Source organism: Papilio polytes, unplaced genomic scaffold (genome assembly GCF_000836215.1).
Source record: "Papilio polytes unplaced genomic scaffold, Ppol_1.0 DF823621.1, whole genome shotgun sequence".
NCBI lineage: Eukaryota > Metazoa > Arthropoda > Insecta > Lepidoptera > Papilionidae > Papilio > Papilio polytes.
The window spans coordinates 544,027-616,115 of record NW_013525583.1 but is presented as its reverse complement, the minus strand read 5'-3'; the positions used below and the strand labels follow the sequence as shown (position 1 = coordinate 616,115).

Genomic DNA, 72,089 nt, shown 5'->3' with positions numbered 1-72,089 from the left:
ACAAAGAAGCAATTATTTTTATTATTTTATTTCAATTATTTTTTTTATATAAACTCCTATGACTTGTACCATACCACACATGCAACAAACCGGTCGAGGACGCGGGGGCGGTTGGCTATTGAGGGAGCCCGTTGCGCCTTTAAGATGTACGCTCGATGACTAAGCCGACCACGAACACTCGTTTCCTGATTTAAAACTTCACGAGAATTTAATCAACGTACCGCAAAAAGCACATTCGAACTTTCGGAAATAAGTAGAAAAAGCCTTTGATCTTTATATTTTGATATTAGTATTAAAATGTATTAAACTATATGTTTTAAAATGTATAATAATTACAACTGGTATATTATTGTACTATTTCTATGCAAAGATTTAATATCACATTAGTAAATATGAATGTACAAACAATATTTGTGAAACTATTCTACCATTATGGTGAAAACACACACATTATTGCTACTATTTTAAATCCTCTTACAATTTAGTTCTGGCGTAGTTTGAATATTATTCGAAAATGTGAGTTCGGATTTTAAACTAATGTTGCCCGTTTTATACAATTGTTTAATACAATTTTCATATTCAGCTAACATAAGTTACTAATATAAAAATGCAGTTCTATAAAACAAAATTTCATAGACAATCATAGAAGAGCAAACTTTTTGCTCCAAAAACACTGGCAGGCTTTTGTCTTTTTTTTACTAAATAAAAAACGAATCTCTAAACCGTTTCATTAAACTCCTTGCCCGGGTCATCGGCTCTCACGGTCCACCGCATCGTTGATCAGTGACTAATCAGGTACGGTAAGCGATTATTCCTGTTATACCCGATACTTATGTCTACAGCTAAACCAGGTCTTATACTACAAGCTTGTGTATAAACAGGGATAATATACGACGCCTGCGTCTGCACATATACAAGGCGCCATTTAAATACTTAGATCCTGAGTACGCTTCAATCTTAACCTATGTTTGAACTACTTTCCTAATAATGGGTAATCTCAGAACATGCTTTAAATACATGGGTATATGGTCTACAATTTCTAATCGTTATCTGTCTTTTTTTAATAAATGAAAGCGATTACCTGTTATAGACTATACTCTACATTACCCATCCGTCAGGACCAAAAATAATATTTGAAATAATTCTCTTCTTTAAAAGTTCTTTAGCTAAGTAAATACTTAAAAAGTACTATCATTTAGAATCTAGAACAAATTTGATTGCTTTCCAACGCCAGATATCGTACAAGTGTTCCGGTAATAAAAATATGGGCAAATTGAAATAAAGCCTTTCAACATTTCATTTCCTTGCGTTCCCTTTGTCGTGTTGAACAATACTAGCACATTGAATGGAGGTATAAATAGAGGCTTACTAATCAAATTTTAAATGTAAAGAAGCGTTACATACATGCTAATCGATTTTTATTACACTTGTAACGTGTCCCGGCTGCCTATGCGTTACAAGTTACACGTTACACGTTACAAGACCATAGGGTATTCTGGAATAATGTACCATTTTTTTTACACAGTACAATACCTACTAAAGTTTATAGAATTATACGAATTGAAATTAGCAAGGGATTTAAAAGACAATTTTATTTGTATAAAGTAAGAGCGGACAGCAGACGTCGGTAAAAAGGAATAATTTAATTATTCAGTGGAATTATTTTTAGATAGCGTCAAATATAGTGTATTAGCATAACGATTCACCTTCCTTCGTATCCTTAAAACATTCGTAGATATGTGAATACTTCAATCCTACTAAATATTTTAAACTAGCTTTCACCTGCGACTTCGTCCGCGTGGTATAAAAAAAACAAAAGTAAGTACCCTATGTGTTCTTCCAGACTATCCTCTACATCTATACCAAATTTGATCGAAATCTGTTCAGCCGTTTAGACTACAAACTCCAACAAACATCCATCCATCCATTTAAACTTTCGCATTTATAATATTAGTATGAAGTATTACGAGTATGATATACCTTCCTACCTACGTAATTAATTTGTTTCCACTGAATATTAAGATAACCTTATTATCGCAAGATACAAATAATAATGAAATAGGATGTATTAAAATTATTTAATGGTTTTTAGAAAGAATATTTTTTAGTTAGAGAGTGCGTTCAGATTATCCGTTTGGCTAGGTTCTAAAAAACTTTCGCATAAAAACTATGTCACGTATCTTGTTATTTTTTAGACGTTAATCATAAAAATAAATATATTTTATATCTTAGTTAATGTAATAATTATGTTAATTAAGTATTTTTGTAATTAAAGTTACAATTTTTTTGTCTAAAAGAGAGTTCTCGCTAACGTTTCTAATTTCGTCAAACATCAATTTGCTTTAAAAGCAATAACTAGTTAACAATAATAGTAAATTAACTTACTAATGTTACAAATTTAGATGGATGGATGGATGTTAGAGTTTGTAGCCTAAACGAAATATAGTCTGGAACATACAGGCTACCAACTTTTGTAGTCTAATTCCACGCCTGCGGAATCGCCAGCGAAGCAAATAACATTATAAAATAGACAAAACAATTCTAACAAAGGATGTCAGTTTTAATTGATGCTGTTAGAATCCGTTGAATACACAGTAAATCCGAAATCGCAATAAAGTTTGCGATTCTAACACCGGCGTCCGTAACACTGTATTCTGTAAATTCCTAATTGGCCCCACCTACGTGTAGCGAGACCCCGCTTGTTATTTGCAACTCGACGCAGTCGCAAATAACAACATTTCTAACAATCGAACAACGTTATAACTTAGTTTATAACTGTTTCCATATTTCCCTTTAACACTATGCCACAGATGCTAATTAAATTAACTAAAATGTTGTTTGTTTAAACTTTAATATATTAAATAACTAGTTTTAACTACCCTCAACATCGAGATCAGTTTAGGCTGCAAACTCTAACATATCCATCTAAACCTTCGCATTAAAATATTACTAAGATTATTGGATAATGTTAAACGAATTTTGAATAGATAATTAGTTCACGTTTTAGATTTACTAAAGATTAACATAAATGTTTATATCATAAATAAAGCAATACCTAACCAATACCTATAAGTGATGTTAATTAGAAGGTTCAGAATGTTCCTCGTATAAGTGAAGTAAACCCAAATATCGACAGTACAGTACCGTAATTTAACTCACATTGTATTCATCCTGAAAATTTTCTGACTTGTATTTTATCGTTCTTTAGCAAACATCTCAAGTAATTGATTTCCAATAATATTTTTAACGGAAGTATTTAGTCGCTTTTGGTATTTTGCGACAAAGTTAACGCGAATCCAAAGACTTATTGATCAAAAGCCTAATTGTGTTCAACAAATGAAAGAGGGGTCCAGAACTCGACTTCTCTAATTTAACGAAACGAAATACGAAAAACAAGTTACTCCGAAGGCTTTAAATACAAGCTCCTCGTTTATTTTCATTATTAATAGCGTCACAAGCCTCTTCAACGGCGACGAGGCAATATCAGAGGATTTATCACAAATATTCGTGAAAACGTTTTCGTAACGTTTTCGATAAAATTTATATTACCAAGTAAAGTACACTAACAAATACTCATACTTTATCGACGACGTTACAAATAGATTCTCGCAACTGTCAATGTCACGCAAATATTCCTGATAGGCCCTTTGAATTAATTGATTGACGTTTTACCGCCTCTCAGTTTTGCGAGTTGTTTCCTTTATAAATTAATGAATTAATGTTAAAACAGGATAGTAGATATTAGGGTAGAAATGTTAAACTTTTAATGGTCTTAATAAGGGTTCACGCACTTACAATCCTTACAAAAAAAAACCATAAACACTGTCTCAAACATAAGTACCCAATGTACAGTCGACTTTTTAACTTCGACTACAAACTGCGCTCCGTGTATGGCGGTAATAAATTTCATATCATAAGTTGTTTAATTAATTTATAACAGACCAAATTTCAAGTTAAAATCTTATATGATAAACATAAACATTTATTACTGGTATAAGTGTTCTCCGGCGTTCGCTACGTACATTTTTTCTGTTTAAGCGAACAGTTACGGCATTATGATGCCTGCGTAAATTAAATTATCTTTGTTTGTGGTTCGTTCGAAAGTGTTACTGTTTTACTTGTTTGAGAATCATCGAAAATAGTAGGTTATGAAAATATTTTGATCAAGGGCCACTATTTATAATACACTATTGCAAACGAGCGACCGCCTACCTGAGATCACTAAAATAGCGAAGTGATACTGCCCACTGTGGACATCGCCAATAGGGGGAAAGTGGGTCAAATGCCCCCCTCCCCTAGACAATCTAAAAATGAAAAATAGATATTACTTCAAAATACTTATATGCCTACAATCCCCAAAAGATTTTGCTACTAGACATTCCCTAATTATATCCCCCCTCCCCCATTGGCCACCGGTTGGCGACGCCCTTGTTGCCTGTAGATATCTGCAATAAGTTACAAGGTTTCAGAAATATCTGAGTTAATTTTCTGTAGAGCTTTGGCTTTATAAAGACATGACATGACTTTTATTTAACTAACGATTAATAAATTAGTATGACTGTATGAAAAACTGATGTTTTAATCCGAATAGCAACCGCGATAAACCAAAAATGAAAATTAATAAATTTTGAAAGGACTGTCTTCAATTGTGGATGTCTATGGGCAGCGATCGCTTCTTTTTCGGCGAATTATGCGCTCGCTTCTTTGCAAATTATATGTAAAAAAGGTTTGTGAAGATACCGAGCGGTTATCGCTGCCAAATGTTTGGGGGTTTACATTTAAATTACAAATCGAAATAGTATTGAAATAAGTAATTCTAATTGATAACTTCAAAGGCACCTAATTGTGAAAAATAAAATTTACGACTTTATCTTACCGAATTCGTTATGCATTGGCTTTCAGAATTTATATCTCACTTAATTGGAATGTTTGAGAGCAGGAGGTATATAACGGTTATTCGTAAATGTTACCTAAACATTGAAATACGTTTTTTTTTTATAATATAAGGTGGCAAACGAGCAAGCGGCCACCTGAATGCACCGAAATGGAAAGCGACCGCTGCCCATAAACATCCGCAATTGTAGATGCGTCGCCTACCTTTCATTGACGGAGGAGGAGAAGCACCTAAAGAGGACATTTCCCCTATCTATGCGTCTCCTCCACCGTCAAATCCACTTTTTCTTCCCACCCTTTCCTCTTAAGAAAAGAGTGGAAAGGGAAAGGGACTAAAATTAGGCCTCCGGCACCACACTCATCAGACGAAACGCGGAATTGCTTCCACTTCACGCCTGTTTTCTGTGTGGTCGTGGTATTACACCGGGCGAGCCGACCCATTCGTGCGAAGATGTTAAAGCGGGCACTACCACTGTTAAAAAATAAACATAATAATGAAGAAGAAAGGTATAATTTTTCAATTCATCGAAGACAATCTTATCTTATCTTACTTCTTACTAATATTATAAATGCGTAAGTTTCGATGAATGGATGGATGTTTGTTAATGTCTGTAGCCTAAACGGCTGAAGGAATCTTGATAAAATTTGGCATAGACGAGTATAGTCTGAAAGAACACATAGGTTACATGCTTTAGTTTTTTTTTTAAATTACATGCGGGCTGTGTCGCGGGCGAAAGATAGTTTTAAATAAACGTAATTTCTATTAACTTCTTTATTTAAATCTAAATTCTCAACTAAGTAAATGCTCTTAAGTTTTATCAAGTTAAAACGAAAGCTCGAAACAAACACGTTGCTATTTTAAGGAATCAAACTTAATCAACTCATGATCGGTTTTAATCCATTTTTGCAAGTCAGTTTGATTGAGCGGTTTATTTGGAGAGCATTTTAGAAGCGACTAAAATATTCAATGCAATTCTCTAATGCTTGTCTAAGGTCGAATATACTTAGCAACGTTAGCATTGGTCATCAATATTAGAAGACTTAATGGTTAGTCAGGGTCTCAGTCTATATTAGACAAATAAATCCAACATGGAAATAGCCAGTCTGGAACAGTTGAATATTTTCAATAAGGTCATGGTCTCATGAATAGTAATATTACAAGTTTCTAGTTCAATTTTATACAGTGATCAAAGTTAGTAATAAATGCACAGCGCGTATGGTACTAGCGGCGGTGGCTCAGTGGTTAGCACTTGATTGAAATCTGCAGGTCGAAGGTTCAATCCCACCGTGTACCAATGGATTTTACCATTTCATAATTATGAACATTTACCCGAGGTTCTTTAGTGAAGGAAAAAATCGTGATGCCACTTTCATGTATCTGCGCAGAATTTGAAGTATATGTCTGAAGTGAACCAACACGAGTTAACGGTTGTTGACTATGGCTTAGATGTTAACTTTGGGATAAAATCCTATATGCGTTATAATCTGAAAGAAACTCATCATGTTTAAAAAAACAATTTCTACGTTAATACGATTAACAGTGCGTGCTTCGTCTCGCTTCGCGTAAATAAATTAATTCCTTTAATCAATCAATACTGCACGTCAGTAGCAAGTAGAGTCAGTGTCAATTAGTCCGTCTATGGTTTTAGCGTTAACAAAGTCGTTTTTTAAAGTCTTTGCATAAATGAGTTTTTTAAAAAGCAGTAAAATGTTGCGGCACAGTGACAAAACGATATCATATGCCAGAATTGTGATCTCTGTGTTAAAATATAAAATAAAAAAGTCTTTTTCTCCTAATTAGTTTAATAATTTTCTTGTCAACACTCAGGTGTAAATGATTAGATTAGTTTTTACCAACGTAATATTAAGTTACATCTAGATAACTGTAGTCGCATTTCTGCATTACTTGGGCATTAATATATCATTAGAGGTAATATTTCTTTGGTAATTGAGAACTATTAGACAAGATACATTTATCTAGTTTACAATTTCGAATAAAAGCTACAAGTGATGTATTTTCATAGTTTGAGATGTTTGTTTAAATATTTTTACACGATTTCGTGACAAATTTAACCGCGAATATTTAAATTAATAACGAAAAATATCTTATTTATAAATAGTATTATAAAATCAATAATTTTTATTTTTAATTCAAATAATAATCTCCACTTACGTCGTCAAAATCATGAATACATTTAAGTTGGGAATATGCTAATACTAAAGATTTCAACGACGCGGTTACTTTGATGTTTAAACTTGAATTCACATTACCAAAACATTCACGTTAAACATGTTTTCTTTCTCTATCTGTATGAAACCTCAGCTTTTTTTTTATTATTGAAAGATTTTTGTTAAAATACTAATATTTCTTATATCTTTCTAACTCTGGGCTAGTGTTAGGATATGGTTTAGGACAGTCGACTGCCGGGATTCGAACCCTCGAATCGGAAATCCGTAACTCTAACCATTATGCCATTGGCGCTAATAATCGCTAATAGCAATGTTTTCTAGCGCGAACTTACGGTGATTTTTTGTTGGCTTTGACATCTATTTGTTTTCTTTAACAGGTAATTTACGCCGAAACATTTTTTAAAAGAATATTTGTAATGTCTTTAGATTCACCTTTTTCTAGAATCGGTGGGCGGTCGAAGTGACGTCATTAATGTTGAACAGAATCCTAGACTCGCCAACTCTTTTTTTTCGTAATGACAAAGTTACGTAACGCATTTTTATATCTATATCTCCCATCACCTTTTAAAATTTTGTGGACGAATTTCTAATGAAGATTAGATGTAAAGTTATATTTATGTTTTTTTTTTATATTGAACAAGATTTTTTATTTTAAATTTTGTTATATATTTTTAAGATGAATATATAACCGCCCCCTCCCTTAATCCCCAGAACTTCGGCTGGTGACGTTCTTAAAAGGTCAATTAGTATGCAAAACATTGTTTCATTTTTTTTTATTTAAGAATTAACAAAAAATGTTAAAGGCATTTTAAAGTTGAACAGGTAGTATTTTTTCCGTTCTAAAATATCGAGTAAAGAAGTAATATTCTGTGGTTAATATGAGAGCCAATCGTTAAGAGGTCCGTTAACGGAATTCCTGACGTAATGATCCTTGCTCAAGGATAAAGTCTTTCGTAACTTGTATTACTAATACACGCTGATTCATTTGAAATAATACAGTAGAGCTTTGTCTGCGACTAACAGTCGCGTAGGAATCCTTTTGTTCAATTTTTAAGTTAGACTGGATGGTATTTTTTTAAATAAAAAATGTCAAAAGATAATGAATCAACTCTATAATTCATTGATTAAACGATTCGATGTTAGAAATGTTTAAAAATGTATAGTTAAATTTGAATATCTATAAATAACTCAAACCGGTTTCGTGTAAAAATCTCTACCAATCAAAATGTAACAATTATGGTTTATGTGCATTTGAGAATAAACCCCGCTCCCGTTTCTTCTTTTAATAACTTCAGGTATGTCCAAACAAGAATAACCCTTGCAAAAATGTGTGGCTGGATTTGAGATATTTTATTCCTTTGAAGGACATCTGCACTTCGAAAAAGGCTGCCCTTTAAACCCTCTAATTACCTGACGAACGCCGATCAAATTAGATCAGCTACAGGAGATAACAAAGAAACTTGAAGACAAAATTTTAAACAATCTTTTGTTCATACAAAAAATTGCAGTTTTTGAAAAATTTTCGAACTTTGACAAAGAACTATCTATTTTTTAGTTTTGTAACCAAAACGATAGTTATTAATATCAATTACAGAGACAAAAAAACTTTTTTTTTTATTAAATGGAAGAACTTTACTTAATATTTCCATTACTTAAGACTATCGTATTATTTATCTGTAGCCGCTATAAAATGCACAATTGCACATTCATTAAAAAACAATGACACAATACGAGTAGTGTTACTGTTTTATATGTATATCAAATGAATACATTGATAATTGACGCTAACTTAATGTTGAGACAATAACCGTGCGCGTGTTAGAATACAATGAGAATCTTTAATTCTCAAGTATTACAAGTGATAGATCTTTTCCAAGGTAAATATTTAGACTTGACCCTTAATTAGAAGTAGATTAAATTCTTAACCGACGTTCTCATTGTATCCAGGACAAAAAAAACACGCGTTAACATTTAAATATCATTTTCAAGTAATGTCCGTTCAACTTACCGGTTTATTGAGATCTTCACTCAACCATTACCGTAGCTTATGCACGCGCACTAAAGTTGGTAAACTTTGTAAAGTTTTTGAAACTTTATCACGGCGATGTCCAAATTATATCTCAAAAAAAAATTATAATAAAATGAAATTAGTTAGTAAATTATATAGTCTTAAGGTTTAATTTATATTTAATAATTATGTATTATTCGTTTAAAAGTTTTCTGTATAGCCCAGGCTGTCACGACGAGTTTTCGCGACGAGGTTCTAGCTCGGACTGATGGAACCCGCACCGCTCCCGCTCCCAACGGCAGGCGTCGCCTCCCACCGCTACCCCGCACCTATCGCACGACCTCCCTATAATGCACCTTTAATCAAAGAAGCCTTTTCATATTAAAGACAATAAACGATATATCTTCAACCTGTTCTTTGATCACATTGTGCTTAAAGTATCAAGGTAACTTATATACACTTGTAGAGTTACTCTAGATTTTTCCTATAAGAATCTAGTCTAGATATCAAATTAAGCTTTTAAATACTGATTTAATTAATATCAAATTAACTTAGAACAACACTTATTACTTCAAATAGTTAAGCATTTGTTGGATGATGTAATTTTTAAGGCCGAAATTATTCGAAAAAAAAATTTTCGAACTTTCTTCGAACAAATTTAAAATAATTTTCGATTTAAACTCAATTATCAAATATTGATCTTGGTCTTATAAGTTTACTTTACGTAATTAATGACTTATCTCTTGTACCATGGTATTCGATAGTTTGAGATTACCTGAACACAATTCAAGAAGCGAGCCTACAATTTCCTCATAGGCCAGCAACGCATCTGTAGTTCCTCTGGTGTTGCGGATGTCCATGGGCGTCGTTGACCACCTTTGTGTTCCCGCCGCTCGTTTGCCCCCTTCTCATATAAAAAAAATACACTTCATTAAAGTTTAACGAGCGCAAAAGCTTTACTAAACGACTTGTAACCGACGATTAGGAAGTCATTAACATTGCTACAAAGTTTGCGGACGTTAGTTCAACTTATGAAGATAAAACTAGCGAACCGAGCTTTGCTATGCGCCGTCTTTGCTTTGTAAGGTCAAGTTAAATACTTGGATCTTTGAAATGAAAACGTACTCTATTATACAGGGTGATTCTTAACGGACGGATCAACGGCTTTGTGTAGTTAGAGGGGATGTAATTAACCTTTTTTGTTAAAAAATCATAATCTTTAAAATTACAGAAAACCGGGCAACGTACTTTGCGCTTAAACGGTAGCTTTTGAGATCCTATAATTCCGCAAAGACGTTGATCCGTCCGTTAAGAATCATCCTGTTTAATCGAATAGTATTATATATTAAATTTACATTTACTTTTTACTAGTAACACATAATTATTAGTACCTTGTTATTTATTATGACAAATCCCTACCACTCTTTAAAATTAAATTAAAATTATTATTTTTATTAATTTACATGTTTCAATATAAGTATTTAGGCAGTGGAATTTCACAGTAACATAAATTCTTAACTTAAAACTTTAAGCACCCGCCAGGGAAATATTTACTCCGAAACCTAGCTCTGAGATAACTTTACCGTTGAGAGAAATTCGAGGAACTGTATAATGCTGAAAATCAGTAGGTTTTCAACTCGAAAACACCTGTACAAAAACTTATTATCACTCTCATTGTGTTTGAATATGTAGAGATAGTAAGATGTTTATTTAGAAGTGTTTCGATAGTGAAAATCGACGGTTATATATTTTCCTTAATAATTATTATCGAACTGTGATCATAACAAAATAAAGTTGTTATCTTTGTTTCAGTTGAAATGTTTTCTTTGAGTTATAAATAGGTCTTAACATTTGCTTTGTAAAAAGTTTAAAAATTTTATCTTGTGTTTCGCGACTATCGCATTCTTCTGATAGCAGCGCTTACTAGAGACTCTCTCGTCGTAACATTTAAAACATTTTTACTTTTAAAACTCATCGTAATTAAAAATCAAAGACATTTGTGATGATGTCTCATCTAAAAATTAAGTTTATTTATTACAATCAAGTTAATTTAAGTAGTATTAACGTGAAGTTCATTTATACATTGGTAGGTCCGACTTTAAGTTGCGTTTAGGCGGCCGCCCAGGGCGCTAGACAACGGGGGCGTCAAAGTCGGTGAATGACTGCCCTACAAAAGCAATTTAAACCCCCCCCCCCTCCCCTTCAGCCATGGTAGACAGAAGGTAATATGAATCGCACACATGGCCCTAATAGTGCTAAAATCGGGACTAACCGTAATACTTCCGATTGATAGATATTTCGACACAAATGACTTCCTTTAAAATATAGACGGACGGTCATATTAACAATGCTTGTAAATTTCTTTAAAACACATAAACTGAACTCCAATGTGACAACGCAAAGATATCGGAACGTTCCGTGGTGATAACTAGGAAAACACTGAGCTTGTTGGCGACTGAGCGCCGAGACTGCAACTCAGCACCCGAGCCACTCCTTGCCGTATATTTTATAAAACTACCCCCCACTATTCCTTCCGTTTTCTAATATTTTCCTAACAATATAGTTGTTTTAAAAAAAGATAAATGTATTGATAAATAGCACAGATTAACAAATAACTTTTAAGAATACAGAATTCATCAAAAATAGTTAAAAAGCTAACACGATTTATATTAATGCTGGTTTTTTTCCTTTTAACTTACTAGAAATATTAACACATGTTTCGCTTAGTTACTTTTTAAAACCTGTACCAAATTATTATTACCGCTAAACAAAGCATTTCCACGTTGGTTGAATGTAATTGAAACTTTAAATTGTTCTGTACAATTCTAGAAAAATGTGGACAATTTTTAATTACTTTAACAAAAGTTTGCTGGTAGCAATCTAAAGTTTTTCACGCGTTCTCGTCGGGTAGAGGAAAATACGGAAAAAACATGCATAAAATTGACAAAAAGAGTGTTTAAAGAAACTTGCACGTTCGTAAAATGTATTTAATTTATCATAATAGGATTAGGAATTCTGAATTCATTTATAATGTTAAAGGGTTTAAGAATCTAAACGGAGACCTCCTGCAGGTATTTACCTCAGATATCTATACTAATATTATGAACAGGAAAGATTTTTTTTTTGTATTTGTCTCACGCAAAAATACTGGGCCAATTTTATAAAATCTTTCTTCATTAGAAAGGTAATTTATCTGTAACATGGGCTACATTTTGTATTCCAATTTAATTTCAACAACGATTACTAAATATTTTCTTACTAGCTTAAAGTAGAGTTTGTAGCCTAAACGGCTGAACGGTTTTTGATGAATATTGTATAGATGTAGTCTGGAAGAAATTATACTTACTTTTGTTTTTTTTTTTAACTCCAAGCGGACGAAACTCAGTAATGTTATAATGTGCTTAAGTGGAACCAAGTCCACTTTACAAAGACCCCACAGACGTTTTTGTTTTCCACGTCAATCTATCTTAATTTCCCGAAAAGTATGCAAACAAGGCTTTGCAATTCGGTAGAGCTTTGTAATTGATTTTTGTATCCTCACTAGATGGCGCTGTACTTAGTTTCGGAATAACTTTTTAATGACTAATTTTCGAGGACATTCAGTATACAGTGACAATGTTTTATTAATTTAATAATCCGAATAAAAACAATAATAAAATTCTAATATGAGGCAGGGTAAAAATAAAAATCTAATATAAAATGTTACATAATTTTTATTCAAAATATAGTTAAATATATATAGCTCGATACAAATATATAGCGATATAAACAACTATAATATATTTAGATGTTATTTTAATCAACTACAATATTAATGTTACATCAATATAGAAACAATTCAGAAAAAAGTGCATATTGTTTATAATTTTTCAACACCTAAATTAATTATTTGATTGATAAATCTACACTGAGTGTACCTCAGTTGTACCGACTGTGAGTGCGGAGGAAATTTATAAACAATATGCAATCATTTCTTAGGATATGTAACAATGCTATTACATAAGTACTGGAAGCCCGAAACATATTGACCTCCTCCACTGTTCGACAAAGAAAATGAGATTGTTTTTCCATGATTTTGACAGTAAATGTACTTTAACAATTGACTTGTAATTTATTCTCTTTTAGTTATAAAGAGAATATTTTATCTACATACATTTTTATATTAACTACGCTTTGATAAGTATAACGCCTTTGTGCTGCAGATTATTTGATATTTTTATATATTTAATATTACTCGATATGATATCGTTTTAAGTCAATTTACTTACTAGGAGTAACATATTAATATATTTTATATTAATGATTATTGTCTGTTTTAATCTAAATTTTATATTACTACATAATATGCGAATAAGTAAATGTGAAATATGATATATTTCGTTTCTACAATTAAGTTATATGACCAGGAATTCAAAAACCCTTGCTTTCGAACTAATATCAATTTTGTAAGTAACATAAAAAGGCAAAATAAGTGTTTATGGTTAGGCAGAGATTATAACATAAAAAAACTTTAATAAAAAGATAATTTTTATCATTAAAAATATAAAAATTAGAAAACAAAGAGAATTTTTTTTTGAGAGAAAAACTTAGTTAAGTGTATTTTTTAACTTTTTTTTTGAAAGACTGAATTACAAAAACAAAAAATCCATATTAATTGAAACAATAGTAAATGATAACAAACAATTCACTGTTAATATGTGTTCAAATTTTGAGAAATGAATATTACTATCCCTGTCTACGCCAAGAAACGATAGCATATTTTAACATACATAAATAAAGAAATAATACCTAAAAAAATAAATGCACTTTAAAATACAATTAGTACAATAATTTGTTTATAAGCAGTTCATTATTTTCTAACAGAAATTACTCATGAAAAAGCAGACACGTGAAAAAAAATGAAGCATAATCAATATTTGAATCTGTAATTTGCAAGCTCATACAAATTTACTTATAAATCTCGAAATAAAATTTACATACATAACTTTTACTTTAATAAAGAGAAAAATGACAAAAAACAATTTCCTCCTGATATGATTGCCTTTGAAGTACAAAATTATTTAATATGCAAATATGTAATGTGCAAAAAAAATAATGTGCAAAAATATGTATCCCACATCATTCAAAACAATATTTTAATAATATTTAATTTCAATAAAAGTACTAACTTTTGCTTAAATAACAAAATATTTTTTACCGTAACGTTTCAAAAGAAGAAAGCAATTTTGAGATTACAAAAAAGATATACATAAATATATAAAATCAATTAATTTTATCACCATTGAAAATAATATATTCAATATGCAATTGAATTAAATAAAATTATACATATATCTGATTATTTTGATTAATTTCAAACAAATCATGTTATTTCACAATTTGCATTAATAAAGTTTTGAATACGTTAAAAATACTAAATTAAAAATATTAAATTAAAAATCATTGAACTAAGGTTTTAATAAAGCTTACTTTGTGATGATACTTGTTTTACCAAATACAATTTAAGTCTCTGCTATCAAAACATACGAATTTAGTAATCTTAGGACCTGTCCCATCACTGACTGATAGAGTCTCAGATAGCTTAAAAATGACTTCACTGTCAGATAAGAGAGTAAAATCCGATATTTTCATCAAATATTGTACATGATTACAATTTGGTGGACAGGTCGTAAACCAAGTAAATATATTACTGGTACAAATACCAATATTACAAATACAAAATTATTACAAATAGGTTTAAACCAGTTTATAAATTGACAAATAATTTGACAGCCGAATATAGGGTCTGAGTTGGCACACACACGATTAGAGTAGTCTACTAAACCATTTGCCAACTCAACGGTTACTTATCCATATGTCGGATCCCGAGTATTATTAAAATCGCTAGAGACTCAAGAATTATATGAAACTGACAAATGGAAGCTCATACATCAATTCGATTACAGTTCATCTTTAATTTTAGCATGCGACATACAGAATTGTTCAAAATCTTCAGGTGTTCTGTCTCCATCGTAATCAGCTAGAAGTTCACCATTGGAGTATATTTTAAATGTAGGTAAAGTTTCTATTTTCGCGTAATCAGCGACTTTAGGATTATCTGACGCTTCCACTGCAGCGACCAGTACTGGACCACCTATTGACTTCATTTTAGTAGCCAGTCGACTGTACACTGGCTTCACTGTCGAACAATGACCACACCCTGCAAATAATTATATACATTTATAAATTAGATTATAAAGGAAGACACCAAAAGAAATCTATATTAATTTGAATAATCTATATTAATTTTAATATGGATTAAAATTAATATAGATCTATATTAATTTTAATAATATAGATTAAAATTAATATAGATTAGTATAGACTAATATTATAAAGAGGATAGATTTGTATTTCTGCATGTATTGAAATAACTCAACACTGGGCCTAATTCAAAAATTCTTTTTAAAAAGCTAGGTTATCTGTAACATAGGCTTTATTTTTTAATTTAACGCGGACGAAATCGCGACCAACAGCTAGTATTACATATAACAAAAAAGGTCCAATAACAATTACATAAATTAGCTAAGCTTTAAATTAAATAATTTCTTCTTAATAATAAAAAAAGGGATTTGATTGTTTGTATTAAATAGGATTTGAATTGAGTAACAGCTACATTTATTACTCGATTTTTTTTGCGTTACTAAAATAATAACGTATTTACTTACATGTAGCATAAAACATAATAAATGTCGGTGTTTTAGATGCAATAACGGAATGGAAGTCGTCATCATTGACCATTTGCACATTTACACCGAAACCTGCTTCTTGACTTGTTTTAGGCTTCTGAGGAGTCTCATGCTTTCCTCGCTGACTGTTTATGAATGTTACAAAATCTTCTTTCTAAAAAAAATACAATTTTACATACAGTTATTATTTGATTTCATTTCAAGATTAAGAAAAATATAAAATAGCGCCATCTATGGTATGATTTTTAAAACAACACTATAATTTCGTTAAAAGAACATAGATGGCAGTAGTAGTTCCGTTAAATTCCAAGAATTTAATGATCTTTTACATAACTAAAAAAACTGTGGTTTCTTTTTCATATATATATAGATAGATTAACAAATGATTACTTCCGATATTTTAAATACTTTTTCTATAATAAAAGTGACCAAAGAAGCAAATTGTCACAATATTTACTAAAATATGAGTAATGGTAATATTTTGTTGATAATTTCAACATATTGTTGTTCTACACATGCTCAGTTTTACCTGAACAATTAAAATTAAAAACTGTAACTAAAAGTATGTGGCCGTTTTAATTATGTTAAAAAATCTACCTACCTTCCGTCCCCCACTATAATCTTCTACTAATTTATTGAAATAACTAAAGTATTTAATTGTTGGATATCCTCGCACTTTATAATTAGAGCACAATTGTTGTTCAACTGTACAATCCACAGCACCAAATACAACTGACAATTCATCAGAGAATGTCTCCGCTGCTCCGGAGAATTCTGGTTTCGTACTCTTGCAATGTCCACACCCTGGAAATAATTCAATACTTATTATGCAAAGTCTTATTAAAACTAGCTTTCGCCCGTGACTCCGTCCGCGTGGAAAAAAAGTAAATAGCCTATATGTTCATCCCCACTATGCTCTACATCTGTTATTATTATTCTTATATTAATAAAAAGCGCTACATTTACTACACGCTATCATACCAATATTATAAATATGAAAGTTTAGATGGATGAATGTTTGTTAAGTTTGTAGCCTAATCGGCTGAATGGATTTCTATGAAATTTGGTATATATAAAGAAGTTATTCTGGAAGAACACATAGGGTGCTTACTTCTGTTTTTTTTTTATTCCAAGCGGACAGACTCGAGGGCGAAAGCTAGTATGCTATATATTTGTACGCTATTTATTAAAGGGTGAATGAACTGAAAAAAAATTATATGGCAAAGGGACAAAAACTACAAAGCCGCAAGCAGCAAAGAAGATTGCTGGTAACTGTAATTGTTAGCCAATGGCAACATCTTTCATTATTGTGTGGATTTAAAATTTGATAGTTTTACAGTAGATAATATGATAGTGTTATTATAATTTTAAACAGATAGTGTAAAGAACTTACAAGGTGCGTAGAACATTATTATTGCATGTTTGATTTTCCGGAGGGTATTTTTGAATGTTGATTCACTAAGATGTCTAACTTGACCCTCTTCTTCAGACCAGGGTTTTTCTGGTGGCGGTGGAGGAGGCGGTTCTTGCGGATTCTAAATAAAACAAACACAAAATTAATTATTTTTAGACCTCTTTTGCAATCAAAATTGTTAAGCGGTTAAACATCTACTAACAAGTACCAAAACCATCTTTAATAACCCATTAGACTTTGAGTGCTATTATTTTAATTTCCACCTTTTAAATATTTCACAAATCAAAATATTTCCATATTTTAACTATAAAAAAAATTTAAGACATACGGCCCAATACTGAAACAACATATAAATAAACTGTAATTGTAAACTGCAATTCAATAAAACTTTGACACCTGTCAGAATGTAAGTGGCATAATAAATGAAGTGTTCATTTCAGTATTCGGCCTTATCGAGGATTTAATTATATTATGGTCGGTTTCTTACTTAATTTCGACCAATTCGTTCGTGTTTTTGATTCTTGAATTTCAACTAAATTAGTTTTACGTAGTTTTAGTAATACGCTGTTGAAGAGGTCAATTTAACACTAAGGAATCACTAGGTAATATAAAAAGATAAAAAAAAAGGGAAAACTTTAGAAACCCATCATTAATTAATGTCCGTGAAGTGGAAGCAATTCCGTGTTTCGTCTGATGAGTGTGGTGCCGGGGGTCTAATTTTAGTCCCTTTCCCTTTCCACCCTTTTCTTAAGAGGTAAGAATGAAATAGAAAAGTGGACTTTACGGTCGAGGAGCCGCACAGAAAGGGGAAATGTCCTCTTAATGTGCGTCTCCTCCTCCGTCGGATAAGGGTAGGCAACGCATCTGCAATTGCGGACGTTTATGGGCAGCGGTCGCTTTCCATTTCGGTGGATTCAAGCCGCTTGCTCTTTTGCCACCTCATATTATTAAAAAAATGTAATTTTTACCTTAATAAAGTCAACGATTTGTTCCTCCTGTCTAGCATGACCCGCGTCATATTTAAATTGGCCCTTGTTAAAGTATTTTAATGTTGGGTAACCTTTAACACCAAAACGCGACGCCAAACTAGATTCCACAGTTGCATCTACAGCTGCTAAAACACCTGGGATCTGTAATAAAAAAAAATACTTATACTAGCTTCTGACTGCTATTTTGTTCGCAGGGAATAAAAAATCACAGCCTACATGTTTATCTAGGTTATGTCTATAAGTCGATTAAATAGAATTTAGATTACTTAGTTATTACCAAAAAGTATAACAATGTTTTTTTTTTTATGAAGATAATGAAAATGATATATAATACTTCTGTGTAAATTTAACTTAATATTAAAGGAAAAAAATGATTCAATAACTTGAAATGCTTGTATTGTAAAAAATGTACATTTTAAATAATACCATTTTTCTGTTTACCCATTTTTTTTTTAAATTATAAGCACATTTATTAAAACAAGTAGTTTAATTCACACACACAAGAAATTCACATTAAATGTACCTTGAAATTTACAAATAAACTATTTCCAACTGAATATTAAAGTGTGTCAAATGCCACAAATTAAATTTGTTACGCCTAACACTATAATCTATTAACTAAATATATATGTCGGCTTGAGCTAGCACGATATCAGAACGACTACTAGTCGAGATGACATGTGGGCGGCCAGGGAAAGTCTGATTGCAGGGACACATTCACAATACTCGGTCAGGATATCATCGACCTACCAAGCTCATATCCTTCAAACAATGATCCCTATTTTAGAATAATCTAAGTTCTCACGAAAGTCGCTTGGCGGCGCTCGTGTTCTAATTATGACTTAAATTCAAATTGATTTCTTCTTCTGATTGCGACATATATAAAAGTTTGAATACATACATTTTCATTATTTATCCTGGCGGCTGCTTTCTCGAACTCTGGTTTAATTCTCTTGCAGTGTCCACACCAAGGGGCGTAGAAAACCACTAAAGCATGTTCTACATTCGCTAATACACTATCGAACGTGTCCACTGTAATATAAAAGCTTTAGTAAGGATAAAAATTAATAAACCCAAATTTAAGAAAATATATATACTAGCTTTCGCCCGTGACTCCGTCTAGGTGGCATTAAAAAAAAACAAAGTGAGTAGCCTATGTGTTCTTCCAGAGTATCCTCTACGTCTATGCCAAATTTCATCGAGATCTGTTCAGCCGTTTAGGCTACAAACTCTAACAAACATCCATCCATCCATCCATCTAAACTTTCACATTTATAATATTAGTATGAAGTAAAAAGTAAAATATAAATAGACTAGATATAGTGAATGATTTTTTTTTCACCAGTAATTTCTTTACAGTTATTTTATGTTTGTTGTCAAGTTTAGTATTGCACCTCATGTTGTATTGATATGTTATAAAACATTTAACAAAATTACAACAAGCTCCACCCTTTGTTCTTCCTCTGTACGTTTTTTTACCTCTTTAAATAGAGTAAATTGTTGGTATTAAACATGTTTCATCCTTTTCTTTTACTTTTACAAAAAAGAGATAAAAGATTTGCTACAGGTATAACATTGTAAACTTATAGATAAGACTCTACTGAATATATCAATAATGTCTTATCCACATTATGTTAGCATTTACTAGAGTATCGAGTAGTCTAGAAACTAAACATGTCTAAACAATAAATTTTTAGTTTTGTATACAATAAAAATAATTTAGACAAGAGTATTTTAACTACTTCAGTACTCAACTAAATTACTAGCCTAGTGTGAAGCATAACAAATTAAATTATTTACAATACTTACAATATTTCAATGAATGCATAGATATATTTGAAATACTATGTTGAAAACAATGTATTACTTTGTGATTACTAAAAATATTACAAAACACCATTGTTATAATTTACAGATTTTGATTAATAACAAATATGAAACTGTCATTAATGTCACTTGAAAGTAAAGTTATTGTGATAGAAGAAAAAAATAAACCAAGTAAATCCTACAAAAAATATATGTGCTGTAATTGTGGTATTTGTACCAAGATACTTTCGTTAAGAAAATTATAAAAACTAGCTTTGGCCCGCGGCTCCGTCTGTGTAGAATTTAAAATAAAAACATAAGTAACCTATATGTTCTTCCAGACTATACTCTACATTATACTGAATTTCATGTTAATCCATTTAGCTGTTTAGACTACAAACTCTAACAAACATCCATCCAACTTTCACATTTACAATATTAGTATGAATACTACTTTCGTAAATGGAAGATATTTCATGTACACTCTGATGATTTTGCTTTGCGAAGGCCTAATTTATTCCTTTCTTATCCAACCTTTTCTTATGTTAGATGGGAAGAAGAGATAGATTTAGCAAGGGAGGGGATATCCTCTTTCTATAGATTCCCTGTTTTATCAATTAAAATGCATCTCCAAATACAGGTGTCAATGGACAAGTCATTTCATTAATTTTACTATTTTTTTTTCCATCAGGCTGGTTTTTTTTTTACTATTTAGAAATTGTTTAAATAAACTACATTGTTAGTAGTTATATATTGTTTAACTATATTATTTTAAATATCAAATTCCTTACCCGTTAAATGTACTACATCTGAATCCTGTGACCAACTTTCATCGGCTACTTCGTTTTTTTTCTGATGTGCTTGTGAATTTGGATCCCTCATAAAATCTACTATCGCTTGATGTTTGTTATCACCATTGTATGGGAATTTCAACTCACCCTTCCTGTTAAAATACAATTTTAACGTAACTCATACTAATATTATAAATGCGAAATTTGAGATGAATGTATGGATGTCTTTCAGAAGTTATCTGCTTGTAACAAACATTCATTCGTTCATGTGCGTCTTTGAGTTTAAATTGTGCTGTGGTCATTGAACTAGACAATAATTATAAAGATATGCAAAACCATGAAAAAAGGTGTTTCAACTATATTTGGCAGATAGGCAAAAATATCACACTAGCTTTCGCCCTTGACTTCGTCCGCGTGGAATTAAAGAAAACAAAAGTAAATAGCTTGTGTGTTTTTCCAGACTCTCCTCTACATCTATGCCTATATTTAGAATACAAACTCTAAAAAACATCCATCCATCCAAACTTTTGCATTTATATTATGATGCTATCAACACGGACTTTTATAACTAAAGTCAGTACAACAACCATATCCTTTACTTTTTCGCCAATTTCCAAGCATTTTCAGTACCCCAGAAATCAGGTCAACATCATAAGATATGTCTACACAGATGAAAAACATAGTATGGAAGAACATACATATTGTTAAATATGGTAAAAGTGAAATACTTACTCATAATATAGAAGGGTGGGGAATCCAGTGATATTGTATTGCTGTCTTATTTTTGAATTACCCGGCTTAGCAACATCAATAGCAGCAAGTAAAGCTTCACCCTAAAACCAATAGTAACGAAGTTATCTCCGGAATATCTCAACAGACAATAACATTTTTACAGGCATACTCTATTCATATTATATTAATCATTTTAATTTTGTGTAATTAAAATAAAAAAAATAAACTGTCTGTGTTTTTCTAGGCTATGTTCTATATTTATGGTGTTTCTATTATCTTTTTAAAGAAAAACACAGACAGCTAAATATTTTTTAATTTCAATTCCATAAAACCAAAATCAAGGTGATCATATGTGTAGATGCTTGTAAAAATATGTTATTAAAGCATTTATTTGTATATATTACCTTTAAATCTGCTGCCGCAGCTACATATTCAGGTTTCAATGTTTTGCAGTATCCACACCATGGAGCATAGAACATGATCAAAGATCTCTTATAGGACGCCATACCCTTTTTCAAGAATTTTGTCAATGCCTGAAAACATAATCATTTACAGTATACTAATATTATAAAGCGGATAAACTTGTATGTATTGAAATAAATAAAAAACTACTATGCTTCTATATTTCTTTCACCATTAAAAAGATATTAGTGAGTAACATAGGCTATTATTTTTTAATTTCAAATGGGCAAAGTCAGGAGCAACAGCTAGTTTACAATATAATGTATATGAAACAATTTTGATAATTGTATTAAATATCTGTAATTATGCACAGTTTTGTTGATGACCTCATAACACATTAACTGTCTACTGTGCAAGAGTTTTGAATGCAATTGGTAATAATGGAAGGGGGAGTCTTTAGCTATTGCTCCCGACTTCGCACGCGTTTAAATAAAAAAATATATAGCCCATGTTACTCACAGATAAAATAGCTTTTTAATGGTGAAAGAATTTTTGAAATCAACCCATTCCTTTTTGAATTATTTCAATTCATACAAAAATACAAATCTCTCCTCTTTATAATAAAGTACAACCTCGATAAATTAAAGTCTAAGGGAAACACAAAATATTTTAAGTTATAGGGGTTTTAAGTTATCAAGGGTCTATGTTGTAGAGGTTTTGGGCTCTGATGGGAACGGAACATATTATTTTTTGAAGTTATAGAGGTTTTTAAGTTACCGAGGTTTGAGTTATAGAGGTTCTAATGTATTATTACAGATTAAAAAAAGGTAATACTATATATTACCTCACCATCCTGGAGATGAAATATATCTGTTGCTTTTGGGTCTTCTTCCCAAGGTAAATCACCAGTAGGGTCGCGCAGGAAGTTGCAAAGTGCCGACACTGTCTCTCCCCTGTCGTAATCCTTGTGGTATTCACCATCTTTGTAATGTTTGATGTGATACGGTTTTTCATTACTAACTTTTAACTTTTTGCACAATTTTTTGCCATCACTGTAATGATATAAAAATGCTGTGTGTTAAAAGTGTTCCTTTTGACTAAATTACTAATAACTTCTTAACTTAGGGTAGGCTCCGAGCCCCTCAGTGACAGTATACAGGGAGCTGGTGATGAAATGTGTTCCATTATTACTGTGGAATTTAACATTTACATTTTTTGAGCATATTTTAACCATTGTTATTGTATGAGTATTTCAGCAATGGAAATCTAGAATTATAGAAATAAAATGGACTCAAGAAACATTCTTAATAGATTAAAACACAAACAGAAAGCATTGGCAATAGCTAGATATTAAACAATGTAAATTTATCACCTGTTACTACAATCAATGGATACTAAAGTTGCTTTTCCTTTCATAGTGTCTGCAGTATCTTTAAAAACATCCCCAATAGCCTGTGTTGACTTTGGTTCATTAACAAATAAAACCAACACATTTGTTTTAGTCCTTAATAACTTTTTAAACTCCTTTATGTCATTTATTTGTGATATGAGATTATTTTTCTGTTTCTTTGCATGGACTAATGTTTGAGTACAAAGACAAAAACATATAAAAAGCTGTAAAAGAAATGTTCAAATTTAAGTCTCAATGTATGCAATTGCTACCTGATTGATGGGTTTTTTAACTGGTTTATACAACTTAAGATGCTATATACATACTGTTTGAAATAACAATAATTGTTTTACTAATCAAGATAAAAAATCCAACATGGTTAAAAATATTAAACCTTCAGTCTAGGATTTTAGTTAAGAATAGCATAGTATAGCAGTTTACATAATAACAGAAACATTTTGAAATAACTATTGTTTGCTCACAATGCCTAATTCAATAAACAGCCGAGTGTACTAACTAATAAAACATGGAATAATTCGCCACGCGGCATTTTAACTTCAGACGACAAAATACGAATTTTATTTATTGTTTATCACGAGTACACTTTTTCTTAAAATGTTTTCGCAGAGCCACGCACTTTTTTTAAATAATAATACTAACATTAACATAAAACAAAAAACATTGTTGGTGATAGTTTTTTGTTTTAGGTAATGAAATGGATTTCTTTTAAATAGTATCGGAAACTTTAAGTAATTTTAGACCATTACTTATTTTCAAATAAGTTCTATCCGAATTTTACACTATTTTGCTTTTTAATTCATGAAACATGTGTATAAATAGAAAAAACGAAATGCCGGCTTTTACTCACTTTTGACAAAAGTTGATATCGCATGATTTAACACAGCTCCAGCACAATTACACGGTAAATTTATGAATGATGCAATAAATTGTAATTAATCACTATCTAGTAAAGCGTATTATTTTTAATTTTCAAACTAAGTTTTAAGTTTTAACATAATGTGAAGGACTTGGTTCAAGATTTTTCAAAGAGCAATAGTGATGGGCGTTAAATCGTAAACAAGTTAAAAGGGCTGTCGATGTCGATTGTCGACGTCCTTCCACGCGTCGTTAATTCTCTGCTGACTTTCTCCTAAAGAGTAAATAAACTTCGTACATAAATACGTTAGATTGTCTGTCTGCTATAAATTTGACTTTAATCAATAACGTTAAAATTATTATTATTTCTTTGTTTGCAGTAGATAAACTGACAATTCAATAATTAAAGTAGCCGAGACTTAAATGTTTTGTTTATCATTTTGGGCGCTGACCCATTTCGTTTTTTTTTTCAGTTCCGGTTTTCTGTCCAAAATCTACTAAACTTGGTGGTGTAAATTACATGCAATGGATTTAAATTAAAAAATACCGATGGAAAGAAATAAAAGGTTCAGAGATGGTTTTTAGAACTATTGTACTTAAAAAAAAGAAACATACAAAGATTTTTAGTGGTAACCCTAGTGACGATTAGAGGTCTAACCGGCAAGTTTATATCGATTTTGTCAATGTCATAAAGGTCATACAAAGTTAGTTTTAGTTGTTCTAGCTCTCAGTTCAACGGTGAATTTACTTATTTATGATTGGTTTAAAATCTAGTACTTTGAATTTGAGCGAATAGCCAAAGATAATGTTTTGATATAAAAATAATGACATAAGTAATGTAAACGAAATCAAACTTATTTTTTTTTTGCAGAGCAAGTGAAAGACGAGAAAGATCATTGGATTCACCGAGTGCAGTATCTTACTCTGAAAAAAATTCAAGAGGTGTAAGTACTATATTTATCATTGTCTTACAAGTTTTTTTAAATCTTTATGATAATATATTGTCCTTATTACATAACTTTTTTTAGTTTTACAAAGTCCATAATACTTCTTTTTTATTTTAGCTAACCGCAAAAATGGCCCGCAAATTTGTCGTTGGAGGTAACTGGAAGATGAATGGAGATAAAAACATGATAAATGAGATTATAAACAATATGAAGAAAGGTCCCTTGGATAAGGATGTTGAGGTATATAATTTATTCTTTCTTGCTGAACTTTAATGTTAAAAAAGTGTTAATATGACATTTTGACCTTGAATGTTATTGTTTTATGCACTTGTAATTTTCAATATTATTGACGTATTAAAAAGAGATTTATCTAATCATTTTTAGTAATACTTTTTCAAGGTATTTGTGGAGTTTCTTTTGTCTTTATATGTATGATTGATTTTAAAAATATTTTTTGTATACAGGTAATTATTGGGGTTCCTTCCATCTATCTTACTTATGTGAAGAGTATTGTCCCTGATACAATCCAAGTTGCTGGACAAAATTGCTGGAAAGTTCCTAAGGGTGCTTTCACAGGTAATATTGTCTCTATAATATATTGATATGCCAATGATTATTATCTTGACTTTTAATAGATGTATATCAGCTATTATATAAAAAAAGTCCCTTGTTGAATCTAATAACATATTTCTGCTTGCGTCTGTGATTTGTCATTTTATGTACTGCATACAAACCTTTCTTATTTTTGCGAATGTCTGGTTAAATATGGGCCCTTGTGCTAAAGTCAGGTTAAGTTTATTTATGATAGTACTGGTAATGCAATTTTTTTTATTCTAAAGTTTGTGGGAATCATTCTTATATGTAAATTTTTAGGTGAAATTTCACCCGCTATGTTGAAAGATGTCGGTGTTAACTGGGTTATCATTGGGCATTCCGAACGCAGGACAATTTTCAAAGAAAATGATGACCTAATAGCAGAAAAGGTATGTATAACTTAAATTTTAGGTTATAAAATCTACAGTTCTATATAAATATTTTTTTTGTTAATTTAGGTGGCACATGCTCTTGACTCTGGCATGAAAGTGATTGCTTGTATCGGTGAGACGTTGGAAGAGAGGGAAGCAGGAAAGACTGAGGAAGTTGTGTTCAGGCAGACTCAGGCATTGGTTTCCGCTATTGGTGACAGATGGGCCAATGTTGTGCTTGCTTATGAACCAGTCTGGGCCATTGGGACTGGGAAAACTGCTTCTCCGCAGCAGGTAATGTACTAATTCTATTACTTCTGCATTACAGGGTTATTATTTTACCAGTGGTATTACAGTATTTTAGCGGTATTGCTTTTATTGACTTTTTTTAATGTCTGCAGGCTCAAGAAGTGCATGCTTCTTTACGTAACTGGTTAGCAAATAATGTCTCAGCTGAAGTTGCTGATACTGTGCGTATTCAATATGGAGGATCAGTTACTGCAGCTAATGCAAAGGAGTTAGCTCTGTGTGCTGATATTGATGGCTTCCTCGTTGGTGGTGCAAGTTTGAAACCGGAGTTTGTCAACATCGTTAATGCTAATAAGTAAATTTCCTTAATTATCTTGATGTATTTAACAAATTATAATTATCACTTGTCTTGTTGAGAATTAATGATTTGAAATATCCTTTATTTTGTGTATTGTAGTATATTAAAATATGATTAACATAATATGAATTAAGTACAAGATCTTTGATGTCGTTGTTTTAGGAGATTTTTTGAATGGGAATCTGATATTCTTTAGGGAGTTTCAGTATTGTAAAATGACAGGCAATTTTTTATTTGCAATTATATAAACATTTCATTAATCTATTAAAAATATGTGTTAGTTGTTTAATGCTATACTATTGAAACAATAGTATCTAATTTAATTAAATTATATTTAGATGTAAAAGAACTGCCAACAAAATGTTTTAATTAACGCGTTTTTTTAACAACATTCAAATATTTTTCTTATCGTATTGTTGAATTGTTTCTATGTTATTTGGTTCTTCATTTATGTTTAAAATCACTGTATTCTTATTCAATTAAATAATAATATCGAATGAAAGTTTGATTTTTATTAAACTTCATACTAATCAAATATCAAGTTCTACGAATTTTTATTTTATAGTTTTCTTTTTTACTTTTTGAGTTTGTTCAAAATACAACTAAATGTTTTCTTGATATTATTATAATAAAGGACAACATAAAAGATTGTTTCTTTTTCCGTTCTCAATTTTTATGACGATGTTTTCAAGTTTTCTATAAATTATATATCATTGTAATGATTACTTGTTTATGTCTTATTATTATTATGAAATTAAAACTATTACTTCAATTATTTTGAGTTAATTTATTAATAATCCAATAAAAACAATAACAAATAGACAATTTAATAACTTTATATTTATACAAAATATACAACTTATTTCTAAACCCATTACATTAACTTGTCAGTATTTATACTTTTCTTTTTATATAAAAAAATGTTATTTTCTTTTATACCTAGATACAAAAAAATACTGTGAAAAATAACACCACTTCCCATAATAAGTATATTTAAAAGTCTATTAAATATCGACCCCAACATATTTGGTCAGAATTAAAAAAAAAATAAAAAAGGTAAGTAGCCTCACTGTCCCATATATTAATACATCTCTGACACATTTCATTAAAATACATTAAAAGTATCCAAATTGTTAATAAAACAACAATATAGACTTTCGCATTTATAATATTAGCAAGTTAATGTTTTCAATCCAACCAGCGAGATAGTAAATACAAAAATATCTAGTTAAAAATACGTTCAAAATGAATGGTTATCAAATGTTTTTCTTTATATAAAATGCATGTAACTGTTCAAATAACCATTACATAATCAATGTTAAACAAATTTCTTAATCAGTACTCCACAATTATAAACATGCGTCCGGTTAACACGATTTATCTATCGATTGCTATGTTTTCATAATATTTTTCAAGATATAATTCATTGATAATGCGTTTTATATTGTTTTATCAAAGACAGCCGGACCTAAAAACGGTAGATGCTTCACAAATGGTTCACCGATCGAAAACAAATCTCTTACAGGCTCGAACCACGAAGCTAACAGTGACAGAATAAACAACCAAAACATGATTTTCACTATCCAATCGAGCACGTAAAGGCTGAAAAAAAAACGAGTTGATTATTTTTTTGCTAGTATCTGTGGTACTACCTAGGGTAGATGTGATGAAGTCAACATTAATATACATAATTTCTTTACTGTACTTACAAGTTATGATAAGACCTATTATATGGGACTTTATTAGGGTCTTCCTTAAAGCAGAAGATACGACCGCCTTCAACGCAATCTTCCAGGTATTTCACGCGATCCGAAGCAGTTAGATCCATGTTAAAGATCTTACGTTCCTCTCCTTCTAATATTGCTTGTATATTATCAAAGTTCTGGCATGGAAATATCCAGGGTCTCATAGTAAAGTATTGCAGTACTTCAAGTCCCTGGCTAATACGATTCTGTATTCTCACCATGCTGTAACAAAGCAAATAGATTTCGGAACGAAACTATCTTAGCGACATGAGCGTCGACAGGGAAGGACAGGGGAGTAGAGCATCGAAAAATAGATCTACACTTATCCAGCTCATCGGCCTACATCCATTAATATACATAGTGTTTAATCGATATTACTTTGCGGTAATAAAAAAATTCAAATTAAGTAGTTATTAGTAATTACACAACAATAACAGTATTAATGTAGCAAGGAATACAGTATATTGGAACCAGAAAGATTACTCACAAGCGTTTTTGTCCAAGTAGCAATAAAAGAAAGTCGATGGTGTATGCTGGCACCAAATGGTAAAATATACGACGGAAATAATGCAAAGTCTCGTTGGTTGTGATGTCTCCATTAGGATACCATAGCGGCCAGGCCAGTGGATATTTTCGACCGTAGTCCTTACCGATCTGTAAGACCTCGCCCCAGGTTGTAGGTTTTTGATGTCCAATATTGGCGTTGTAAATAGGGATAACAGGAGGCCTGAAATCGTTTGAGTATAAGAGTAGGTCGATATGGGCGCTTTGATTTTACTCAAAAACATATTACAATCAGCTTGAAAACACTTACTTTTCAGTCCTCGTTCCTTCTAACATTCCAATGGCGATGATAGCATTGATAGCGGTATCGACTGGTATGACTTGAGCAGTTAGACTCCCATCGCAGAGCATGCTACGGATAACCCCTTTCCCAGCGCCGAGCATTACGCCCACTGGACCATTCAGACTGTCCACCCAGCCAGCTATCGGCTCTGATAACGCTGGGCACACTAGAACAATATGGGAATTTTAGTGATTAAACACAAAACCACTTTATACTACTACATGGCTTTGTTTCTTAACTTCCCAGGTGGCATGCAAGTACGTTTCTAATAATAGAAAGTAAAAGCATTACCCACTCTTGAGGCCTAAAAATCTTGGTACACTAATATTTTCTGATCTGACAACCATTACTACACGCAATAGATGATAACAATCTTACCTATGCTCGGCCGCACTATAGTAGTAGGAAGGTCTTCAAATGCTTGTTCGATAATATTCTCAGCAAGTCGTTTGGAGAAAGTGTAACTATTGGGATGCGGGCCCAATAACGACGGTGCGATTAAGGACAGCTGTTTGTCGTCCATCCATTCGATCAGTCTCATTACATCTTCTGGTTTTACTGGAGGTGCATGCATCTAAAATACATAAGGTAATATTTTCCAACAACTTAAACTGTTAGTCAGAACTAACGTTGTTAGTTTAAATAAAGTTTATTTAAAAACATTACGTGCACAATCGAAACAGATTTCGACATGCATTATTACCGTTTACTAAGAAATTAGTTATGTAGATTTAAAATGCATTATTACTGTTTACTAAGTAATTACTTATGTAGATTTACCTTCTCATCTAAAATTTTGTAATCCGGATAGCAAAATGCAGTCGAAAGATGGATGAAGGCTAGAAGGTTTTTAAGTCTTTTAGCAATGTTCACGGTCCGCAGAGTTCCGCACGTATTCATGTCGACATTGTCCTTCAGAGGTGCTTCCAATTTTAATGTAGCCGCGAAATGGAACAGTACAGATATCTGCTTAGACAAGTTGTCAATATCGGTATCCGATAAACCAAAGTTATCGAACAGGACATCGCCTTGTAAGGGTTTAACCTTTTTAAAAATAGCTGGTCGTTCTTTTCTGATTCTGTCGAATAACTGAAACGGAATAATTTATACATATACACGTATAATAATAACACAGAAAAAGATTATTTTAAATATAAACCGTTATTTAACAAGATCTACATATTCTATCAAAGGATCACCTTCCTACTTTGTCTTTTATTTTAAATACGGTCATAACGCCGTAATAATTATATTGGCTGGTGACACTATATTTATCCGCCATATTTTATTTCCATTGACCAATTTTTAAAGGTTTATTTAAATAATATAATCACCGGTTACGCCCTGCCGTCAATGTAATCTCATAAAATAGTAAAATAACTTACTTTGAAGTGAAAACCCCGAAGTCAATAGTGTTAAAAAAGGAAGAAAAAAATAATTATGTAAAAATTGCAAGCAATGATTATAGAAAGATGTAAAGTGGAAATTAACATTTAATTTGTAATAATGTAAGCTTTTGTATTTTTATATTACAGTATTGTTTTTCCAGCCAAATTCCTGAAAATAGATATTAGTTAAGATACGCATTTATACATATCAACACAAACATTTGCGATGAAAAAAAATTGCTGTGGTAGCAAAACGTCATGGTTTAATGTCTCACGATAATCATTGGTAAAAAGTTATTGATCTAGCAATCTTATTTACTCTTTGGAAACCGAGTAAAAATTAAACTACGCAACAGGTGAAACCCCGAGATATAAATCTAAGATCTGTAATAATTCAGATATCTCAGTAAATTTACTTTTTTTGTTAAAGTGTGGTAACTGGTATAAAAACAAAGCTGAACAGTAGATTTTGTAAAGTAATTGTACTTATATAAATTAGTCAATTGACTTACTGGTAATCGAAACATTTCCTCCAAACGTTGTTTAATAGACTTTCCACGTTTTGGCCTCATCAAAACGTACACATGACCAATATCAGGTATCGAGTACAAAAGCTTCTCAATGAGGACTTTCCCCATAAATCCCGTACCGCCAGTAACCAGCACATTTTTTTCTTTGTAAAACTCTCGAACTGAAGCCGCCATTTCTGTAATGTTAAGTTACTAAATATTTAGAGCCTTACTAAGTTTAGGCAGCGTTTTAAGTTCATTTTAGTTTAAACATACGTCGATCCTTTGATAACACATTGATATTAGACGTCATCAACACTCTAGCAACCATTCTTATTTATTGTTATTTATTATTGAAACATTTTTGGCTCGAAATTTGATTCCGACCGTGTAATGCGGTGTTTAATCTTACTAATATTACAAATGCGAAAGTTTAGATCGATGGATGGATGTTTGTTCGAGTTTGTAACCTAAAATTTAGAAAGAAACTCGAATAAATTTGGCAAAGATATAGAGGATTAGTGTGGCAGATAAACTTTACTTTTTTTAATACGGCGTAGACGAAGTCGCGGACGAAAGCCAGTATGAAATATATAAACGAGTTGACTTTTGTGTATTGTTATCCAGCAAATCCGGATTCGTGCTTTTATAGTAATATATGTTAAAATTGATTTCGTTCGTACGACGCGGTTTGAGTCTGGCAAACTGGATTGTAAATCTTTGCCCCTAATCGTGTTTAAAATCGTTGTTAAAGATGACCAAGCAAACTTTAACATGCATAAATTTGCAAAGTCATTAAACTAACTCAAAATCGTAAATGCATGCTTTAATGGACAACTAAAATAAAAAGTAGGACATGACCAAGCAGCTTTTTATCGTAATGATTGAATGTTCAATTTTTAGTTTTAAGCAAAAGTCGTAGTTCAGCTGTTTATGAGCTACGAACATACCGTATAAATTTTATTTTAAAATCAATAAATTCAAAATAATATACATAGTGTGAAGCCAGCTACATATGCTCAGCCCTAACTGAACAGTTTAACTTGTGCGTGTGAAGATAAAGCTTGAATTAAAACTGTCAGTTGGAACTGAGCGTCTGTAGTGTATAGGAGGCTTGATTAGCGGCAAAAGTCATCGCATTTAATATAGTGTTCTTCATAATGTTCTACAATGTATTGGAGACGTGGCATTGACGAGGAGAACTCGGTCACATAATTCTTTTGTCGAAGCAGTCAACTTCAGACGCAAAAAAACGCAATTAGAATATTATGAGTGTCAGTTAACTTAAGTAATGAAACATGTTTTGCTTGAAAGTTGCATGAAATCGAACTAATTGCTAGATTGCCGAGTACCAAAAGGATTAAATACCTTAAGAGGATTTTAAGCACAAATATAATCTACGTTTGTTATACTCCTTTGGATGTATTTATTTGCGTTGAGTGAAAATATAATTACAAAAAAAATCCTTGAGTTAAATTAAATCAATACGTTTTTATATAACTAAACAGATTCTATTTAATATTAAAATGTTTATGCGAGAAAGTAAACAAGTTGTAAAACGGAATATTCACATTTGGTCAATATAAAGTCGTAAAATGTTATTTTTATAAAAACCGCCGAACTTGGCAATGGAAATTTCCCGAACATTCTTAACGATAACTTAATCTGGGCTGTTACGTATTTTAAAAGTTAAAGTTACGAAAACGGATATGATAATGAAATTGTAACTTAGACATTTTTATTAATGGAAAATGCCTATGTAATATTCCAAATTCTGCAACGAACTCTCACTTACTAAATATTTATTTGAGTATATGAATACAGAAAACATCATCTCTTGAATGTTCTATAGAACAACAATTTGACAAGTGAAAGGCAATATGATTTATATTTTATCGAGGAAACTATACGCAAAGTCCAAACACGCTTAGGGTTGTCAAAATTCAAGAAAACATAAAAGCTGTATTATGTAGATTATGTTTTAAATGTCAGTTTCAGTTAGTTTCGATTATATAGAAAAATAATTTTAAGGCTTTATATTCTAAACCTTTGCTCTCCGTAATATAAATGTAAAGGAAATTTTTTAGCTTAATTTTACGTACACTATTTACTTTACAATTTTTATCAATATTATCTGTAATAATAATGGTACTACATTTTTTTTTAATTCCGTAAATGTGATCGCTAGCAATGAAATTTCAAACATTCTAATGTGTTTAAAGCGATATATTGATAATAACTAATTCCCAACTGTTTGCATATTAGTTAACACTATTCCAACGATAAAAAAAAAATTGGATATAAATAACGTCACAGTTTATTAAAGAAAAAGCATCAACTATATTGAAATAACATTTAAAACTAAATTCGAGAGTTTTATAGAAAGGGATTATTTTTGTTCCATTAACTAATAAATTGTTGATTACTTTCTGGTGTTCTATACTAATATTGTAAAGAGGAAAGGTTTGTATTTTTGTACTTTTTTATTTACTACAATAACACAAAAACTACTGGGCCGATATCAAAAATTATTTCCTCATTAAAAGCTACGTTATCAGAGAGTAATCTTACTAATATTATAAATGCAAAAGTTAAGATGGATGGATGTTTATTAGAGTTTGTAGCCTAAAAGGCTGAACCGATTTCAATGAAATTTGGTATAGATGTAGAACAACACATAGGCTACACTTTTTGTATTTTTAAATCCCAAGCGGACGGAGTCGCAGGCGAAAGCTAGTATAGGATATTTTTAAATTTCATGCCGACGAAGTCGCGAGCAACAGCTAGTGTTTAATATTCGTGTTCGGATACATAAATAAATGTTATTAATCTGTTAATTACAGTCTGCCCAATTTGTATTACTTTTTGTGTACCTTGTTCGATGTAATTTAACGGATGGTCAATTTTAGTTTACATTGTACGAGTAGGGAATGTAATTATAAAGTTGATGTATGTTGTTTTCTAACTTCGCTTTTTATTAAAAACACAAAAAAAACTTATACCTAGTAATTAGATACATTACCGTAATGAGGTTTGTGTAAACTTTTCTAACTAGTCTACAAATGAAAATTGAGCCTTCTAGAAAAGAAGTCAAACAAGATTTGTTTATTAGTTAGTAGTATTAGTTTAATTTGTTTATAGTTTGGCGATAATTTCTTACGTCTTTTATTGTATTAGTTTATTGTAATGATGTATGTTTACGAAATCATATACATATAGTAATACGTAAGGTATTTTATAAGTGGATTTTATATTTGTTTTAATGATCTAATGAAATCAATCGACTACCATTCAACTTTTACATTATTAAGGAAAACAAGCAAATCTATACTTATTATAATAAAGCGTAAACACACATTTCTTTGTTGCCTAAGATATCAGCAATTACAGCATATTTTTGAAAAATTATTTTTTTAATAAAAAGGCTTACACTTACGTCAGGCTTTAGGATATATATTTTCACGCCATTAAACAAGGGGGTAAATATTTTGATAAAACCCTAATGTGGGAAAGAGACCATACGATACGAGCTGCCAACATCAAGATGCAATATTGCCATAGTAAGGTTATTGGTATTTTGACATTTGCAATAGAGAATTTGACAAATGCAAACAATAAAATTATAATTTTATGCGGATAAAACCGCACGCAAACAGCTAGTTACTTAATATAACTGGTATGCTTGTAATATATCTTGATTAGTTATTTTATTGTCTGGATGTCATTAAAAATAAAAACACATAAATGTAGAAATAAATACACATGACGGTAAAATTCCAAAAAAGGTCCACCGGTTTGCATTCCGTGACTAAACGCAATCTCTTGCCTGTAGTTTATAGAATTGTATGTTACCAGCATTACACATCGATACTAAGGATGTTTTAAGAAAAATATGTAATACATTCAGAACTAAGTGTCTAGATTAATTTATTTTAATTTGTTTAGAAAATACATTTTAATCTTTGAAGCTCTTTAGCTCTTAAAATAGCTTTGAACAAACTGAGAGGTAACTTTGGTTAGTCAAAGTAATGACCAAATATTATTTAGTTCGTTAGTTCTTGATACAGGTCATTTTCGGACATTCTGTATCATCACCACCAGCTCACTATACCACTGAGGGTCTCGGAGTGTACCTTAAGTAAGTGGTGACTAAGCCTCTTGTCCTAGGCCTAGACATCCTGTATGAAAGATATTAATTATATGGCAGGAAATTATATTGTCTTCGTATTCGTAAGCTATTTGGAAATTGTAAGTATGTTGACCTCTATGGTAATTAAATCACTGAATTATGACACAAAGCGTGAATAATTCGATTTTCTATGGCTTTCACTAACACGTTTGGCTTATGGAAAACTACTTCATGGTTTGCATCTTTGAATACACAGGGCTGACAGAATATAAGAAGGGTTTCACACAATTTTTAACATCCTTGTTTTTTTAGGTTTTGTAAAAAGTGAACTAATAAATCGTTAAACTCTTTTTAATGCCACAATTGCTGAAACACCTTTATAAAATCTAAAAGCCATAAAGAGCATTCGAAACTAAATAACCACCTAAAATTGAATAACGATTTTTTGCTCAAATAATTCATAAAAAAATTTTAGAACAAACACTATATTTTTAACATTACAATTGCATGTATCAAGTATCTCGAAAATTAAAATTACAAATTTTAACTAATTCTAGCATATGTATGTATATATAACCTTGACGCGTTAAATAAAAAAAAAGTTATGATTACATATATTGTAATAATAACATTGTTTCTACAGCCCTACGTATGATGTTTTGCATAACTCTGGCCGAACCCACCGGTCTACATAGGGGCCGATTTGTCCTAAAAATTAAGAACTTTTCCATTGTAATGCAATAACGCTTACGAGCGAGATCGTTACGTTGTATCGTGGGCTACAACACAGTAACTTTCCGAAAATTATACTCTAAACTAGTGGAATATTTTTTTAGTTCTAGTTGCCAAATAACACTTTCAAAGATCGTTGTTTATGCTCATTTTCATGGATCACGATTTTTTGAGTAAAATTATTATTTAATTTATATATTGAGATATTTTTATAGTTGCATTTAATTAAAAAGTGACGAAATGAAAAAAAAAATAGCTTCCAGAACTATCTATAATTAATTGGAATAACATTATCGTATTAATGTTTTAGAGATTAAGAAAAATTAAACATTAACACAAATTTTATGTTTTCCTTAATTTTATTTTATAAATTGACAAAACTTTTCTATCAAAACATGAACTAAATAATCTTAATTGACTAGTGAAATGAGTGAACGTAAAAGGTTTTGTCAAGTAGAGATACCAAACTTTCTCGACGCGGGGAACGTAAGTCATTATGTCTAAAACTCACGGGCAGCGACACGTGATTTTAACAGCGACTATGACTTCCCTATGCTAGAGAAATTGTCCTATAAATTGTAGGCCGACTAACAGTAACAAATGTACATCCTTTCCTTTTTACTTCCGATAGCCTAGACCAGTAATTTCGAAAGGCCTCCAGGGTTCCCCCCTGAAGTTTACTGGAGACCCTGCCGGCGGGATCCACTACCGCTGAAAACAATATTAGGGATCCATGACTTCTAAATGGGTATAATGTAATGGCGTTTGAACCACCAAAATGTATAAATAAAAAAAACGCACTTTGTTCCTTCGCATTTGTAATATCTTTCCGCCGAAAGCAGTACAATTTAAAAAGGTATCCAAGCTGAATAAATGTTTGGGAACCTCTTATTCTGCGTCATTTCTAATTGTTTTTATTTGCTCATAATCATCAATTCGTAAGTTGTTAAAAGTTTAGCGCGATAAAACAAGGGTAACATACTTAAATTAATCAAAAAACCGTATTTGCTGTTTGGCTTTTTAATATTAGGGGGTCAACTATTCGGTTTTAAGTAGTGCGTTTACTAACCTATTGAATTTTGTAAAAACGTCATAAGAGGAATCACTTATGCAAATATGGTAAGTGACAGTAAATATTTTATCGACTTGTTTAACCTTCAAGACACTTCAGATTATTTTTAGGATGTTGAAAAAATTTGGAAATAACTCTAACGTGTTTGTTTTAATAATGCCATTCTGTGTGCATCGGCGAGCGAGTCGGTCGCGGTATGTACACCCAAATAGCGAGTTGATTTCACAATACCTTGAGGAGTTAAGACTTGGGTCTTACCACACCGGTAGCTTCCAGATAATTTATTGCTGACAATACTATGTGCAAAATCGCTTAGTTATAAAATGGCATTGACCAACCCACGCAAGTGGGAGCAGGCCACTAGAGCAAAAAATGCGCTAAGTCATGCAATCCTGTCTGATCTTTGAAACTTGACAAAGACTTAGCCGGTGATATATAAACATGACAAGTTTAGAATACATTCTATTCAAAAACATTAAACGGAAAAATCCCTGTTTTCTAAAATCAATGACTTACTGTATTATTAAACAAGCTTTCGACCGCAATTGTAAAAAAAAAACAAAAGTAAGTAGCCTATGTATTCTTTCAGACTGTGTTTCAAGGTCAAATTTTTTCGAGATTCGTTCAGCTGTTTATGGTACAAACTCTAACAAACATCCATCCATCTAAATTTTCGCATTTATAATGTTAGTCAGTAAGATTTAAAGTAAATAATTTGACTCAAACATTTAGCATTTGGGATATTCCCCTTTTGTATTACTATGTGGTGAAAGTAAACGACGGTCTTCATAAGAAAAGTGTTAGGAAAATCGTAAATTCTGCTTACACTGGTTTTGTCATTTTCGGAATATATCTGGGCAGTTAACGTACTAATCATTTTATTAGAGCAAGGAGGTACCAATTAAAGGAAACTGTACCAAGATCAAACTCAACCACATTTTTAGTAATCTTTGGAATGGCAATTTGCGTAATGCAATTGCAACATGTAGTGACCAGCTTTAGTGAGACCTCGTGTAATTATCATTCTACCACGTTTTATAGTTTTCCTTTAGATAATTAGTATCCACATTAATATTAATATTGTCCGCACTAAGACGTGAAAAGTTCAAGGGGTCTACGGTCAATTGAGGCGGGAATTGTTTATGTGCTGGTTTACAAAATATGTTTTAATGATTTAGTATTAAGCTATTGAATAAGAATTGTGGATAGCAAGATCTTTATTACAAGTACATGCTACTAAGTAGCATGTATTTACCAAATTTTTGTTTTAATTAAAGTTTTTTTTTTAACTGAACCTGACATCGTTGTAATCAATGCTCTTAATCTGCACAGTATCAAAAAACTTAAGAACAGTAAGAAAAAAAAGTTTAATTAGGATGAAAAATCACTTTAAAGAAAACCGACTTATACATAACATATCAAGGGAGAACTCAAAAGATAATAAATTGAAAGATATCTGCAATTAGATATCTAGATGATTTTTTCTTTCAAAAATCTCTTTTTGTTGAAAAGGCATGGTTTATGTGAGTTTTTTCTTACTAAAACTCCCCAAATAACCTTAAAAGATGATTTGTTCGAAGTGGTGTTTGGTAACAAAATTAGATGTTGGGCTAAAACATTTCTGCAACGTTAACCTTGAATAATTTTTTTGTCGCACGAGATTGAGTTTTTTTTTTAATTTTCATTTATTTTCTTAACATTTCCATCAACTTACAGTCTTATAGGAATGTAGGTACCCTTGACTATGTATGTCGAAAAAAATATACGGCTATTACTTTAGTGCAAATGTTAAAACTATTAGAACCGTCTCGCTAAAAGCATCCTTTACTTACAAATAAATTTTCAAAAACTTTGGTCCGATTTCATAAGATCTTTTACTATTAAATAGCTGTACTTTTATTATTTTTTAATTTCATGCAGACGTCACGAGCAACAGCTAGTACTAAATGAAAATAAAAACTAATCTTTTCGAGAAAATTTTATTTACTTTCCAATATTTATTTATAAATAAGAGTATAAAATATATTTCCAGTTTCTACTTCAATTAATATCGCGATATACAAAAACTTAAACGAAAATTAAATCGTTTTTTTTTCTGTATTAGTTTTTGTGTTACTCTACAATAAAGTTTTTGTTACTATCCATTTTAATTCTATTGATAACAATCGCACGGTTTGTTTATTCGATAGTTATAATTATTCGATTGAAATCGTTGGCACCTCCCTAACTAATGTCAGTTTTTTCAAGGGACAGTGAGAGTATTATCAAATTATTAAATTCAGGCAGTTATTTGTGTCTAGTGCAAAATTTCACAATAAACTTATTTCATTAATCGCGTTTAACAAGCTTTGAAATAAAGTCTAGATACTTTCGATAAATATATGACCTTGGAATTAATTGTCTCAAAAGTTTCAACGGATTATCGAAAATGGAAAATACATCGAACGAAGGTAGGTGATGGTATTTAATTTAATATTTTAATTAAGATAAAATTTTTAGAGGGTAACATTAAAAATGTTTTCAAGTGTTGATAATAACTACATAGTCTTCTTTTAAACTGGCAGCACAAATCGTGGTGTTAAAAATTAAAAATTCGCACTAGCAAGTTCGCATAGCATTCAGCAAGCGTTTTAAATGTAGGTAATAATTATATTTGCATGTAATGTTTCTATGTGTTCGTACACGTTGTTATGTGTCATTATATTTATGTACTTACATTGAATACTGTGAATGCTTTGTACCATTAAGTAAGCGACATTTGATTGTTAAAAGTTTTTGTGGAGAAAAGTGCATAAAAATTATAATTCGGAAATAAAAAAAAAACTTTGATTATGAATTATGTACCAATTTCGACCTATATGCGACTAATAAGAGGTATTTATAATAGCATTTTTTTACTTTGTAATATAAGACATTACTACGTAAATACGTGTATAGCAAAAGCTAACTTAAAAACATAGGAATAAAATCTATAATTGAAAGTACGTTTAATCTCAATGCGTTATTCAACGAGTTCAAAAATGTAATAAAAAATCCTACGCGGTATTTAGGACAAATTGATTATGGCTCAATATATCAATAAAGGTATTGTACTTTTTTTTCGTTTCAACAACTTTTTGCTCTTTTTATGTTTTTAATTTTTATTATCTTTACGTGCTTTACGCATACGTATTATAACATTACCAAAGTAGTTTATGAATGTAACATTACCTTGTTCACTTTTCAGGCACTTGCTTTCAGTTTTAATAAACACTAAGGGATGTCCTTGTCACCGATAAAGTATTCAGAGACAATAGTAATATTTTGAAAATATTGCTGGAGTAATTTTCAAATATTAATTAATATCAATTAGATATGTATACGGAATCTTTACCAACAATCGAGGGCAAATAAAGAGCGCAGAGAAAATTTAAGGAATTACGAGAATTTATTTTCAATGACTTCATTCACTTATAAAAACAGAAAAGACTCTGCTTGATATTGGTTTTTAACGAGGTCGTACTTTCCCTATCGAACCGGTTACATTTGTAATTGATTGTATCACTTGGTAAATTTTGGCTTATTTAAAACGCCATATTTACGATTACCACGAAGTTTTGCTGCGGAAATATTTGACAAACTTTTAATATTTATCGACGTTAATCATCATTCTTTTTTAATAAAAAAAGTTTTTTCAGCTTAATACGTTACGTTTGATCGAAAAAGAATATTTGTTTTTATTAAAGACGTAATAAGATATTAACTTTTTAGATTTATCTATTTTACCAAAGATATAGTCATAATTAACGAATATGTTTGGAAATAAATTTATCTGTAAGCTATCGTGAGCCGTAGAAACCGAAGCTTTGTAATGTATAATATAATAAAAATGTTTTGCAATCAAAACTCCGGTAACCCTTTTAAAAACACAGTATTCCACATAGATTTTATAGGAAAATAGGCAACCAGTTACATATTGCAAAAAATGATACAAATATTTTGCGTTGACAATCATTGTAAATACAAGAAAAACAATGCAAGATAAAGGTCATGGAATAATATGTAGGTACAAAACGAACAAAGGCTAAATAATTGCTTGACTATGGAACTACTTAATGATTTGATAAGTTTAAAAATTCATCTGGTATGTTTTTTTTCTTGTAACCACTATGTGACCACAACTTTTCCACCACTATCGAAACGATTTTCCTATATCCTACCAGGGCTCTCACTTCTAAATTTGTAACTTGATTTATTTTTTACTTTTTGTGCCTTTTGAACACTGACAAATAATATTTTTGTGTTCTTTCAATCAAAATTCATATATCGATTTTCTTAAATTATGGTATTTACAGTTTACCTAGTCATATTTCTTAGACCCGCGTAATAATTTTTAGAATATCACTATTGTGAGTTACAGAGAAGAAAAATAACAGTTCAAATTTTACTAAAAAAAATATTCTTAATCCAACATTAAGGTTTTATACAATAAACGTTTTCTTACAATTTATCTTTTAAATCTGCCCCCAAACATTTAGAAAAATAAAACGGTTTATATTGGTTTTTCACGTAAAAAAAATTGAAATAATCTAGATCAGTAATCTTTCGTAATTTTCATATATAAAAGAAGTCTAAAAAGCAAAATTACTAACGTTTTCATTAAAATAAAGTGTTCTATGCTAGTTTTCAAGTACATAGCCCCAGGTATATGGTGCTGCTAAACTCGCTGACGGTTAAATTTTCATTTCTTTTAATTTTAGTTTCTTAATATAGATAGATTAGTAAATAGATTAATTAAAGCAAATCAGGCGATTATGTTAAGGATATTTAAGTTGTGAATTAAAGCTTCATTTAAATTTTATTCGCTTTCTTAAAATACGTACCCTATATCAACGATGTTATGGTGTTAAGAAACTTGATCGAAGCGACCTCTCTCTACAAAAGCGTGAAACAAACTGACTCAGGCGCATGCGTTCTACACTGTAATAACCTACGAGAAGACCATTACCATATTTTTCCGTCGTTTTTTCGTTTTTATTTATTCTTGCATAAATCAGTATGGGTATCACTTCTCCTTATTTGTTATCGCTTGACTGTTTAAAAAATTATTTCTAAGTAATTTTTAAGCTTAAGTCAACTATATGTAAGGATTTTATCCGAGAAATTGTTTTCATATTGCGACTATATGAAATATTAATTATTCCTACATTCATATTAGCTTTCTATTGGTAAATTATCGTATAGTGGGTGCATTCTTTACTTAGTTCTATTTTTAAATTTTGTTATTGACTTTAAATTTCTATGTATTTAGGATAAAAACAGACTCCTAGCTTTCGCTTGCGACACCTTCCTTATGGAATTAAAAATAAAACAAAAGCAAGTAGCCTATGTGTTCATCAAGACTATGTCCTAGATTTATGCTGAAATTCTGAAATCCGTTCAGCTTTAGGCTACAAACTCCGACGAAAATCCATTCATCTACGCTTTCCTATTTATAATATTAGTAAGATAATTAAAGTTTAACGCACGTAGTTAGGTTGATTTATGTCTTAGAGGACACCTTGTTATTCTTGATATCAGGAATAAGTCTAAAATATATTATCTTTGCCCCTACCATAATTATCACAGCAACAATTTCACACTGTTATATTAAGAGCAGTTTCATCGTAAGGCGTGTCCTTTATTTTTCAGTTAGAGGTGAAAATGGTAAAAATAAAAAGGAAAGTATTTTTGCATCTAACGTTTAATAACTTTGTAGACTTTGAATACGAAATAATTTAATTAAAGTATAACAATTTTTTAACAATGAAACAAAAAACAAAAAAACAAAAAAATAACATACATGATTTCCTTAAAATACTAACTTTATAATATTAATCTACATTTATTTTACAAGTACTATCAAAAATGTTGAGACCTTTGACCGGAATATAAAAAAACCATTTTAGATATTTGGTGAAAGCATGTTAAGAATAAATTACTAAAAAGTTATATTGTAATTAAATCAAAACAGATAGGGTTGCCCAAAAAAACAATCGACGCTTAAACAATATACAAAAAATTTAACATTCAATACTATTTATGTAACTAGAAATGTAAATGAAAATAATACTGAAACGGAAAATAAGAAAAATTCTTAGACAATAACGTGTAACTATTACTTAATATTAATTAAAAATGTGGTCAGAAGCGTAATAATTTCTCATCGACAGCTCTATTTACAAGAGCTTTAAACGTGTAGATTTATGTCACCGAGGCGATGAACGGGCCACATGCACTCGCAACCAGCCGGGATTACCATTGTTTTTGTTTCCCAGCAATCACTGCAAAATAGACAGATTAAAATTACATTTACGTAATCGACGATATATGCATTAGTTATCTATCAAGAGAGATGGTGAGACCTCACAAAGTTGTCAATTTTTCCTGTCTAAGGTCAACCAACCAAGTCATTTGGTGTTGCCAAAATAGTGAAGTGACCGCGATTTAAAAATGTGTAGAAGCGAGTGTTAGGACATTTTTATGGATATATTTGGTCACCTTGAATAACGCCGACGTGTCAAATGAATTGTTTTATTCCATTGAATACATGAGAATCCGAGACTCGAGCATATCTGAAAGAGATTTTTAATAAATTGTAAAATAGGAAATTGTTAGCTGCTAAATCTGCTTAAATTGTTGACATTTCTCTTTCTTCATAATTCCGTAATACTGTTGTACATTAAATCCTTATAGTGAAATGCAGATAGCCCATTTATCCTCGTTTAGTCCTTAGTCCTGAGCTAGAATAAAGATTCAAATTATCATAAATTCTTGAACTACCCTGCGCATTACATGATATACCTCATTAGCGGATGTTTCATCATCAGAGGAAGCGGTGCATCGTATCTCTTCATAATAAGCCGGTCTGTACTCATATTCGTCTGTATTCAACCTTCTGATCTTGCGCTCCAAGTGACATATAGGGTAATGTTTCTGCAATCAAAATATTATTTGATGATTGCAACATAATAGTCTGACAAACTTATTTGACCAGCCCCCTTAGACAAAGTAACATTTAATTATCGCTGATCGAAAAGTTTAAAATGTATAGAACTGTAAATAACATTTGATAAGTCACGTGCTTGTCACGTATCCCTTCCTATACGTTTTGACACATTTAGTCGACTCTAGAAGCGACATCGTTAATCGAAAGTCACTTTTTCTTGGGGTCTGGTTAGAGGCGTTGATATCGGTGTTAGATCAATTATAAAAGGTATAGAAAATCACATAAAACAAAACCTAGCAAGTCTTGTAATACTTTTTTGACTTTATAATGGCACTAATTAGTTTGTTAATTTAGTATGATTTTTGTCCACCGAGTCAGATAAATTTGTTGGGCTATACAACTGATCTTTATACTAAATGAATAAGCGAATGCTTGGATATTGTTAGTTTAATCTTTCTATATTATTAATTAGAATCCTCACTATTGCTACCAATCGCAATCGTCAGCGCTAAAAGGCACCAATACGGTAATAAAAACAAAGTAACGCCCCGAGCCTAGGCTCCTGAGGGAGCCCAGAGCTTAGTTTCACAGTTAGTGGCAATTCGGACCCAAAAAGGTAAATATGAAATAAACACAAAATACCACGGTTTAGAGCCTGTCCATTAAATAGATCAGATGACTACTTATTTAAACAAACAAGCACAGCTTCATGCTTTTAACAGTAATCTGTACCTTTCATGTGTCATTAAAGGACTCTCAGTTTGGCAATTAATCTGTTTAATTTTTTCTCAGAGTGATCAATTAAATTATCTGTGTGTAATTAAGAAGAATGAATGCATCGGTATAACGATAACATGCATTCCAATTCGGCCTCTCGTTCACTCGCACTGACCTAACAAAGAAAGGGTGCGCCTAGGTATCGTCCTGCTTATTGGTTCGAAAATCGGACGCGGTACAAGTTATAAGCACTTTTTACATTTTGACATTGTTTAATATATTAAATTATATCAAAACAGGTATTACATAAATTAATAGTATAACTTATTACATTCAAGTTATAAAAGTACTGAAAAAGTTCAAGTAAAAACCAAAGAGGTAAGTTTAAAAATTAAAAATTTAATATTAGATTATTTCTTATTTATGAAATAAAAATATACATTTTGAAATACATTAAAGTTGATAAAATAGAAATTTATTCGTTTATTTATTTTAAAGCTTCATAAAATAAGCTATTTTTAAACAATATAATGCTATCTGTCTGAAGTTGTTATACTTAATTGTTTTATACCTGTACGCCGAGTTGTCTTAGACCGCGCTCTCGCGACCCCGGCAATGTCTCGGTATATTCAGGTAGTACCTACAATAAAATCGTTGTCAGGACATTGCAACAAATATTACGTAATAGCGATTCTAATACGCTTCGCAGCTTGGGCCGGGCGAACGGGACATGCGCCCGTACTACCTTCGGAGAGCGCATCTATCCCATCTCGTCAGTATTGATTTATAACGGTACGGATGTTAACTATATTATAAAAATCTCAATCATGGGCGAAGCTTCCCCTGTTCAATAAAATTGTGCTTAATTAGTCAACAAAATCATATCATTCGATTAGTAAGCGACTGGATAGACGGCGACACGGTTCGTAGATTTTTTTTAACTTGATTGATGTTACTCTGATTGAAAATAAACACTTAACCTATAAATTTTCTTTGTATCTGTGTTAGGTTATATATTTAAGATTACTTTTTGGTTATTATAATGTTTATATTACAGATTTTGGATTCGTGAAATCCTTAAGACTTAACTCAAAGGTGTAACATTAACCTAAATCTTACGCCCAAAGATTGGGTGGATACTTGGTGTACTTTGAGGTGTTTTTTTGTTATTTTTACTCCTATTCTATCATATTACTTTGTATTTTCTTTCTAATAACCTTTCTAATTCCTAAACGTAATTGTAGACTCGTATGAAAATGGGAGACATTTTCTTGTGTCTCAGTCAAAGTATAGGCTACCATTACGTTAGTTTTAACAATTTTCTTACGTTACTTAATAATATTATTTTCATATTAACAACTGATTATAAACAGTGGAATAAAATATTTATTTTACAAGATTTTATCGTGATTTTTAGTTTAAATTTAAGTCTTTCTTACCCTTCGTAAAAGGGGTAAAATTGGACGACAAAATATATTTTGGAGTTTGTTATTTTACGGCGATATTTCTCTTTCCTTCTCTCTCTCTCTTCCACTCTCTCTCTTTCTTTCATTCCTCCATTCTATGCATCTACCTACAGTTTTTTATGGTTAACTTTTAACGTTAAGTACAGGTTTATTTCTCTACATTTAAAGGCTGAGTGAAATAACGGTTAAATAATCGACAAAGGATACACTTTTTATTATTTGCAAGAATTGAAAAACGATATAAATAATTACACCGATTACCTGGTTAAGGTTACGGGAGTGCATCAGATGGTGACGACAGTCGATCGATTTTACAACGATTAATAGATGAGGTCTACGTAACTAGGACAAACAAAGGCAAAAACGACTGAGTAAATTGTAACTTACTTCAGAAGGTTCATCACAATGTTCGTCATACTGTTGACGTGTTCTTGCCGCGAGTGCGAGTTGTCGATTCCTCTCAAGACGTCCTAACACTGAGTTGAGCACTTTATCCGGATTAGGTATCCTTAATACATGCTCGATGAAATCCTGCGCAGATTCTTCGGACGCCAACAAAGGGGATAAGATAAAAGCCACACAGAATACCTGCAGAGATTTAATTATTATTAGACAACAGAACAATACCAAAAGCACAATATAAAGGAAAACTCATGTATCTAAAAGTTTATCGCACAAGAATTTTTACATGATTAAAAAGTAACGAAACACTGTTGATTTCCAAAAATAATAACTAAAGTGTGTTTGTGTGTGAAACAACATAAGTGTAGTGAAAATATATATGCGTGTTGGTTCAAGCAAGAAAAATTAGTGTGCATTTTTCCACTGTTTCTATCATTTATTAAAAGTATTTTGTATAGCACCGTAAAGTGGACGCTGGTAATTATGTTAACAAAATTTAAGATATAATAAAATATATATTTCGGCATTCCATGATTACAAAAACATCTCTAAATAAAGTATTGACAATTCAGAATCCTAGTGTACTTTTAATAAACGTATTTATATTCAATAAGCCTATTCTAATAGTTGGCTTATTTCTACCTCCACATCATTGTACTATATTTAGCCTTTATAAAAGAACCCACTCGCAAAATAAAGCTAAAAATAACAACGGAAAGAGACAATAAGATAATTGGCAATAGTGGGTACGGTCGTCATTCTCAACATATATGCAGACTTAAAACCTATTCCATCTTCACTTGGAGTGAAAAATATTATCTATATTAATAAAAAAAATAAGTACAAATGAGAAACTAAACAGACTTAATTAGAAAATATCGTAATCATTGTTTAAATGCAGGCTAGTCTTAGTTCTGATGATGATTTTCGTCATCAAATGTATTGACAACAATTTTTGTATTAACTTATTAAAACTTTCGTGAGACATTATAAATCATAATTTATGAATTTGAAATTTTATTTTTATGTACTAAAAATGTATGCAAAACATTTCGTTTTTTTTTATGATCTACTATAAAAATAATAGAGATGATAATCCAATTCTGTACAAGTAATATCACCAGCGAAATTACATGGTTGAAATTTTATAAGTACCCCAAGAAACCTGAACCAAAATTTTTTGCATCACATACTTAGATAATTAGATTCTTTAGGATCCAATAATGGTATATTTTCATTCAGTATTCGGGTCTATTGTAAATAATTCACGGCGTATTGGTTTGTTGGTGTGACGAATGTTAAGATGACGCATTTGTCGAGGCGTCCGTCTCACGTACTGTTGATTAGTTGCGACTCTTGCGCGCTTTGATTGGTGTCCGTCCGGTGAGATCTCCACACTAATACCAAAGGATAACAGGCATGGTAAACATTTTACATTATCGTACGTACACATTTGAACATATTTTCTGTTTAACGGTAATCAAATAGAGATATAAATTTGATTTGAAAAAGAAATGTTAATAATGCGTTTATAATTTTCTGATTATTCTGATAATTAGTATATTCTCTATTTGTTTTTATTTATTTTTTTTTTGCAATAAACTCTTGTTAAAAAATGTTTATGACCTCTGTAATTGTAACTTAGCCCAGGGGGCACTCGTCATTTCGCTCGTATCTGTTCTAAGGTTGAACACGTATAACCGCTACGGGACCGAACATATTTGATAGTAGTCATGTACCTTTCACAACGATTGTTCATATTATTGAGTTAAAGCCTTGAGTTGTTTTGTTTTTAAAATCTTATGAAGCGGCATAGAAAGAAAAAACATACAATATGTTACAATACTCGAATTTTCGGCTTAAGAATAATAAAAGGTATGTTTTGTTTGTTATTAAAGTTTCATACTTGTGTTTAACGAAGGGTATCAATATAATATTATTGTAAAGTTCGTATCAATTTAAATTGGTTATTAAGGAGTAGGAATTGGTCGTTGTTCCTTGTCTCACTGTCTTGGTTGACCTGTGGCCTTGAACTTATTAGTATGTAGACATTATGCACCAGTTGTTAATGCATTCTTGCAGTGTAATGTAGGAACTAACTTTGATATTAATCTATCAAGTATTTATAAACAACATAACGGCATATAACTAATATTAAGTATATCAATAATTTAATTAAAAAAACGAATTAAAGCGAAATATATCTAGGTTTAGGGTAGTTAAGAATTTTGGATTTCTTCTCTTTCTTCATTTCTTCTCTTTAGCTTTCACATCCATACATAAATACAATTCTTGCTTGTTGATTTTGCCCATAAATGAAAAGGACAATAAGCGTCCTCCTTATATCTATCCTGTATCCACAATGTGTATCAAGAAATAGAGAATAGAGTGAAGATCGCATAGATTTAATAATACGAACACATGCACATTGTACTAAGATGCATTAGGTACACATCGGGTACATAGAGTGGACATCCAGTGTACCCTCTGCTTTTGCTATGCGCGTTTTTCTTACAAATTGCATTGCAATTGTGTATTAGCAATTTATTAAAAGCCATCACGACTATTAAATATGTTAACAAGCGCTAAGATAATTGACTTCAAATAACCTTATCAAGTGCATTCTTGATTGAATTAGTCACAAAGTGAAGCCGCTCTATACTAGCATGACATGTATTGCCTTGAGTTAACATCATAGGACAGAACTTAGAAACGGAAATAACAAAAAAAATCTCCACTCTTTAAAAACGTCAAAAACACAATCAAATACTGTTCATTGCCCGCCATATATACAGGCTATAGGCTGTAGTATTTGTTTGTCATTAGTTTTTATACCTATCTACGTATATTTCCTAACTGCTTATACTATTATCATCGGCTTGTATTAGTTAATTTACTAAACTTGGATTTCCCTATGGTTTTTCACTTTAAAGACTATGGGTCTAATACTACTAAATGCTGATATTATAAATGTGAAAGTTTAGATGGATGAATGTTTGTTAGAATTTGTAGCCTAAACGGCTGAACAGATCTGGATGAAATTTGGCTTAGATGAAGAACATAGTCTGGAAGAACACATAGACTATTCACTTTTTCTTTTTTAATTTCACGCGGACAGACTCGCGGGCAAAAGCTAGTTTTAACTAAAACAGTTATATGGTGCAGTATTTTGCATACAGTATTAAATTAAAGTTAAATATAATAAAACGAACTTTGTACACAAAAGAAAACAATTTTTATTAAACATAAATCGAAAGGTAGTGCAGGTGAGCTTAATTCTATAAGAGTTTCGATACCTTTCGATACAGAGAGGATGTTTAGCAGATAATGAGAGTGCCCAATTTTTTTTTATATTAAGGTGGCAAGCAAGGAGCCATCTGAGTCCACAAAACTGGTGAAGCGACCGCTGTCCATAGTCATTCGAAATAGCGAATGCGTTGCCTACCCTTAAGCGACGGAGGAGAAGACACAGAAGATGTTTCCCCTTCCTATGCGTCTCCTCCACCGTCAAATCCACGTTCCCTTTCCATCATTTTCGTAAAAGAAAGGGACTAACGTTGGGCCACCGGACGGTTCCTTGGGACAAGTATAAAATTAGAACGTTTGTTGCAGCAGAACACTCCAGACCACGGCGGTGGTATAATTTTACGATGAAAAAGTGGACATCAAGCAAATTATTCAAAATGTATAAGATAACTGAAGACGGGCTGAATAATTCAAAGAAGAAAAAATCTAAGAAGAACAGGTGATTATTTTATATGTATAGATAAATAAATTATTGTAGTATAATTTTGTTGATATGGTTATAAGGTTTATTATTTATGGAAACGTCTAGTTACAAAGAATGGGTACAACTGAATAATTTGGCCTAGTGAATGGGATTATTACGAGAAACCCGTTAAGTTGAATCTAAATTTTTTTTTGTAAAACCAGTGTTATGACTTGAAGGAAACTCAAGAATGTCACGTGTTTTCTATCTATTTATATACATATACACATATATAGTATTATGAATATAAACTATTACAGTAATGTTGTTAATGTGCGAAATTGAATTAGCACAAATCGTAACATTTGACTTGTTGCCAACATCACAAACAGAAAAAAAAATCTAAAAGAAATAATTATTGCTTATACTTTTAATTTCAATTTCTTATCATAATCAACAAAAGTTTGATTTTCAAAAACTTTTTTTTTACCTTATTTCACAACTGTTATTGCAACTCTAAAAGATGGCGATTGAATTGTTTATACATTTACATCAGCCTTAGCGTACAGATAATCATACTAATACTAATATTATAAATGCGAAAGTTTAGATGGATGGATGGATGTTTGTTAGAGTTTGTAGCCTAAACTAGTGAACGGATCTCAATGAAATTTGGCATAGATGTAGAGGATCGTCTGGAAGAACACATAAGCTACTCACTTTTGTTTTTTTTTAATTCCACGCGGACGGAGTCGCGGGCAAAAGCTAGTAATTAATAAATAAATAAAAAATCAAAAAGTAATATTGGGACAAATAGATGATGAACACAGATGATTTAGTTGATGAAAAGAAACGACTCACCTGTAAAAATATATTAGCAACAGCCATATTGTTGTAAAGAATGTACTTAATAAAACACACTTTTTACTGGAATCGGCGGTTGAATGAAGGGATTTTATTTGGGACTGCTTTTATATCCGGTATTATCAGTCCTTGACAATTTTTATAAAATAGAATTGTTAATCTAGGATTATTAACGAAAGGATATTGTGGATCGAAATTTACTGCTATATATCGAGAAATAAGTTTATCTGCTAATAAAAAACTATCTTCTTCTTAGCTAAGTCTTTACTACTTGGCATTCTTAATGCCTTCCGCGAGATGTGAACATTATAACATTATTCCGCAAGGCTTATGTTGGGACATGGCTCACAACAATAGTCGAATGGCGGGATTCGAACCCACGACTTCACTTATTTTAATAATACCTAGTCACACTTGCGATCTTCTTTCTGAATTTACTACACGCATTTAAATATCGTTAGTTTTTTTTTACTTATAACTATCGCTCTCATTTACAAGCACATTATTTTAAAGTAGCTGTCTACAGTAACAACACAAGAATTTTAAAAACAACGGAAAGATAGTTTTCATTTTATTTGTATAGATGTTTTGGTTTTACCTGCTAAAAACAAAAGGATGGATGGATGTTTGTTAGAGTTTATAGCCTAAAAAGCTGGCGGAATATCGATGAAATTTGGCATTGACGTAAACCATAGTCAGGAAGAACACATAACCTACTCACTTTTGTTTTTAATTCCACGTGGACGGACTTGCGGGCGAAAGCTAGTATTAAAATAAAATGAGCATATCCCTATTAATCTAACCCGAAGGCAAACATCAATTGTCTAAATTAACTGATATTTTTAACAACAGCCTGATTATCGCGCGATATTAACGGGTTGTAATTCTGATTGTGCTCGACAATATTACGTTGAACTTTCAAAATTAAACAAATCCCAATGTTGATTAACTTAATGAAAAGCTACGTCGACAAATTTCTTAATAGACGCTACACGGATCTAGTTTGCTTGTTACCGAATAACAATTTCATTTGTTAATTGTTTTTTTATTCGTTTCTTAAATAAATGAATCCTACAATTTTATTTATTCAATGTAATCGTACAATTGTTTCTTTTGAGATATTCTGTATTTTCAATGAACATTGATGTCATTCGCAGTGAAATGTTACTAATCTTACTAATGTTTAGATGGATGGATAGATGTTTGTTAGAGTTTGTAGCCTAAACGGATGAACAGATATTAATGAAATTTAGCATAGACGTAGAGGATAGTCTGGAATAACACATAGGCTATTTGTTTTTTTCGACGGAGTCGCGGGCGAAAGCTAGTTTTACATTGATCCTACATGAAGATAATAATATTAAACAGATGACCATTCTAAGTTAAATCTAAATTAATTTAAGACTACATCCCCCCATAAACACTGAAGTTCAGAGCTAGAGCAATACTAATGAAAAGAAAATATTAGTTTTTTAAATGAATTGAATTTTACGAAACGTCATTGTGGTTTAAAAATCATAACAAAATTAATATTGTAGAAAGTTTGGATGGATTAAAGGACGTGTGTAGCAGTGTAGTGTTTATTTAAATATAGAACATAATCTAGAAGAATAGAACTCATTTTTTTAATAGCGCGTGGAAGTGGCGGACAAAAGCTAGTTTATCTATTTTTGACCGACTTCCCAAAAGAAGGAGGTACTTAATTCGTCTGTATGTTTTTTTTTTTTAATTTGTTTTATGTGTTATTTTTTTTTAAACAATGATATTAATAGTTAAATATATTTGGAATTCTTTAAGCTGTAACTATCTTCGGACGTCTCGATTAGTGAAACACTGAATATTCATATGGTTAATTTTGATGTTCTTATTTCCAGTAATAATGGCGAAGTGGTTGCTCCTGGGCCAAATGGAGTTTATAGACAGGTATGTTTGATAGGTACACGTCCTTGGTGTGTCAACCTACCTAACCTTGTCACTTACTTCTCTGTTTGTCTTTCTTCTTACTTAACAGGCTACGTTTACTTACGAGCTGAGGTAAGTATTAAATGTATTAAATTGACACGCCTTTAAGTTATTTATTCATTTAGTGACGTCACAAGCTTGAAATTAATAAGGCGTACAGACGGGGCACTGCTTTTGCATTCACCGTAAGAAGACATAGTATAAACTAGGTAATTTAGTGGGCCTAACTCTGCATTCGGTACTATCACCTATCACCGGCAAGGAAGAGCTTTCAGTGATCAAAATCATACATCACTCTATCTTTCGTCCGGTTCTTAAAATACTTTAGCTCCAAATTAAAAAAATAACGTAATGTAACGTGGGAAACTTTTGTCCATAATTTTGTTACATCCAAAATATTGCGCGTGGATCTTGTCGCATTAAATTGTATTAGAGCGGTAACGGTTCTATTTAAATATAAAATAATTTCCTACAATATTTTAGTATCAATCTAATCAATAACAATTAATTGTAACAAATTAATAATTATTTTAAATCAATTCTTCTGATATTTATTAAATAGATAAAATTAAATTAAGAGTACATCCCTGTAATTACCTTAAAGTGCTTAAGCAAATTTTAATAACTCGTAACCTCAATCTACTTATACAGTAATCATGTCAGCGAAATTAAGTAGGCAATTTTTAAATTGGTCAAAAGGCAAAGCATGCCTTTTGGTACATTTTCTTGTTCTGTAGTCGAGGTGCGGTGTGAATAAACGAATATGTAGTTAGTTATTTTTTAATTTACATATCAGTCAAATTCTTTGAAACCGTTTGCCCAATTTATTATTGAGTGGATTGTTAATATTGTGATTTATATTTTATCTCGAAAGTCTACTATTCCAATTTTACCATTGATATTCTTATTGAAAGGATGGTAAGAGTACGTCTTTACTGTCGTTGCAAATATGTAACAACGATATTGCCTATCTCTCTCTGTCTCTCTTTCTCTTAAAATAAACAGAGATAACAATAGTGTTATTACTGTGTTTGGACCACGCTTTGTTTCTACTGTCGAAAAATTTGTATAAACTCATGTCATCTGTTCATTCAAAAAGTTTTTTGGCAGTAGAATTTCACGACATAGACAACATTTGTATTTATGAAACTAGTATTGCCATTGCATAACATCTAAAGTTTTTTTAAATAATTTTTTGATGTAAAATATTTTTGTAATATATATTTTATTACTTACAGAAATCGTTTGGAGTCGATGGTCGATTAAATGCCTTGTCTTCGTATATGAGATCTGCATGCTCAATAAATACGAATTCGCTTTCTCCGGGGCTCAGTTGGTTTACTCGCAAAATGGCGGTCATCCCAGTTGGGGGTGAGCCATGGCCCAGCGGTGAACAAAATTATGAATTGCTTGATGTCATTGGTAAGTAAATTTTGTTTTTTTCCGTAATTCAATTAATGTTTACCACATAATAAGTGAATTTCTTCGCGTAAAATTTTTATATGATGAAAGTGTCAAAATTCGAACTGATGAAATGTCAACAAAGTATATTCATAATAAAAACATTTCAAGTTATAAAGTAAATGTTATTGATAATACCTTTTTAATATGATAAATTTGCAACCCCTTCCTCTTCCGTAAAGTAAATGATTGTAGGTTAAATGATTATCAATGTAGCTTTTATTTAAGATATGTGTTTAGTAGATGCAAATTCAAAATGATTAAATATAACTAACTTAATGCAACGCATATTCAATGTAATTCTAATTTCACTAATCTAACTATAATACAGTTATAAATAAACTTAAGATATGAATTACAACAAAACTAGTTTAGATTATTATTTCTTATTGAATTTATTTGTAGGTGTTGGCGCAACAGCTGTTGTGCATGGAGCTATATGCAAACCAAAGAATGAGAAATGTGCTATCAAAAGGATAAATTTGGAAAAATGGAATACTTCTATGGACGAACTGCTGAAAGAGATACAAGTAAGTTATGGTCATTTAATGTCCTGTTTACAATTAATGAAATAAAACATACAGGTTGTTTAGAGTGGAATCATTTGGAAAACTTATAACTTTGAATTGACTGTAATATGTCAACATTTTAGAGGTTCTTGTAGACTGTACTGATATTATAAAGCGGAAAGATTTGTATTTATGGATTTTTGTATGTCTTGTAATAACTCAAAAACTACTGAAGCGATTTCAAAAGTTCTTGCACAATAAAAAGCTATGTTATTTCTGAGTAACTTAGGCTGTGTTTATACTATTTTTTTAAATTATATGTGGATAAATACTGAGCAACAACTGATTTTAAATGTTTTTATATTGCAGGCAATGTCCAACTGCAACCACGAGAATGTAGTGACATATTATACAAGTTTTGTGGTGAAAGATGAGCTTTGGCTTATTATGAAGCTGCTAGAAGGTATGCTTATTTTATTTAATGCTATAATACAATGAATGTATGACAGTCAACTATTATCAAAGAATTAAAAATCTCATTAAAAAATATGAATGGCATTAAAAGTATTGCTAAAGTTAGTAATCAAGTTCTATTTTTTTTTTCCAGGTGGCAGTCTCCTAGATGTCATTAAACACAAATTGAAGGTGACAAATTGCAAACATGGTGTTTTCGATGAAGCAACCATTGCAACAGTCCTTAGGGAAGTTTTGAAAGGGCTTGAGTACTTCCACAATAATGGACAGATACACAGGTAAATTTCTATGTTGTTTTATGTATATATATCTATGCAGCATACTGTACTCTTTCAAAGAAAATGAGAGGATTATCATTAGGTTTTTTTTGTATTGGTTTTGAAATCGGTATAGTTATACTGGCAGAAAGCTGAGCGTAAACTTCTTCAATAGAATGTTTGTTAAATTATTGTAAAATTGCATTTTTAAACTATTGGTCTGATTTTAAAGTGTAGCATAGCGAACTTTTAATGTTCCACATTTTCAAGGGTAGTAGACAAATGTAGATAATAGCCTAGCGAAAAATAATGCGATTTGATAGTTCAATACTACATTTAGATTGATGGATGCTACTAAGTATCTCCGGAACAATTCAAAGAATCTCACTGAAATTTGGTACATGTGGAAAATAGTCAGGAAGTACAATATAGTAGGAAGTACAATAGGCTAATATTAATGTTTTTTTTTTAATTATTTTAATTTTATCCTACATGAATTTATTTCATTCTCATTAACCAGCATTTATCCCCTTCTTTATTCTTATTGATTTATTATTTTACTAATTTTCGCCTGTGCGTCTGTCCGTGTGGAGCTAAAAAAAAAAACAACAGTGAGTAGCCTATGTGTTCTTCCAGACTATCCTTTACTTCTTTGCTAAATTTTATTGAGATCTGTTCAGCTGTTTAGGCTACAAACTGTAACAAACATCCATACATCCATTTAAACTTTCGCATTAATAATAGTAAGATTATATTAAATATCGTTTATTTATAAATATAGGGATATAAAGGCGGGTAACATCTTGCTGGGTGACGATGGGTCGGTGCAGATAGGTGACTTTGGTGTGTCCGCTTGGCTCGCGATGGACAAGGACATGTCTAAGCAAAGAGTTAGACACACCTTTGTTGGGACACCGTGCTGGATGGCACCTGAAGTCATGGAACAAGTAAATATACTATCTTTTATGCTGTGAGTCATAGAGTGATGCCACACGAGCGTTGCCATAACTTGTCGCGATGTTTTAATAAATTTCGTCGTTGTTGAAATTCACATGTACTTGATGCTGTGACATCAAAGATTACATTGTCATTGAAAATAGTACGACGAGATTTTTAGTGACGCAGTGCACGTGTGGCATGACTCTTATTGTATGGGGGTCGTAACATTTTTTAACTAAACATGTTCCTGTCCTAAAAATGAAGAAATAAACTATCTATGCAACTTTTCAAACTACATTTTTACTTTATCCAGCATGGCGAGAGTGCTATTAGTAATGTAGTGTTAACTAGTAGATTATTAATTTTGCAAATTAATAAGATTGCATTTTACTTAGTAATAAGAGCGAGAAAATATGTTCAGTTTTTGCGAAATTATGTTAATGTTAAGCTCATAAATTAGTGTTATTCAACAGGAATTGCTGTGCATTATATTATGTCTAGTTCCTATGTAATCAACTTGCTTGCACAGTCTATATATGCTGCTGATATATGATAAAATAATTCAAAAACTACTGGGCCGATTTCAAAAATTCTTTCATTATTAAAAATCTAATTTAAAAGAGTAAAGACCTATGTCTTGTATTGTAGAAATATCTGTCCTTCACTAAGAATTACTTAATTAGATTCTCTGCAAGGCGAACACAATAATTCTGAAACTTATTTGAGCTGCGTCTACTGCGAATCATAAAATTAAAAAGCCAAAATCTTTGGATCGATTTTTATAACAGATGATGTTTTGATTGACATTTTAGTTGCTTAGTACGAATAGTAAAGTGAGTAATACATACTGTTTGTTTCAGGATCATGGTTATGACTACAAAGCGGATATCTGGTCTTTTGGGATAACCGCTATAGAAATGGCAACCGGGGCCGCGCCCTATCACATGTATCCGCCGATGAAAGTGCTTATGCTCACCTTGCAAAATGATCCGCCTAATTTGGATACTGGTAAGATATAAAATACGTTTAAAAATAAATAAATAACAGTATTGCTGATTTACAAATGTATTTTCAAACTTTAGTAACTGTATTTGAAATTCTCCCCTTTTTTTTGAAAAATTTAATAGAGCAAACGGCAACACTTTTACACTGAAAGATTTGTATTATTGTATGAAATAGAACTCAAAAACTATCGACACGATTTTAAAAATCTTTCACTATTGGAAATTTACAATTTTACTGAGTAACATAGGCTTTATCAAGGATACTTTATTTCCGCGTAGACAAAGTCGCAAGCAAAAGTTGTTATAAAATTAATTTATATTTTCAGGTGCTGAAAAAGATCAGTACAAGGTCTATGGGAAAACATTCCGCAAGCTTATAAGTGATTGCTTGCAAAAGGATCCATTGAAGCGAGCAACTGCCACCGAGTTGTTGAAACACCCATTTTTCAAGAAGGCCAAAGATAAAAAATATCTCGCACAAACATTAATTGATACCAGTGCTACTCTTGAAGCTAGAGTCCATAAGGTTTGTGGATAATTTGATGAATAAATATTAAAAAAAAAGTTTCTGATTAACTTGCAGAATAATGATTTGGATGATAATATTTTTGGCATTTGTAAGCATTTATCCATAGTCTTTTAAACAAGAGTGCCAGTTAATTAAACAATAACACAGTCTGCTTTATCTTGCCAACTCTAAATTCCGTATATTGTCAAATTAAACATATATATTGTTACTTATTATTTACACATGATCACAGTACTTCTTATTCCGTCAGTCGTCATAAATTGAGACAAATTAAAGAAAAAAGTCAAAAATCTTACTTCTTACTAAAATTATAAATGCAAAAGTTTACATGGATGGATGTTTGTTAGAGTTTGTAAACTAAACTGCTAAATGGATCTCAATGAAATTTGACATAGTCATAGAACAGTCTGGAAAAACATGGCTACTTACTTTTTATTTTTATACCTCGCACACGAAGTCGTGGGCGAAAGCTAGTAATATATAAAATATGTGGACAGGATACTCTTGTCACAAAAAGTATAAATTCCTAAAAAGGTAAATGTGTAATTAAAATTTCTTTTAATAAAAAGAAAATTCTGTATTCCAGGTAAATAAAAAACAGGTGACACTTGGTCGTTTGAGCCGCACATTAACTGGTGATTGGGAGTGGAGTGATGATGAATTGGAACAAGGGGATGAGGCTTATGTGATTGTGGAGAGTGAGGGAAAGTTAGGCTCAGCAGGGGGATCTTCCATTGGAGAAGGTATACCTGATGATGAGAAACCGATGAACAAAATCCAAAGAGTTGATTCAAGTGGCAGTGATCCTGATGAAACAGCTGTGAGTAATTCAGTTTAAATGTCAAGTATTATGCTATTCAAACTTTAAACAAGCTCGGAATTTTTTATGTAAAGCAATCCAAAATAATTTATGACAGTAGTAAATTACACAAAAATCAATATTTGATTGTCTTTGTTCTTTATGCGGTATAAAATTTATTTTTGTAATATTATTTTATAAAAAAGGTAGCAAATAAATTGTTTTTAACTACATAAGACCCATTTTACAATATTTTCTTTACTATAATGTTCAATATAACCTAGTACACAAAATTAGACAATTAATATTCAGGATTAATCTATACTACTGTTATAAAGAGGAAAGATTTGTATTTTTATATGTATTGAAATAACTCAAAAACTACTTGACTAATTTGATAAATTCTTTCATTGTTATAACCTATGTTATTACTGAGTAGCATAGGCATATATTTTTACTAGTTTTCGCCTGTTATTTCGTCCGCGTGGTGTTAAAAAAAACAAAAGTGAGTATCCTATGTGTTCTTGCAGTCTACATATATGCCAAATTTCATTGAAATCCGTTCACCTGTTTAGGTTATAAACTCTAACAAACATCCATCCATCCATCTAAACTTTCACATTTAATTATTAGTAAGGTTAGTAAGATTTTCGTGGGAACGATGTCGCTAGCAACATCTAGTATATAATATTTAATTTAACAGGGCCCATCTACCTCGGCTCTGAATGAAGAGAAATCAACACATTCACAGGAACAGCCTGTTGTAAATCTGATGTTGCGTATACGGTGAGTCCAAAAACCATTTAATTGTTAATTTACTCTGGTTTCTCTAATTTTTCTTGAAAAAATAAGGATAGCATTAACAATATAGGGTTTGAAATCTCCCGGATTAAAAGTATGCTTGGGTTCTAGCTAGCCGTGGAGTTGAGGAAACCACAGCAGAACAATCCAAAAGTATTGTTCCGTTTTCCTAACCAGTTACCTAACCGGTTAGGTAAATAATAATGCTTTATTCGCTGTTTGGTAACTAGTTGTGAAAGATTTTTTTTTCTATTTAATAATCAGTTTTTGTGCTAAATTGTGTACACTTTGTTAGTTTCTTGTTATCAATCCAATGTTAAAATGATCAGCCATCGATTTCAAGGCCAAAGTTAGTGTAAAATAATTATCTATCTTATTGACATTTTACGTTTGGCCGCGGTTTATATGATTTATGCGCCGGAAGTCATCCAACCAATTCCACAATTTTTTTTGGTGAATTTTTTTAAACAATAATGTGACGAAACTACTATATTAGTCTTCTGACTCGTAAAAATACAAATACCGGATACCAAAGCACTGATACTACTTTATCTGGTCAAGTTCTTACTGGCCAAATTGGAATGTGAAAGGAAAGTGGTATTTGTATTAATAATAGATGACTACGAAAATACTTGAATGAATATTAAAAGACTTATCAAAATCGGTCAAACAAAAAAAACATACAGACGAATTGAGTACGTACTTCTTTTGGGAAAGCGATCAAAAAAGTATTACATAAACGGACTTATTCTAAAGAAAACTTAAAATCGTGGCAAAAAGGTAACCAGCACAGTGTATACACGAGGGAATAAGCCATTCCTGCGCTGATGTTCTGATTTATTTTTGTAGTCACCCTACCGGTTACAAAAGTGAAAAAAATTACAAAGTTACCAAAACAACGAAAAAAAATTACCTAGGTAACTGGTTAGGAAAAAGAGACTCTACTACTACTATTTAAAACATATATTCTCATTATTACAGAAATGCCCATGGTGAGTTAAATGACATTCGCTTTAATTTCGTTAAAGGCAAGGACACATCTGAAGGTATTGCCTTAGAGTTGGTGGGGGCTGGTCTGATAGAGCCGCAGGATGCTATCCTCATCACATTGCACTTGGAGCAGCTGCTCGACGCCCAAGCTTCCACCGCACAGATACCATACAAAACTATAACATTCCATCTTGTAAGTATTTTATTACATACTAGCTTTCGCCCGCGACTCTATCGACGTGGAATAAAAAAAACAGAACTAATTATCCTATGTGTTCTTCCAGACTATCCTTTACGCCTACGCCAAATTTTATCGAAATCTGTTCAGCCGTTTAGGCTACAACGTCCATCTGAACTTTTGCATCTATAATATTAGTATGATTGCATGCTAAAATATATTAAAAACACCGTTACCATAACCTTGCTTTTTTTAATTTTGGCAGCTTGTAGGTCATGGTCCCTTTTCCACAGGTTTTTTTTACAATCTATTTACCCCCTAAGTTTAATAGCGTGAAAAAATATAGCCTAAAGCTTGTCGTAAATGTAGAGCTTTATATTAAAGAAAGAATTGTTTATAAATATGCTGTGATTGCTGATATATTACGCCACAAAGAAGTGTGTGTTTACGCTTTATTATAATAGTATAGATATAAGGAAATGCAAGTAATATTTTCTCCAAATATTTTGTAATTATTAAGTAAAGCATAATTGAAGTATTTTTTTTTATATCATAAGGTGGCAAACGAGCAAGCGGCCTCCTGAAACCGTCAAAATGGCGAAGCGACCGCTGCCCATAGACATCCGCAATTTCAGATGCGTTGCCTACCCTTATCCGACGGAGGAGGAGACGCACATAAAGAGGATATTTCCCCTTCCTATGCATCTCCTCTACCGTCAAATCCACTTCCCCGTATGTTTTATTAATGTAGTTTAAATTTGATAAAATTGGTATCTAGACAACCGTCTTTCTTTATTTTTTCCGAATTTAGTTTTTTTCTTTTTTTTTTCAGAATTCCGCTGCACCGAACGCTGATTTCGATGATAATGCTCTCAACGGCTTTGCCCAAATATCCGTTCTCTAAGTACAGTGCGATACAAACTTTATAGTGGCTCGATTCGCCATAAACATTGAATGTTTTTATACTTATATGTGCTTTACAAGTATTATTGGCCTATTCTATTTGTCCTAGAAATGTTATCCAATGTTTAATGGGAATTTTAATATAATGTGTAACTTGATAATTTTCTGATACTGTCTCCTAACTATATTTCTAACTAAACTATATTCTCCGTCCCACAGATAAATCCGTTCATGTTTTAAAAAATTTTTCGATTATTTAAACACTAACAAAATACCTATGTTCCAAATAAAAAGGATTAATTTCGTACTAGTTTGTCTCTTTATATGTGGTTTAGACAATATCTTATATTAATGTCTTTAATTGAATTTAAAAATATATTAAGTGGGATCTTCTTTCTATGTGAATTATAAGATTTTCAATTGTAATAGTATGAATATTCTGATATTTGATGTTAGAATTATGCATGTTAATTTATTGTTAATATATGATATTGATATGCGTTTTGATCAGCTTTTAATGTATAGAAAGTTGGTGAAATTGTATGGATAATAACCTTGATTTATAAAAGGTTTATTGCAAAATGTATAAGTAAAGCAAGTAATTGTAAAACTCAGATTGAAGTTTTAAAAAGTGGATCATAGATGGCGTTGATCTAGTGTTTTCGACTTTGTTGATTCCTTTTTAGTTTTTTTTAATCATACAAATCTTTAAACATTATAATCATGTACAGAAATAAAGAAAAACCTTGAAATTATAAGAAATTCGAAGTTTTTGGAGATAAGCCAGATTGCGCTATAATTTAATGTACTCAAGCTTCTGTAGAATGTATAAGTTTGATTATGTTTTTGTACATGTTTCGGCAATGAAAACCCATAATTACTGATATAACGTACTGATGTAGATTATATATAATGGTATTATGGTGCTAAAAGTGTAGGACGATCTTATATTAAATTATCTTTTACCATATTTGGGTAGAAATCTTAATATGATAGTACTTACTATGGAAGATTTGGAATGGCTTATCGAAATGTATTGAAAAACCTTCAAAATGCAACAAAAATCCCTTTGAAATTTACATTTGTCAAATCACGTAGTAAGTATTGGATTTTCTCATAAGTAATGTAAAAGCCTTTAGGCGTCTTAGATAAAAAATTGATAACAGGGTGGAACATAGATTTTTACATGGTCAATTTGAAAAATTTCATTTTTAAATTATCTTATAAAATATTGGGAACTACTTATATTAGGACTTTACACATTTGGGCATCCTTCAAGGAAATATACCAAATAAATAAACAAAAGGGAAGTATTAAATTGGAAGTGAAAAAAAATCTCGAAATCAAATTTAAAATTTCTCTGTGATTTTTTTCTCTAATATATGGAATATTTCCCATTGTTCTTATTTCGAAACAGTTCGAAATTGTATCTTTAGATATACGTAAATAATGTATTTTTTTAGTCTCTATACAATATTTAGTTTGATTTTTTAATTGCGTTGCGCACATATTTTCAGCACAAAACCAAAGATTTTTTTGTTATTGATTTAATAAAATCAAAATTCAAAAATGAGATCAAATTTTATCATACCAATCATTTTTTGTTTTGAAATATCTTTGTTACTTTAAATTTAAATTTAGAAATAACGTATTTTATAGATTAGTTATACAAAAACAGTACTGATTTTTATTATTCAAATCTTCGAATTAACAGTATTTCTTAAATTAATTATAAGTAACTACTATTAATATAATTCAATTTCTAATCTGTCAGGATTTTATTTTGACAAAAAAAAATTCAAAATGTTCACACCCATATATGTAATGTTTTAAATAATGAAAACCAAATAATTAAATGATACCAAATATGTGATTTTTGTAAAAAAACATTTCAATTGAAATTACCTGTCAAGTCATGTTTCAAATAATAATGTAGATATTATTTATTTATTTCAAAATATATTTATATTACTTTATATAAAACTAGGCGTATCTTGCGACTTCGCCCGCATGGAATTAAAAATAATAAAAAGATGCATTCTGTTATTCATAGATAAATTACCTTTTTAACGGTGAAAGAATTTTTAAAATCGAGTATCTTTTGATTTTTACATACAAAAATAGGATTCATTACAGTCTTGCTTACTAATAGTAAATGTTTTAATTTTAAACTATCAACCAACATATTAAATTTAATACATATTTGGTAAATTAAATAGTTTGGTTATCGTATGTTCATGTTTGTATTTCATAGTTAATGTTAGTCATGAAAAAAATTGCATTTTAAATTTACGATTTACGTAGGAGCCATGTTAAGAATTAGTGAATTATATTCCGATATCTCCGACATAGTCATAATTGAAATAGAAATAGTTTAAATTATATGATATTGGTGTCTATTATAATTAGAATGGTCCTTACATATCGTAGCTCGATGTGTTCTCTCTTACCTGTTAGGGCAGGCTTTTATTGTATTCAATGTTTTAAAGTCTACTTTGTAATTAAGATATGGTCAGTATTAGTACGGTACCACCGTTAATCACATTTAGTTCCTATAACGACCCGTATTATGTTTAAATTGAATCTCAGAAGCCCTTTCTCACACGGGCGTTTTTTAACGCTCGGAGTTAACGCTTTTTTAACGTTATCGCTCGTACGCTTTAAAATTACTCTATATTAGCACTGCTTTATAAACAAATGAGTAGGTGCATGGAAGTTCTTTTGTTTCATTGAGACGTTTTTTTACCGAGCGTTAAAAAAACGCCTGTGTGTATGTGGGCTAAAGTATTATTATTATAGTTACCATTACATTTAACACGGGTAATTTTTATTTCACAAATTGTCGATTTTGTCATTCTTTGATGTTAATGCAAAAATTGTATGATTTTTTTTAAATCATTTTTATGTTAGATCGAGATAATTTATATGAATATTCATTTATTATACTAACGAATCTAAGTCCTTGTAATTTTTTATCTTTAAAAATTAAGAAGTCCATTAAAAAATGTTTTATATAATGAAAAGGTGACTCTGATCACTTACTGTTCTTTTTTTCGGCTTTAAAACGTATTTTAAATCAAACCTAATTTGCTAAAATTATAATTTGGAATATTGTAATTTAAACGATTTTGGATGATTCTTTTTCTTTCAATCCGAAAATTGTATACCTTTAGATCGGTTAATTCTTTTAAATTCCTACTAAAAAAGAAAAATTAGTAATAAAGTCGGTAAGCGAAAATGGTTGGTGATCGATTTTTCGATTCAATTTAGTTCAGTGGTCTTTTAGTTTCCAATTTTCGGATTGAAGAATACTTATATGTTTTCTATGAACTTAAAGTGTTAACATAAGTTTTAGATAATAATTTAATGGTCGTAATAAAATGTTAAAAAGTACATTTAAGTCTTTATTCTACTGGAGAGCACATTGATAATTTGTTAATTTATAATGACCGATACATCCTCTTTTAAAAACAAAGTAAGCAGATAGACGCACGAGGTTGTGGTGGGGGTAGTCGTGTCTTATGGAATTTATACTCTCTGCTTACCCTGCTGTGTTTTGTATGTCGATAAAACGTTCTCAGAAGGCCCCTGAGTGAACTCATAAAACTGTATTATAGTAATTCGGGCGATAACAGTGACCTCTGTTGATATGAACACTTATACACTTACAATTAATATGGAAACAAAATATCCAAATGTTTTCGCAGAAAATTGTTTTCAGTGAATTTGCACTTATCTGTTCGAACAAAGATCTTCCTTGTTTATTGCTTTAAATGCTACATGTAAACGATGAAAATAAAGAAAGTGTTATTTTGCACAAACGAAAAAAATGTTAAATAAAATTATCGATTTTACGAAACAAACATTAGGGAATCTGTCCATCATTTCAGCGCCATCTGTCGGTGGAAAGCAGACGTAACTTTAAAGCACTAATACTAACAAAAACAAAATCATAATTTAAGTGCTTAATGCTTTTAAAGATACGGCTATCATATTTATTGGAATAATAAACCACCCATTCGATAGAAGTGTCCTTGGAATACAATCTATAAATACTAGATGTTACTCTCGATTCCGTCCGGATGGAATTAAAAAAAAAAAACAAAAGTACGCAGCTTATGTGTCCTTCCAGACTGCTCTACATCTATGCCAAATTTCATTGAGATCCGTTCACTAGTTTAGGCTACAAACTCTAACAAACACCCATCCATCCATCTAAACTTTCGCATTTATAATATTAGTAAGATGTAAGGTTTACAAGTAGTTGTAGTAAGATTTACAAGGTCCAACGATAAATAAATCTATTATAAGAAATTCTGCGCAGTTAATGCAAGTGCTATATGAAATTGTAGGTAAGTGTCCGCAACTGAGACTTTGTAGCGAAAACATTACCAGGATGAGTAAATATTTTGCAGTTTGTGAGATGAGTAATGGTGACATGTGAAGATAAATTGAGGTCAGCACCAAAGAGGTACTTAGTTATACTTTCTTTGCTAGTTATATGATTTGATTAATGCGACACGTGTCTTTGTAATCAATGGCGACGTGAGCATAGTCAGGTTTGCTTGGAAATATAAAGCCTGCTGTACACCTTCAGTTTTAACATTATAGTTCTATTGTACAGTGTGTTGCCAAATAAAATTGTAAAGTTTAAGTGGCGCCAGCTTTAACTGTCCAATTCGGTGTAGTTAGTGCAGTTAAAGATGAACGTATGTTACGGGCTTAATAGTACCGAATTACTGTAGGTTACTATTATTAAGTAAAATTAGAAAAAAGATATTGGCATCCATTTCTTTCTCTTTGCTAAAAATGAAATAATAAGTATGTCACGCTTGACCGCGAACCCACCTGATATTTTTTGTTATAAAGGACGGGATGAGAGGAGGAGGGGAGGGCAAGGGGGATTTTTGAAGAACCCAAGTAGCGGTTTGTAAATACCGCCAAGGACAGACATTTGAACAACGCACAATGTTTCAATATGGCGCATAAACTTAAATGCCAATTTCATAGATAGATATATAGGCGAAAGAATTTTTAAAATCAATTCAGTAGGTTATGTGAAAGCTTATACCTACTGATTTTGCGAATAATATTTTTCACAAATATTTATCAAGAACATTTGCGTATAGTTTTACGGATAACTAAAAGGTCTTAGGGTCAGACCGGCTGCGACGTTTTGTTGTTACTTCCAAGGCCAGGAAATAATCGAATATGACGCAGTTGTGAGAAAGTATCTCTTAACGTGTCGATTCTCGTTTATTTACATTAATATTTTAATAAGTTCTGTAGTGCATTATGATGGAGTTTACATTTTATGTTCGCTTTTAACACCGATATGTGACTCATATGTTATTTATTCGTTCATTCTGGTTTAATCTATACTAATGTAATAAATAGTATTCCTATTTGTATTTTAATGTATGGATAAACTATAGGTGCGATTTTAAAAATTCTTTCATCATTAGTATGCTACCTCAACACTGGGTACCATAGGAGTATAAGAAGAAAATACATTAAAAAATGATCGTATATAGAACGTCTTCTTATTTATAGTCCGTTTAAAATACGGTGAACAGAAACCTGAAATATCATAGCAAGGATTACGGATTTCGATTGATCTTAATCCTATGACATCTTTAATTTTATCGCCTTCATAAAGGCATACATCAATACATATACCAAATATATTTGTAGACTACTGAGACTTGATATCGCTTGTCTTTTGTTTTGTATCAGCGGGGTGTCATGTAAAGAAGCTAGGGAAGCAATATTAGCATTGACACATGGTGAACGACGCGAATAAAAACAAAGTCACCTTATGAGACCTAAGGCTTACGTTCTTTTTCCCCATAACTAATATGTATAATCAGATGAAATTTAGGGATTATTCCCAACCCTCACCCCGCTCTGTCCACACGTGAGAATAAAAAGTTTCATCCGTCACCCATTTTAGTCCCACTATCATCAATAGGGTGACAGATGGAACCGTTGTGAAATAAAATATATATGTATAATAAAATAAGTTCCAACCGTCCACTCGTCGCAAAAAGTGGGATTGATGTAACTTTTTATTCTTATCTGTCTCCTCGTGGGGACAAAGCGGGGTGACGGTTGGGAATAATTCAAATTTAGCGAGCACGGAGTTGTAAAATTGAGGCGTTGGATCGCCTCTCTGAGCGGGCGTGTCGTCTATTTCAAGACATCCGGTTAACCCATATAACCAAGGAAACAATAACGAAAAAATTCCTTCAACGCTGTGTCAAGGTTTGACTGACTTAGATTAAAAATTTATTGAACGTTTCCGCAAACATATGCTATAATATAAAAGTGGGAAAACAGATATATTATCTGTAATGCTATTGAAGTTTTTTTTATAATATAAGGTGGCAAACGAGCAAGCGGTCACCAGTATTCGCCGACATGGTAAAACGACCGCTGCCCAAAGACATCCGCGACTGCAGATGCGTTGCCTACCCTTATTAATCAACGGAAGACGAGACGCACATGAACAGGACATTTCCCCTACATAAGCGTTTCCCTGCGCCGTCAAATCCGCTTTTCCTTCCCATTCCTTCCTGTTGAGGAAGGAATGGAAAAGAAAAGTGAAATCAGGCCTCCGGTACCAACTCATCAGACGAAACGCGGAATGCTCTCTTTTGTTTTTTTCCATTTCACGCGGACGGAGTCGCGGGCGGAAGCTAATGGATATATAAATTGATAAGCGATTGTTTGGAAATAAAACGTATTGATATGTCCCGAATCGCGCTTTATGATATTAATGACATTATTCCTGTCCATTTACAGAGGTCAGTGGAGATAGCATTATAGCATTTTGTGTACTCGTTTATTCCTAACTTGATGTTTACTCTATTTCAGACCATGTGACTGGCCTATCTTAAGATACATAAGTAAAAATTAGATTAATGAACAACATTCGAAAGATATGAATGAATCTTTTACAATGATTTTAGTGCTAATAAAATTGTTGTCAATACCATAGATTTGAGAAATTTTATGTTCAATTCGTGACCATAAATAATAGGATTAGTAAAAGTAAGAGAAAAGTATGGCTTTAAAGATGAGTATTACAATTGAGAAAGGTTCGAGGGACGATAAAGCATAATGTTGCGAAAATGTGTGGCCAATTAAACATTAAGGTAAAAGTCCCATGCAACAAGAACTACGTTAGGAATAAACTAGCTATCGCCCGCGACTACGGCCACGTGGATGTAAAAAAAAACAAAAGTGAGTAAACCATGTGTTCTTCCTGACTATCCTCTACATCTATGCCAAATTTCATCGAGATCCGTTCCGCAGTATAGGCTACTTAACAAACACCCACCCATTCTTCTATCCATCCATCTACACTTTCGCATTTATACGAGTAGTATGATGTTTTGCAGTTGAGGACATTGTCGGGTCTTTGGGTAGCTTAGAGGTAATCACTCAGAATCGCTACGTTATTATAATATGTTAGATTTTGTAAAGACATACTTTTGTATTACTTTTCTTTATATGATAAGATGGCAAACGAGCAAGCGGCCACCTGAAATGGCGAAGCGACCGCTACCAATAAACACAGCAATTGCAGACGCATTGCCTACTCTTAATTAACGGAAGAGGAAATTTACATGAAGAGAACATTTCCCCTTTCTATGCGTGTCCTCCGCCTTCGAATCCACTTTTCCTTCCCATCCTTTCGTCTTAAGAAAAAGATAAATATCAAAATTAGGCACATTCATTAGACGAAACGTGAAATTGCTCGTCATAGGAACACTTATGATTTACAACTATATCCATAGCATAGAAATGTCTTAGTGAGTCTGAAGCGAGGAATTCCCGATTAATGAACTAATTTAGTTAAATAAGAACATTCCTTGCTCAATACAGAGTAATTATATCAATTAATACATGCTACATTCGCACATGTTTATGATATACTCGTATGTATCACATATGAATAGAAACGGTTTTATGAACACCTATCACTTCAAGTAAGGGTCTTGAGGTATAGGTTTGTTTTTAATAACCTTGGAAAGTTAATAAGATATTTTCATAATGGTAAATAATACTTTTTGTTTACGCAATATATTTTTGCATTTCGTATGAGCAAGATTTACGCACATCTCCGTCGCATACGTGTTTACGAACGCATGGCGTGCGTATAAAAGCATCGGGCACGATGACTCGCTGCCAGACGATATACAACATTAGCCTAGATCACTACCTCAGTATTTAATAATGCATTTTCGAACTGTGTTTGCTGTTACCGTGTTGTTACTGGTGTCCATCGATGCTGTCCCTTTAGAAAGAGCTCCAATGGAATGTAAGTATTTATAAAATAGCTTTAAAAGCGATTATTGCTAGCGAATCCCCTAATACTAAATTGTGGACTGGAACCGAAGCGAACGTATTGTAATTACTATACTTAGCATGGATTTGGTTTGAACCAGTGAAAAGTTTAGTAGCTTCTGTTCTAGTACTAAAAGTTAGACTAAATCTGATGGGGAGCGAATTTTCTCTTCGTATTTACATTATCCGTGCAAAGTTTCGCTTCTGTTCGGTCCGATCCGCTTTCGATATGCTAGAGGTGTATTAGATATAATTGTAAAAACATTTTGTTTAACTAAGTAATTAAATTTTAATGTAAATGTATTTAATTACCGCTTTGTATTTATCAATGTTTCTCGCATGTTGACAAGCAACTTCCAGACTCTTCTTATCAGTTAAAATAATTGTTAAACATTTCTCTATTAGTTATTTATAGCTCGCTGCAATCGAATATTCTCTGTTTTGATAGACTTCAATAACTTTATCTCCAAAGATAATTGATTTTTAAATCGTACGTTCGTTTAATAAATAATAACAGCTGTAGTAATTGTAGCGGTTGTTGACAATTACACTAATTAAATTTCAACTTTTTAACTGAAGAGTAAGAAGTAATCTCCGAAAAGATACATCGTTAGAAGGTTGACGAATTGTTATCGAAATAAGATTATGAAATAAGAGTATATCGTTAGTTTTACCGACTTGAAAAGATAAAACTGAAAAAACCACACCTTAAGATTTTTACCGATTTAAAACTTAGAGTGATGTCGATTTCGTATTTGTTATGTTTAATATTCAGTAAGATAAAGAAAAAAAAAATTGACAATAGAATTAGTAACCTAGAATTCAAATTCAGATGTTATTTCAAGATAGTATTTAGGCAATCTTTTAATTTCTTTGGTTTCAACCTGCCGTTTACTTTCGACCAAATTTAATGTCTCTTGCCACATTACACATTACATTATTGCCTTGCCTAAACAACGAGCCATAGGGATATTTTCTCATAGAGCAATATGCTATTAAAATGAACTATTTTAGCGAATTTCGACGGTAATACAATTTAAACGGACGAATACGTCGTGTTGTATCGACGCGAATGTGTGGCGAGCGGTCAAGGTTGCTTAAAAATAATCCGCTACACTAACACAGATCGCGCGTCCCCCAACGTTGTTTACGTTGAAATCGAATCATTGCCGCTCTGTACAGTTCGTAGAAAATTACTAATAACTAACGGCAGACAACTACTTTGTCAGCGCAAATTAAAAAAAAGAAGAAACGTCTAATATTATGATCTCGTCAAAAATCGGCCCAGGCTTTTCGGATGTCACCCCAATCAAACGCAACCTTTCGTATAGACAGACAGACAAGAAACTTAAACATACGCTTTTGCCCGCAAACTTCGTTACCGTAGAACTAAAAAAATAGGTTATCCAGAATATTCCCGCGTGCACCCGTCTACCTTACCAGTGAAGGTCCCGTCAAAATTCCATCCGTTCCAGAGGCGGTCAGACGAGATTTTGACAGCGCGGAATTAAAAAAAAATCAAAAGCAAATTCGGCCCAGCCGTTTCGCAGATTACAGAACAGACGCTGCTTGCGAACAGATAGGCATACAATCGTTTTTTTTAATCCGATCTTCGTTATCTGCAACGAAAATATAGCGAGGAATCT

At 31.5% G+C, this 72,089-nt stretch overlaps 6 protein-coding genes across 9 annotated transcripts in view; 3 read left to right on the top strand and 3 right to left on the bottom strand.

The window, feature by feature from the left end:
- The window catches only part of LOC106104484 (carboxyl-terminal PDZ ligand of neuronal nitric oxide synthase protein), a 96,472-nt gene extending 87,105 nt beyond the window's left edge, over positions 1-9,367 (bottom strand). The window contains exon 1 of the mRNA XM_013284551.1: positions 9,092-9,367. The gene's annotated coding sequence lies outside the window, so the exon portion shown is untranslated. The remainder of the gene's footprint in view (positions 1-9,091) is intronic.
- Positions 9,368-14,778: 5,411 nt separating this feature from the next.
- Positions 14,779-24,532, bottom strand: LOC106104470 (protein disulfide-isomerase A5). Its single transcript, XM_013284533.1, has 12 exons — positions 24,212-24,532; positions 23,326-23,567; positions 22,798-23,005; positions 21,956-22,084; positions 21,552-21,652; positions 20,820-20,971; positions 19,124-19,254; positions 18,202-18,363; positions 17,213-17,354; positions 16,421-16,623; positions 15,799-15,973; positions 14,779-15,290 (listed from the first exon to the last, which is right to left on the bottom strand). The coding sequence occupies exons 1-12, from the start codon at positions 24,233-24,235 to the stop codon at positions 15,031-15,033; spliced, it is 1,929 nt and encodes a 642-aa protein (XP_013139987.1). The 5' UTR covers positions 24,236-24,532; the 3' UTR covers positions 14,779-15,030.
- Positions 24,533-24,753: 221 nt separating this feature from the next.
- On the top strand, positions 24,754-27,513 carry LOC106104474 (triosephosphate isomerase). Of its 2 annotated transcripts, none has more exons than XM_013284535.1 (7): positions 24,754-24,785; positions 25,091-25,163; positions 25,284-25,406; positions 25,631-25,742; positions 26,040-26,149; positions 26,219-26,425; positions 26,533-27,513. In XM_013284535.1, exons 1-7 carry the CDS (start codon positions 24,769-24,771, stop codon positions 26,737-26,739), a joined length of 849 nt encoding a protein of 282 aa, XP_013139989.1. In that variant the 5' UTR covers positions 24,754-24,768; the 3' UTR covers positions 26,740-27,513. The 2 variants fall into 2 exon arrangements, with proteins under 2 accessions (XP_013139989.1, XP_013139990.1); XM_013284536.1 differs by lacking the exon at positions 24,754-24,785 and adding an exon at positions 24,925-24,957.
- Positions 27,514-27,603: 90 nt separating this feature from the next.
- LOC106104471 (fatty acyl-CoA reductase 1-like) lies at positions 27,604-42,089 on the bottom strand. Its single transcript, XM_013284534.1, has 8 exons — positions 42,023-42,089; positions 31,231-31,424; positions 30,111-30,419; positions 29,709-29,904; positions 29,298-29,496; positions 28,971-29,210; positions 28,448-28,705; positions 27,604-28,340 (listed from the first exon to the last, which is right to left on the bottom strand). Exons 2-8 carry the CDS (start codon positions 31,420-31,422, stop codon positions 28,178-28,180), a joined length of 1,557 nt encoding a protein of 518 aa, XP_013139988.1. The 5' UTR covers positions 31,423-31,424; positions 42,023-42,089; the 3' UTR covers positions 27,604-28,177.
- A 5,992-nt stretch (positions 42,090-48,081) lies between these two features.
- Positions 48,082-63,640, top strand: LOC106104506 (serine/threonine-protein kinase OSR1-like). 3 transcript variants are annotated; one of them, XM_013284584.1, is made up of 14 exons: positions 48,082-48,134; positions 50,325-50,457; positions 53,160-53,208; positions 54,486-54,669; positions 55,114-55,238; positions 55,587-55,680; positions 55,825-55,969; positions 56,730-56,895; positions 57,748-57,895; positions 58,218-58,417; positions 59,007-59,240; positions 59,923-60,005; positions 61,002-61,203; positions 62,021-63,640. In XM_013284584.1, exons 2-14 carry the CDS (start codon positions 50,363-50,365, stop codon positions 62,090-62,092), a joined length of 1,797 nt encoding a protein of 598 aa, XP_013140038.1. In that variant the 5' UTR covers positions 48,082-48,134; positions 50,325-50,362; the 3' UTR covers positions 62,093-63,640. The 3 variants fall into 3 exon arrangements, with proteins under 3 accessions (XP_013140038.1, XP_013140037.1, XP_013140039.1); XM_013284583.1 differs by lacking the exon at positions 48,082-48,134 and adding an exon at positions 48,498-48,587 and having other exon boundaries at positions 50,328-50,457; XM_013284585.1 differs by lacking the exons at positions 48,082-48,134; positions 62,021-63,640 and adding an exon at positions 48,498-48,587 and having other exon boundaries at positions 50,328-50,457; positions 61,049-61,160.
- Positions 63,641-70,294: 6,654 nt separating this feature from the next.
- Positions 70,295-72,089, top strand: part of LOC106104461 — a 2,664-nt gene continuing 869 nt past the window's right edge. Inside the window, exon 1 of the mRNA XM_013284522.1 lies at positions 70,295-70,417. Coding sequence (XP_013139976.1) covers positions 70,333-70,417 — 85 coding nt within the window. The 5' untranslated portion in view covers positions 70,295-70,332. The remainder of the gene's footprint in view (positions 70,418-72,089) is intronic.

Coding starts and splice junctions, on each gene's coding strand:
- LOC106104470 (XM_013284533.1), bottom strand. CDS start 24,235: ATGCGATATCAACTTTTGTCAAAA. Junction 23,006..23,325: donor TCCATTGATTGTAGTAACAG/GTGATAAATTTA, acceptor ATATCATTACAG/TGATGGCAAAAAATTGTGCA. Junction 18,364..19,123: donor CCAGGATAAATAATGAAAAT/GTATGTATTCAA, acceptor TTTTTATTACAG/ATCCCAGGTGTTTTAGCAGC.
- LOC106104474 (XM_013284535.1), top strand. Junction 25,164..25,283: donor CTGAAAAAAATTCAAGAGGT/GTAAGTACTATA, acceptor TTTTTATTTTAG/CTAACCGCAAAAATGGCCCG. Junction 26,150..26,218: donor ATGACCTAATAGCAGAAAAG/GTATGTATAACT, acceptor TTGTTAATTTAG/GTGGCACATGCTCTTGACTC.
- LOC106104471 (XM_013284534.1), bottom strand. CDS start 31,422: ATGGCGGCTTCAGTTCGAGAGTTTTACAAAGAAAAAAATGTGCTGGTT. Junction 29,211..29,297: donor GAAGGAACGAGGACTGAAAA/GTAAGTGTTTTC, acceptor AAACGATTTCAG/GCCTCCTGTTATCCCTATTT. Junction 28,341..28,447: donor AATAGGTCTTATCATAACTT/GTAAGTACAGTA, acceptor TTTTTTTTTCAG/CCTTTACGTGCTCGATTGGA.
- LOC106104506 (XM_013284583.1), top strand. CDS start 48,515: ATGAAGCGGCATAGAAAGAAAAAACATACAATATGTTACAATACTCGA. Junction 48,588..50,327: donor CGGCTTAAGAATAATAAAAG/GTATGTTTTGTT, acceptor TTGTTGCAGCAG/AACACTCCAGACCACGGCGG. Junction 61,204..62,020: donor AAACTATAACATTCCATCTT/GTAAGTATTTTA, acceptor TTTTTTTTTCAG/AATTCCGCTGCACCGAACGC.